This window comes from Cupressus sempervirens, chromosome 10 (genome assembly GCF_028749045.1).
Source record: "Cupressus sempervirens isolate cs-2001-9-10 chromosome 10, ASM2874904v1, whole genome shotgun sequence".
NCBI lineage: Eukaryota > Viridiplantae > Streptophyta > Pinopsida > Cupressales > Cupressaceae > Cupressus > Cupressus sempervirens.
Window position 1 is genome coordinate 613,594,773 of NC_143127.1, and position 72,089 is coordinate 613,666,861.

General features: G+C 37.1%; 1 protein-coding gene across 1 annotated transcript; it reads right to left on the reverse strand.

The window, feature by feature from the left end:
• Positions 1–8,443: 8,443 nt before the first annotated feature.
• On the reverse strand, positions 8,444–9,112 carry LOC149535341 (uncharacterized). The gene has a single exon (XM_089806128.1). The coding sequence runs from the start codon at positions 9,110–9,112 to the stop codon at positions 8,444–8,446; it is 669 nt and encodes a 222-aa protein (XP_089662254.1).
• Between the last annotated feature and the right edge of the window lie 62,977 nt (positions 9,113–72,089).

Consider the following 72,089-nt stretch of genomic DNA (forward strand, 5'->3'; position numbering starts at 1 on the left):
AGCAAAAATATATGGAATGTAGAGCTAAGATATGACAAAATGATGAGTTATATAGAAATGAAAGAGAGGAAGATAAATACCTTGTGAAATGCAAACCTAAAAATGAGCTGCCAAATGACCTTTGAAAGGGTTAATTCTTGCTACCTAAATTGAAAACCACGCTACGGACAAATCCTTGAAATTGTTTAATGATTTGTCATGGATGACATGGATAATTAGGGGAGAAATGGATTATTAGGGGTGCACTGTAACCCTAATTAATTGTGTATGACATCGTTAATTTTAATTTTGCAAATTTTACAGAATGTCAAAAAGGGTATTTAGATCTGCATCTTGTTTGCCCATCCAAGATTTGAAACTTGCAAAATTAAGAGGTTGTTTCTTTGTTGTTGGGGAGGTTTGCCTTGGTTAAACCCCAAATTATGAATTAACCTTAAATTTAAATAAATATAGAATGCTAGCAAGTAGTAGTGATAGATCTAACATAAAAGGAATGTAAATATATGAATATGCTCTTGAATGTGGAATGTAATCAACTATGAAGATGTAATAGCTTTGACTCAACTTTAAAACCCTAGAAAGGAAATCAAAGTGATTTCAAAACCTCTAGGAATGAACGTTCTTGAAATCCTCCTTAGGAATGTATGTAGATGAATGTAGATCTTGAGTGGATGGATGTAGAAGATGCAACAAAGGATCTTGAATGCATGAAGGGAGATCTTGAATGTTGGAATAATAGATCTAACATAAACTCCTTCAATAGATTGAAAGCACGAATCCTTGATCTTTAATGGAGAAATGACTTGAGTGCCTTAAGTTCTTGAAGAATGCTTGAGAAATTGTGAGCATGAATGTTTGAACTTGAACACTTGATGATGATATGTGCAAATGAGGAAATTGAAGGGTTTATATAGAGCTTAGAATTAACTAACTCCCACATGTTGACCTTCCTAAGAATTAACACCCCAAAGGTACCTATACACAAGACCCAAAGAGGAGACCAAAATAGGTCCCAATCAGGGGTGCACTACGGCCCTAATTTGCCCATTAGGGGCACAGTACTCCCTTGATTGGTTAGGGGTGCACTATGCCTTGAAAAACAAGCCCTAGATCTTTGAAATTAGGTACAAAATTTGAGATATAGTCATTACGATGTAAACAACATATTCTAAGTGGATGGATGAAGCGAAGGGATGACCTAGGAGGATACATTCTACCTCAAGTGTAACACCATAATAGTAGGATCTTTAAAGATGATCTATTAGGTTTTACCCCAATTCCACCTAGGAGAAGGGATATAAAAGGGAAGAAAGAAGGAAAGGTGCAAGGAGATTGATGGTCTCAGATTAAATAGTACTAAAATTTCATTAAATTGGAGTGCGTCCAATTTAAGATAGTATAGATATGAAAGTGATATAAAATGAATAATGATATATGATACATGACTAACATAATGTGGTACGTGCAACTAGTACAAAGGAGTGAAAATCCTTTTGAAGGGATATGCTAACAGACATGGCCATAGAGACAAGGATTCATTTCACTTTCCATGTCCATTATGAGAGGAGATAAGAGTCTAGATAACACCTACACACTTTCTCACTTATAGTAGGAGAGCTATAGTTGACGAGAGAGCAATTGGATTAATAGGGTTGTGAACTAGAAGAGCTTCATGAGTATGAATGAAGATCTCATATTCGATTAGAGAGGAGTACTTACAAGAATCACACATATGTGTCAACTACCCAAAGAGTGGCCCCATCATCACATTATAGATTAGCAAGTTTTGGATCTCATTGTCCTATAGATGAGAGTTGATTGTACTAATTTGATATGGGACACATTTTGTATCTAGTGCCTACATGTATACCAGAATAAATTTATAATGATGATGGACATTACATGTTTTACTATTTCTGCTTGTGATTAATTTTATTTGGATAATTAATTATATAAAAGGGAAAAAATGTAAAAATATAATGATATGAGAAATAAAATGTACTTAATTTTTTTTTAAATCACATTTGAAAAGATATTAAAAAAGGAAAATTGTAAGAAAATAATATGAAAAATGAATGATTAATCACAATAGCAATGTAAATGCATAATATTAATAGGTTCTTTAAAAGGCACACCATTCATATCAACAATTGTATATACACCAAATCCATATACTTATGTAGTAATATAAGGATCTAAACAGATAAGCTAAACTTCCATTTTTCACTAGGCAAGGCATTTACATTCCTAATTTGATTCTCATAAAGAATTAAGTCACCTATCAAAAATGAGTGTTTAATCACTTTACCATTACACCTTTTGTTGATAATTTTATGATAAGCCATGATGTGTTCCAAAGCGTCGATCCATTGTTCATCTAACATTTCAAGCTCCTATGAAAGTCGCTCTTGAAAAGTGTCTTTGTCAATTATACCCTCAAAAGAAACTATCAAAGAAGGAATTTATAATTCTAAAGGCATAATTGCATCAGCTCCATAAACTAAATTATAAGGAGATGTTTCAGTCAAATTTTGAATATTAGTTTTGTAAGCCCATAAAGCATAAACTAATTGAGTGTACCAATCCTTAGCATGTTGTTTAATTGTCTTGTAAAGGATATTTCTAACAATAACCTTATCATAAGCTTCAACTTGTCCATTAGATTGAGGAAAGAAAGGATAATAAAGCAATGGAGAATGCAATATTTATTAAAAAAGACTTTAACTTCCTTATTTTAAAATTGAGCTCTATTATCTAAAATAGTAGCCACATGAATACCAAATCTAGCAATGATACTTTGAAAAATTAAATCACAAAAAACCTATGTTGTAGTAGAATGAAGAGGAATGCATTCTACCCACTTAGTAAAGTAATTTGTAGCTATAAGAATGTATGTATGTCCTTGAGAATAACAAGGAGAAATCTTTACCAATAAGATCAAAACCCCACACAATAAAAGGCCATAGAAGAAATTAAGATTTCAAAGCCATAACATGAACAAGATTATTATGGTATAGGCATTGTATACAATTCTTGAAAAAAGTGGATGAGTCATGTTCCAAAGTTTGCCAATAATATCCCATGTGAAGGAGTTTATTAACTAAGGACTTCCAACCAAAGTTCCTTGCATGGTCCAACATTAGCTTCTTGTAAAGCTATAGGGATTATAGCTTTATTAAAGCATCTAAGAAGAAGACCATAATAAGAACATTTGTAAAGAACATCAACAAGAATAATATAACGAGCTGCAAGTTTTTGGATCATACTCCTAGAATTCCTAGTTGTTGACTCAAGAAATGAAGCATCTTTAAGATATAGATAAATATGTGAATATCAGTCATCTAGATGCAAATTTCAAAAAGATACATCTAATAGGGTATTGTGTGAGATTGTGGGATCTGACAAAGTATAAATTGTGAATAAAAAATTTAACACACCTTCCCCTAAAGTGATAAGGGATGATACACCAGCCATAACATCAACATTCCTATTCTATTTTGAGGTAAGCTTTGAATAAAAAAAGGAGAAATTTTTCCAATAAGTTTATAGCTAAATGATGATACTTGGTCAATTTATCATTCTTATCTTGGTATGTGCCATTAATTCATTGCAAAAATGTGAATCATTTTTTTTTGAAAAAAGAGGGGTAAAAACTTTATTGAAACTTAGAACAAAGCAGTACAAAACAAGATAGGGCCAAAGCCCCAAAAGAATCAAAAGCCTACATCATCTCTCTCTGACTCCATTGATATCCTCTGTCAAAATCCTCTCCAATTCCTGACATAATTCCCCTGGTAATTGCTCCCACTCATCAATCCTCCAACCATCGAAGTTCCCAGAAGCCCATTTAGCCAAACTATCTGCCGCACTATTCCACTCCCTTGGGATATGGGAGTATGACACTGAATCCATCATAGCACTAATCTGTAAGATCTGTTGCACTATTAAAGACAATTGCCAACTAACATTCAAACTCTTCCTCTCAAGGAGAAGATTCACCAAAACCTAAGAATCAGATTCGCAAATCACCTTACGCCACCCAAGGGCATACACCCGCTTCAAAGCATAAAGAATAGCCAAACCTTCCATACTGTTAACAGTCTGCATTCCTTTATTGACTGAGAAAATAAAAGCCACCAAACCAGAAGAATCCCTACCAATCCCACCTATTCCAGCCGGCCCCGGATTTCCCTTGGACGAACCATCAGTATTAATTTTGAGAATGCCAGCAGGAGGAGCCATCCATTTCCCCATCCTTTGCACTTTTTGCTTCGTTTTTCTACCCCTCCTAACACAGGAAGAAACTGGAGATATTCCTTTTATTCCGAGCCTATCAACCATCGCAGCATCATCACACTTAAGTGGCAACATTATCTCACTCTTAGCCAAGACTGTTTCCTGAATCATTCCCAAAATTCTATTCCAAACTTGATGAATTTCCAAAGTTTCTCCCCGAAAAATTCTACGATTACGTTCCAGCCAGACTTGCCATAGCAAAAAGATAGGCCCAGCGTACCAAACCTCTTGCAGGAAGGGGGCCATAGAAGGAGGCCTCCCCAAACTCATCCAAAAATCTGCCAGGGAGGAGGCATGAATGCACGGGTGTTTCCAAACATTCCACCAAAGATGCCATAACTGCAGGGTGAAAGAGCACCGGAAGAACAAATGAGAAGAGTCTTCCTCCTCGCTACTGCAAAGGACACATCTCGAAGGGCCTGAGAAACCCCTTTTGCGAATATTGTCCCAGGTCAGGCATCTGTTCCGGACCAGAGTCCAAATGAAACAGTTACATTTAGGCCAAGAAAACCTACTCCAAGCTTTCTTCCACCATGGAACCTCCTCCCCCACTAGCTGTTGGGAGAGCAACTCCTGATACCCGGAGGAAACAGTATAAGCACCCTTGGGATTAGGGGACCAAGCCAACACATCATCTCCCATCAGAGCACTACAACTTCTCCTAGAAAGAATGTACAGGAGCTCAACACGCTCCACTTCAAAACCAGGAATAGGCCATTCCCTGGGGTTCTTCCAACTTGCCTCCACCAGTTGGCCATGAAGGGAAAAAGACTTAAAGTCTCGCACCCTTGACCAACCAGCATCACAAAATCTCTGAGCCAAAATGTGCAAATGAGGATATTGAGTGACAATGGGAGGATAGCCATCCCAAGCATCATACCAGAACTGTGCCTCTGAGCCACCTTTGCAAATCCAAAATAAGCCACCCTTAATAAGAGCAGCTCCTCTCTTGAGAGTATTCCAAATCATCGAACCTTTCCCACCCAAACTATACCATGGGATATCTTTTTGAGGGATACCAGGAAGATACTTCTGAGTCAAAATTCTGGCCCAAACCTGGTCTTGTTCCACACACCAATGCCAATATAATTTGGCAGCCAGGGCAGTACCAGTAAGCAGTGATTGTCGTAAACCAAGACCACCAAATTGTTTTGGTCTACAGACAACCTCCCATCTAACAAGGCTCCATTTAGTCGAAGATAAATTACCAGCCCACAAAAATTGTCTTGCAAGGGAGTCCAAGTCCTTGACAAAGCTCATCGGTGCCACCTGAACCATACTCCTATAAAGCGGAAGAGCCTGAATCACAGATTGAAGAAGCTGGACCCGACCAGCAAAGGAAAGCCAGCGGTGGGTCCAATGAGTAACTTTGACACGGAACTTGTCCAAAATATCCTACCAGGATTCTCGAGACTGCCTACCACTTGAGATCAGAATGCCAAGGTAGAGCAAAGGAAGACTTCCGATTTGGAATCTAAGAATACGAGTGATTCGCCTTTGGATAGAAAGCGGAGTGTTGAAGAAAAAAATGGATGATTTTCCTTCATTAATCAACTGTCCTGAAGCGGCCAGATAAACATCCAAAACCTTACGAATATTAGAAGCTTCACAGATGGTAGCCATGCCCATCAAAGCTGTATCATCCATAAACTGTAGGTGAGATTGCACAGGAAGACTTCCTCCCCATTGCCATCCCTGAAGGATGCCCCTTTCAACATTCTTTTTTATCAAACGACCCAAACCTTCAGCCAAAAGAAGAAACAAATAGGGAGAAAGGGGGTCACCTTGCCGTAATCCCCGAGAAGCAACAAAAAGATCAGAGTGTTCTCCATTAATCAAGACTGAAAAAGAGGTTGAATTCACACAACTCATAACCCACTAGATCCATTCCTCCGCAAAACCAAAAGCTCTCAAAACTTTTTGGAGAAATGACCAACGGACTCTATCATATGCCTTAGCCATATCCAGCTTAATGAACATTGCCTTATCTTTAGATTTGGCCATGGAATGAATAGTCTCAGTTGCCACGACCACACCATCCAATATCTGGTGGCCCGTCACAAATCCACTTTGTTCCTCAGAAATTAACAAGGGAAGCCACTTTTTTAATCTGTCGGCGATCAGCTTAGATATGATTTTATAAACAACATTGCAAAGGGAGATAGGGCGGAATTGACTTAACCGGTCAGCCCTTTCCCCTTTGGGAATGAGAGCAAGGAAGGTAGAGTTCAGGGCCCGAAGCATTTGCTTGTTCGTTTGAGATTCTTGAACAACTGCCAATAAATCTAACTAGATAATATCCCAAAATTCTTGGAAGAATTCAATCGGAAAGCCATCAGGACCCGGAGCTTTCCCTTTCTTCATCTGGAAAACAGTCCTCTCTAACTCCTCCAAAGATATGGCACTCATAAGATGCTCTTTCATTTCCAAAGAGACTAGAGAAGGGATACAAGAAAGGACTTGTGCCTCCTCAACTGAGACCCCCAGCTGTTCCTCCCTAAATAAAGAAGCAAAATATTGTACAGCTTCGCTGAAAATATCTTGAGATGAAGAGAGAACCTCACCACTATCAGTCACCAAAGTAGATATGAAATTACCATGACGCCTGGCCCTCACAGAATTGAAGAAGAAAGCAGTATTCTTATCACCTGCTTGAAGCCAGTCAATCCTAGCTTTCTGTTTCCAATAGATTTCCTCTCTCAGCTCCCACTCCTCCAAGGTTTTCAGAGCACTAGCTTCTTCCCGCAATAAATACTCTGACACCCCATCCTCCCTAATCAACCTGGTAATATCACTCAACTTAGCTTGGGCCACATATTTTTCCTGAAACATATTTCCAAAGCTATACCTGTTCCATCGTTTAAGCTGATACTTGACATATTGAAGGAGTTTAGCAAAAATATACATAGCTGTACCAAAGGTAGGTCTGCCAACCCTCCACCACTCAGCCACACAACCATATAGATCTGGGTCCCTCAACCACATGAGCTGGAATTTAAAAGGAGACTTCTGAGGTGGCCGATTCGAAGAGATAGATAACTTAATGGGCCAATGATCCGACCCTCTCCAATCTAATATCTCAGATTTGGATGACCACAATCCACCCACCCAAAAATAGGACACCATGAACCGGTCTAATCGTTCAGCAATGCAACTATCTCCTGTCCTTCTATTATTCCAGGTGAACTGGCCATTACTAGGCTTAATATCCACGAGATTGAGAGCCAAGATATTATCCCGTAGAAGCACAGAAGATGGCTCAAGTCTTGCAATACCCCCCCATTTTTCAGAGAGATCCAAAATAGCATTAAAGTCACCAGCAATAATCCATGGCAGATAAGGAAAAAGGCCACGAACAAAATGAATATTATTCCATGTAAGAGTCTTACCTTGGAATTCAACTGGAGCATAAACATTGGAAAAAAGAACCGACTCACCCGACTCATGGCATAGAGAGACCAAGGATAAGGAGGACCTAAATGAAATCCACCATAGAGGCTGGATTTTGCGTGGGTTCCATAAGCATGCCACACCCCCAGAAGATCCCTGAGCTGCAATGCACTGACATTGCCCGTTCTTCCATAATTTAGGAGCTATACTCATCATACCTTCAACCGAAACCTTGGTCTCCTGCAGAAAAAGAACATCAGGAGAATGACTTCTAACCAATTCTCGAACAGCTTTTTGTCTAGGGCCATTGTTCAAGCCCCTTGCATTCCATGAAATAACAATCATTTTGGGGGGGCCGGGAAATGGGAGTCCAAAGTCTTGACAGATCCTGACTCCACCAAATTCTCCCCAATCATCTTAATCTTCTCTATGTCCTTCTTGCGCCCACCTTTGCCACTTTTCTCATAGACCCCCTTCTTGGCATCCTTCTGAAGAATACCCAAATGAGGAGAAGATTTACCACGCTTTTCCATTTCAGAGACAATGTTTCGGATTGGAAGGGCAGCCCCCACTTCTCCTTGACCCAAACCATCATTTGATCCCAAAAGCACCTGAACCTCTGCCTGCCCCTCTGTGACCATAGGCATTGCGGGTTCCACCTGTGGAGCAGGTAGGGGAATGGTAGAACCAATCTCCAAGTCAGACTCCACACCAATATGGTCCATACTGGTAAGACCTATAATGCCTTCATGCTGTCCTAATTCATCCAGGACCTCAAATCTGTTAAGGTATCCTCCTCTTGTCTCTCCATCAGAGTTCTCTTCTGTCCTCTATTACGGTTCCTAGCCTTAACCTGAACAAAACCCTCAGCATCCTTACCCCCACCAGAGGTTGGCTTCTTCCCCTTATCAACACTTGGAATGATGCGAGAAGGAGATGGAGGTTGCTGATCCATTGGTTTAGCCTTCGGACACCTATGCAGCAGGTGGCCGTACTCATGACACAGACGACATCGAAAAGGAAGGGTCTCATAATCCAACTGCTGCACCCAAGAATGTGAACCTGCATGCATCTCTATCTCATCTGGCAATGGTCTGCTCAAATCGAGCTCCACACAAATTCGAGCAAAGGTCATCACCCGCTTTCCCAGGGTTTGAGTTGAAGGCCCCACTGGTTTCCCCAACATCGATGCGAGCATATAAAGAACATCTTCCCGACAACACTCAATTGGAAATCTGGGAAGCCTAACCCACACTGGGACTCGATTTGGAAGCTCCTCAGAGGGGTTAAAACCTGCATGCCAAGGTTTGACGAATAGCCCAACCTGGTTGTAAAAATAGGGTCCGCCTTCAAAAACCCTATTCCGATCAGCCATGCAGGTGAATGTAACCATAAAAAAGTTATTTGCAAGCAGCGTGACCTCCATTTCCCCCTCTGGGTCCTAGACTCTTCGGGCCCAGTTCTCCAAAAATTGAAGGGATACTCTTAAGCCTAGGAATTTGCAATACAGTGAGTGCTTTGTATAATATTCGACATCTTCCACAATCATTTCATATGGGATCAACAATTTAGGTCTTTCTTTGCATCGTTCAAGGCACCCGTTAATCTTCGTGATGCGAGATCCTCCAGACGGATTTGATTCTGTAGCCCCTGAGCTCTGAGAATATAGAACATTATCAAACATCCTTGCCCCTTGATTTGGCAGATGCATGTCCTCCACATCATGTAAAGTGGTGTCAGGTGTAACCAAAGATGGCTCACCCCGAGCCATGTCTTCGCAGACCTGGAATGGTCGTCGCTGTGGACCGCAGAACAGGCACCCCACGATTTAGTGCCCCACAGCCCGCATGCAAATGAAAAATTCGGTCATCCTTCCAAAGACCCCCAATCCGCAACCAACCCTCCTCTACGCAGGCAAACAACCGCCCACCGCAGCTACACGCACAGAAAATAGAGGAACGAGCTAGGGCACGGCTGCCCTAGCTCGGCACCAAAATGCAGACACACGCCATCCTCATTGAATCATCAAAGATATTAAAGTGTTTGACTTATATAGACAAAGCCAACTTAAATCTAGTGATGAGGGTTTCATACTCAACAATATTATTGGTCCAATAGAAAGTGAGTTTATAAGATAAGGGAATAGGCTTCCTAGATGGGGATCTCAGTATAACACCTGATTTGGATCCAGTCTGAAATATATATCCATCAAAGTATAACTCCCATGTTTCATCCATATCAATAGGTAAAACATACTTTTCAGAAAACTCAATTGATTATGGTGTAGAAATAAGAGAAGGAGCCTCATCCAAATGGTTAGTGGAGGCTTGCCCTTTGATACAAATATGAGAAATTAATTTAAAGTCAAAGTCTATCAAGAGCATGACCCATTTAGAAAGTCATCATGATAAATCAGTATTTGAAAAGTGATGCTTCGAAGGATCAAACTTCACATAAACATCATCTTATGCATTAAGAAGACAATGTGTGAGTTTCTAACAAGCAAAAACTAAAGTGAGACATTGTTTCTCAATCGCAATGTAACATATTTTGTAATCAATCAATGTGTAACTTAGGTAATAAACATGATGTTAGGGTTTGATAGATGCAAAATAATATAAGAATAAACAATTATATGTAGAGAAAACAAAAGAAAACATAAAGAACATAGAAAACACATAGATTTAATCTGGTTTACACAAAACCTAGGCTATGTCCACATACACAACCTTCAACCTTTCTACTATCAAGAAAAAAAATTCACCAATATTACAATGCATTATGCATCTCAACCACTTATAACAGTGTTTTAGGGAAACTTCTGAAATTAACCATTTTTGGGTTTTAACAATGTTATCGATTTTCTTTTCCCGAAAAAGTACAAAAAAGTCTATCATTTTGGTGAGACAACTACTTAGTTTGGTTTGAATCTATCATTTGTTTGATTGATGAAGAGGATTTGAAAAGAAAGGATAATAAGGGAACCTAGAGAAAGGTTGAGTTATATGGTGTATAAAAGGAGCACTAAGACCAAGCAACACTTTGATGATATAGTGCATTGTTTATCTACTCAAGGCTAAGTAAAGAAATGTGTCTACCAAGCCTGACCAAGAAAAAAATGCAAGATAAGAAAAGTTAGTGTAGACAGAGCTAGAAAATTAGTTGAAGTCAAACAGTAAGTTTAGCATGTGTCGAGCAAGAGAAATCTAGTTGGTGTTGAGTGAAGAAATTTAGTAAGTGTTGAGCCCTAGTAAAGACTTAGTGGATTTTGAGCAACCCAATGTTGGCTGAGCATCAAAAGACAATGTTTGTTGAGCAAACATAGTGTTATTTCCAAGTGATAGTAAAATGTGTTAGATCAAAGATTTGATGAATCTGAGCTAACAAAGTTGATTTCTTGAATAATTTGAAGCATGTGGAAGATAACTATGATGAGATGGTGACATAGAATTCAAGATAAACCATTTAGAGGTGAATTCAAAGAGGATTAAAGATGAAGTTTTTAGAAGGGAACAAAATAGAAAGATGGGTAGATTCAATGAATCTGACTTAACCCTAGAATGGACGATTGTGGTTAAGTGACAAAAGACCTAAATTCTCTATATAAGGAGATAGCATGCTAGAAGCAACTAGTGTCATGTGAGAAAACCTAAGAAAGACAAGAAGTCTAGGGTGTTGCTTCATCTGGTAGCCAAATGAAAGAGTATGCAATTGGAAAAAAAAGCAAGAAGGATTAAGGTGATGAATGCTTGAAGGGTGAACAAGTTGTCAGAGATGAAAAGGATAAATGCCAAGTGAAATGGAGGACTGAATATGAGATCTATAATCTACAAGTGAGTTTTTATTGTTATTAGATCAAGTCCTGCTATTACTCTCTAATAATTATATCTATTTGGATAAATCCTTTGGACTAAGGTCGACCTAACAGTAATCATTAAATCCTCTAATAAGGTGACATTCTAATGGAATGTTATAAAGTCCTCTAACAAGGCTCACTCTTAATAGGGTGATTGAAATCCTTTAACCAGGTCACATTTAACAGTGTGCATTGTAACCTTTAACGGGGTTAGCTCCTCATAGGGCTCACTTCAAAAGAGTGAAAATTGGTAGCATGTTACTTGTGGTTATTCCCAAATTAGGTTTACATGTAAAATCCTTGTGTCAAAATGTGTGATTGATTCTGTGGTATTTCATGTTTATATTTTTGCAAAGTTATTTTGACCTAGGACAACAATATGCATATATTTAAGATAATGAATGATCAATGCATGTATAAATATAAGTTGAGGTACTGAAAAGTTTTATTTGTATATTTGGACCTTGGATAACTGATTCCCCCCTAGTTATTCCAAAGTATTCCAATAATTGGTATTAAAGCACCAAGTGCTTGAGAGAAAGTTTGAAGGTACTTAAAGCTAAAGATCGAGATGTACAGAAAGGAGGTGCCCAAGTTAAACAAGGAAAAATTTCTTACATGGCAATGTTTGATGAAGCTACATTTAGGAAGTCTTGGAGTTTATGTACAGTCAACTATCACCACTAAGCATGTAGATCCAACTAAAGCCCCGACTACTAAACAATTAAAACAGAAGAAGGAACAGAATTAGGCAATATTGGAGATTGCATCTACCTTAAGCTACTCAGAGTTTAATGACATCAAATGATGTGATTCTGCTAAGAAGATGTAGAATGCCCTACATAAGATTTATGGAGGAGACAAGAATGTGCTGAAAGCCAAAGCTGAAAGTCTCAGAGGGAAATTTGATGAAATGAGAATGCAAGAAGGTGAGACTATAGTCCAATATTGTGCAAGGATCAAAGATATTGTTAATGGAATTCAAAGATCTGATGGATAGATTGAAGATGAGACTATGATCAACAAAGTATTGAGAACCCTGATGCCTATCTATGCTATTAGAGTCTCTACTATACAAGAACTAAGGTTTACTCCTGATAGAAATCTGACCCTTGAAGGACTAGTTGGTAGACTCGCTACTTTTGAACTTTCAAATTTTAATAATTTCAAATCTAAGAATGTTGAATCTTCTTTCAAAGCTAAGATGACACTAAAAAAACCTAGAGATAAGAAAAAGAAAAAGGTCAAACCTATTTCTAGTGATAGTGATATAGATCATGAAGAGCTAGAAGAACTAGAAGCATTGTTGGCTAGAAAATTTCATAGAGGCAAAGGAAAATACAAAGGAAAGTTACCTATCATATACTTTAACTGTAATGAGGTTGGTCATATTGCAGCAAGATATCCTAAAAAGTCAAACAACAAGAATGAAGACAAATTCAAAGGTAGAAAAGATGGCAATAACAAAGGTTACAAGGACAAGGGAAAGAAGGCTTGTTACATTGCTAAAGAAGAATCCAATGATGAATCTAAAGATTGTGTTGATGAAGTTGTCTATGTTGGTACGAAAGATGATTCTAGTGAAGATGAGGCAACTACATTGATATATTATGTGAACAAAAATGATAGATGGATCATTGATAGTGGATGTTCACATCACATGACTAGAGGTAAAAGTTAGTTTATTACCCTTGATTACTACAATGGAAATAATGTTAGGTTTGGTAATGAGGCACCCTATCTAATAAAAAGAAAAGGATCAATAAGATTGATAGAAAAGATCACGTGTAACGATGCTTACTATGTGGAAGGATTTAACTATAATTTATTGAGTGTGTCACAATTGAATAGTTCAGGATGCAAAGTTGAATTTGATAAGAAAAAGGCTAAGATCTATGACATTGATGGAAAACTAATTGGAAGTGGAAATCAGACTAGAGGTAATCTATTTTATCTTGACATGATTGATGCTACTTGTCTTGTTGTACAATTTGATGATGTATGGCTATGGAAAAAAAGGTTATGTCATTTAAATTTTGATAATTTGGTTAGTATCAGTAAGATGAAAAGAGTCAGAGATTTCCCAAAATTGAAGAAACCTGATAATGCAATTTGCAAACAATGTCTGTTAGGCAAGATGAAAAAGCCTAGTTTTAAAAGTAAGACTCATACTTCAAAAGAAATTATGGAATTAGTTCATACTAATTTATGTAGACCAATTAATGTGTAAAGCTACAAAGATGACAAGTACGTTATCGTATTTGTTGATGATTACTCAAGAATGATGATAATAATGTTTTAAAAAAGAAAAATAGATGCTTTTCAAATGTTTAAGTGGTATCTGGAAAGAGTTGGAATGGAAATTGATAAAATCTTGAAATGTTTGAGATCTGAAAGAGGTGGAGAGTTTACATCAAATGAATTTGAAAACTTTTGCAATGACGGAGGAATAAAGAGACAAGCTTCTACACTTAGGACCCCTCCACAAAATGGGATTGGTAAAAGGAGGAACGAATCTATAATGGATTATGCTAGAATATTGATGATGGCGAAGAATGTTGCTTTAAAATACTAGAGAGAAGCTATCAATACAACTGTCTATACATTGAACTGTGTACAAGTCAAGAAAGGTACAAATTCCACACCATTTGAATTATGGTATGGATACTAACCCAATGTGAAATATTTTAAGGTATTTGGAAGCAAGTGTTACATTCTTAAGTACAACATAAATGGTAAACTTGATGTTAAAAGTGAAGAAGGTATATTCCTAGGCAATTCCATAAGAAGTAAAGCTTATAAGTGTTTAGATACTAACATTGACAAAGTTGTGGAAAGTACAAATGTAAAGTTTGATGAATATACAGAAATGGATGAAGATGAACCAAAGAAGGAACCTAAAAATTATAGAGCCTTTATGTACTACTATGAAGACATGTTTGTTGATGCTAATAATTCTACAAACCAAGTTGTTAATCAAAAAGAATTAGTGCCTATTGAGTCACATATAATAGATGTTGAGTTGCAATCAAAAGTTGAGGTACATTATGATACTAAGATCAATTTACATGAGAGGAATATCGAGTTACCTGATAGAGATTTGCATAGTGAATCTGAAATTGAACTTCATGAAAGACCCAATATAGAAAGGAGAGTTAGGCCAAGGCTGTCAAAGTATGCTAAAAGACATCACCCTATTGGAAAAATTATTGGAGATAAAGAAGATAAAAAAATGACAAGGAATAGGTTATGACACATGTTTATTAAGCATTCATGAGCCTAAGTCAATGAAGGATGCATTAGAAAATGAAGACTGAAATCAAGCCATGAAAGAAGAAATTGATCAGGTTAAGAAGAACAAAACATGGACACTTGTACCTATAATACATAACAAGAATGTGATTGGAACCAAGTGGGTGTACAAAAAAAAACTGGATGATAATGGTGAAGTCACAAGGAATAAGGAAAGATTAGTTTGCAAAGGGTATGCATAAGAAGAGGGAATTGATTATGGAGAGACATTTTCCCCAGTTGTAAGATTGGAAGGATTAAGAACTTTGATTGCTTAATTTTTTTACAAAGGTTTTAAAGTTTATCTAATGGATGTTAAATTAGTATTTCTAAATGGTATACTGGAAGAGGAGGTTTACATAGAACAACCTGAAGGATTTGTTGATCCGAAAAATAAGAAGATGGTGTGTAGATTGCACAAAAATTTATATAGTTTAAAGCAAGCTCCCAGAGCATGGTATGCAAGATTACATAACTATATTGTGAAGATTGAATTTGAGAAGACTGATGACAACAAAAATTTGTACTTGAAGATAGAATGAGGTAAAGGAATTTTACTAGCTAAAATATTTTTTGATGATATCATAATTGGAGGAAAAAATGCATTGTGTAAGACATTTACAAATGAAATGAAGAAAGAGTTCGAGATGTCTATGTTTGGAGAAATAAAGTTCTTTGTTAGACTGTAAGTATATAAGATGAAATATGATATTTACATCACTCAATCCAAGACCATGAAGGAAATCTTTAAAAAAATTGCTATGGAAGATTCAAAACTTGTTAGTACTCCTATGGTGATAGGAAAAAAACTATCCAAAATTGGTGATTTTGCCGAAGTCAATCAAACATTGTACAAGTCTACGATTGGAAAATTACAATATGTAGTTCATAGAAGACCTAAAATTGCACTACCTATTGATATTTTTTAAGGTTTTCTACAAATCCTAAGGAGTATCATTTAATGGTTGTTAAAAGGATTATGAGATACTTGAAAGGAATAGAAGACTATGGTCTATACTACAAGAAAAATGACAAGTTTAAATTGAGAGCCTATACAAATGTTGATTGGGATGGAAACATTGATGACATAAAAAGTACAAGTGGTGGAGAATTTTTCTTAGGAAAAAGATTGGTTGCGTAGATTGGCAAGAAACAAAATTGGATATCACAATCTACTGTTGAAGCTGAATATGTGGATGTTATAGTGAATTGCACAAATGTGGTATGGATCACATAGTTATTCAAAGGAATGAAGGAGAAAATTACTAAACTTGTGGTATTCTACCATGACAATACAAGTGCTACAAACATGTCAAAGGACCTTGTGATGCACATAAAGACAAAACACATTGCGATAAAGTATCATTACTTGAGAGAGTTGGTTCAAGACAAAGAAGTGAGAACAAAATATGTGAATACAAAAGAACAGATAGCTGATATATTCACAAAGGCTTTACCTAAGGATGCACATGAATATCTTAGAGGTAAAATAGGGTTGATACCCCTATCCAAAGCTACCTAAGAAGTAAGAGTAGTGCCCTCTATCAACTGAGTTGAATGACATCCTACAACTTGATATAGTGGATCTTACTTTAGGATTTTCCTGAAGTAAAGAAGGAACTAAAATAGAAGATCTATGGTCACATGCAAGGTGACAGAGGGAGAACCTGAATTGATTATATCTACATGCATATAGATGACAAGTCTTTGGCATTATTATCAAAGAGGGAGAAAGACAGAGAGCTTACCAAGAATATATTAAAGGAGATATAACAAAATCAAGGAGATATCAGAGAGAGATCAAATTAGAGGAAGATACACAAACTAACAGAGGGAGAGATTTCAATATAAGGTATTAAGTTTCTTTTTGGTATTGTTGTTGGTATTGGTTTGTCATCAATGCTAAAGAGGGAGATTGTTGAAATGAAGAAGATTATTGAACCTATCATGGAACAATCATTATTTTGTCATTGATGTCAAACCTACTACTTTTTGGTGAGACAATTGCTTACTTCAGTCTAAATTTTATCATTTATTTGATTGATGAAGAGGATTTAAAAAGGATAACAAGAGAACCTAGAGAAAGGTTGATTTATATGGTGTATAAAAGGAGCACTAATACCAAGCAAGACTTTGATGATATAGTGTATTGTTTGTCTACTCAAGGTTAAGTAAAGAAATGTGTCTGCTAAGCCTAACCGAGCAAATAGTACAAATCGAGAAAAGTTAGTGTAGGCCATGTAGAAAATTAGTTGAAGTTGAGTAGTAAGTTCAGCATGTGTTGAGCAAAAGAAATCTAGTTGGTTCTGAGTGAAGAAAGTTAGTAAGTGTCAAGCACCAATAAAGACTTAGTGGATGACAAGTGTTGCCCTACACATTTTCACAATGTGCAATATTGTTAGCCAAGAGTCCTCTTTGTAAATTGAAGTCAAACTTGAAGTTTTAACCCACTTCAAGTTCAAGTTCATCTCCACCCACTTCTCGTCACCTCAACAAGGTCTTTACCCATTAAACCAAGTCCATATGCTCGAAGTTGAAGTTAAAGTTGAAGTCAGAGTTGATTCGAAACTTCAACATCAACTTTGACTTAGTGGTTTTTTGATGTTGATTTTTTTCTCATAGGTTATATATTAAGAAATCATGAACTCATTTGCAAGGCAAGAAATGGGTCCCACCCAGTGGAGATTTTAATAACATAAAAGGCAATAAATATAACAGCTATGAAAAATCATGCTGAAGTACAGTTGCTTTTATGGGAAAATGTGGCATTTAGATTTTGTGATATCATGAGATGTAGAGCTACGTGTAGATTTGATGGGCACTAATTACAAACAACCTTGCAAGTCTTGCCAGGTACAAGTGACATGGATTTGTAAATAATTTTGCTTGTTCATATCTATCCTAATATTTTCAAGAAATCATTTCCTACAATTACCCATCTGGCTTGCATAATTGTTCATTTAATCATTTTGAGCTCTCAGCGTCAATTGGTAAGCAAGAGAAGTGGGAGGTTAGGCTCTGTCAAGAACTGTAAGTGCATTATCCTTTACTCTATCATTTTTGTGCCTAGTTTTCATTTAGCTACTTCTATTTATCTCTGTAAATCTTTCATCTTTCAAATTAAACCATGACGCTTTTTGGCCCTAAGATGTCTAAGCTAGAAAATCCATGCCTCTTAAGTTCCCTCCCCAAAATTTGGGATACTTTCCTAGTAAATAAGAATCCAGCTGATATAGTCGAGCAGGCAAAAAAAGTCTAGTCTGGGCCCATCCATTAGAAATTAGCCAATAGCAGGCTACTCGAAGCCACCACCTTCCCATCAGCAACAGAGTGTCTAGAATTGGTTGTTGAAAGTGCAAATCACTATGACCCTAGTACCAAGTGCATAAAGAAGGCTTTCGGGGAGGTATTAGTTAGGACAAATGGGGTTAGTGTTAGTTTGGCTCTGAGAATTCCTCACAAATAACTTGATGAGCCTTGGACATTTGAGGAAGTAGAACACCTATATAGTGATAGAAAGAAGGTTTATGGTTCTATTGTGGCATAGGCTAGCTTATGAAACCAGCTAAAGGAGGCTCAAGATTGCCCAAACCCTTAACTATTGAGCATTTCATTAGGGAGATTGCGAATATTGTGTTAATTTTAAATAGAGTCAAGGATAATGACCACACCTTCCATTAGGACAGCTAGATGTACCTCTTTGTTCAAAATATTTTTGAGGGTGAAAAATTCATTGACTGGGCTAATTTAATAGCTAAAAATTTACATAATGGTCTCATATCTGTGTGAAGTTTTAGCTCATTCTTTCTGTCCTCCTTCTTAATCTAAATTTTTAGCAACATCTACGGAATGGGAGGGGCTTCCACACATGCCCTGGACCAATGAAATGACCATCTATCAGTACTACAAAGATCTCCAAGCAACTAAATTTTGGAAAGAATTTAGGAGGGTTAATGATGTATTCCTAGGGAGATTAGTATTTGAGCTCCAAGGACATGAAAATCATAGGTTATCAGAAGAATCAATGCAAGCCATCAAGATTTATGGCTATTTCTATATTTAGTTTCCTAAATTTATGTATCTCAAAGTTGGAGGTTTTTCTAGTGAACCTCTTAGTTTGCTATGCTATTGTTTAGAAAATATTGTCTTATCTGAGATATGTAGGCAATTTATTTCTGTGATAGAGTCTCCTAAACTAAAAAGTCATTTTCTTCCATATTTCCCATTGATAGTGGCCAGTATAGATGCTCAAACTTCAAGCAAGCTATGTCAACAAAAAATACATTGTCTTGCTTATGCCTCAAACCCTACTCTCCTAGAGAGGATTTTGGTTATATAGGTTTTGCTAGGGATAATTTCAAGCATGCATCTTCACTACTCTATGTTCCATATTTGGAAGATTATTGGGCCAATTGTCCTAATGATTTTGAACTTAGAAAAAGATTATGGTCTAGGTTGACAGTTAGCCAGATTAACATGTTTAAGGTTAACAACCTCAGCACCCATGAGATAACAGAAGATGAAGTTGAAGAAGTGATTGAACCATTTTATGTTGATCAAATTGAATGCATGCCTATCTTTGAAATTGATTAGATTAGAAGGGAAGAGGATGATCTACTCTCCTGTACCTAAGAAGTGTTGAGAAGAATTGAAAAATGGTTGAAGTCAAAGAGTGTTGAAACAACTACCCCTAGGGCCCCAGAGAAATACTCAAGAGCCAAACATAAAAAGGTACACTCAAAGCCAAAGGCCATAACTAACCCAAGTATTGATGATCTTGTTATAAGTTCTCTTGAAGTTGAAGCTGAAGTAACTTTGCAACCACTTCAACTTCAAGCTCATAAAGAGGTGCCAAAGTTTAGAAGGGTAACTCAATCAAGTACTAAGAAAGCAATGCCAAGCAAAGGAAAGGACACAATGACAGTTAACCTAGATCCTGCCAAAAAAAAGTCAAATCCAGAGTAATCTTCTGGTTCTCCCATGATCGATAATACACCAAATCTTGAAAGGTTACCTAAAAGCATTGGTACTCAAGCAACCCTCACCTTAACTAAAAGTTCTCCCATGAAAGGCAATGACCTTGTAATGCCCAAGTAGATGGAAACCTCCATCAAGAAGAAAATAAGCTTGGTACCCTTGTCAATGCCTATCGATGACTTGGTTAGCAAGTGCCTAGGAAAGTCTTCCAAAACCAAGAAAGCTAGAACAAAATCATGGATAAAGTTAGAGAAAAGTTTAGGACATTGGTCAGTTGAGGTAGCCAAACCACTAGAAGACAGTTTGCATGAGGACCTCACTCCTCAAGATTATCAAGTATCATGGATTGATCTTGGAAAGGGGAGTCGTGCAGTGGATATGAAATTTTTGAAGCCTGAAACAAAAATATTGTAGACATGGTCTAGAAGGATGCTTAGGATAAACAAGAAATGAAAGAAGCAATGAGGAGTATGGAACAATATATCAACACTTTCCTACACCCAGAACCCAAACCTTTGAATGAGATGTCAACAATTGTAGATGTATCTTCTTTGGCCAACCAAAAGTTTGTAGACAATTTGCATAAATGTAAAGCTGTTACAAAAATGTCTTGAAGAATGGTTTCAATTTGTCTTAAGTGAAACTATGAAGCAGAAAGCCTTCTGGACAAGGCTTCAAAAGAAATTGTTATCATCATCAAGAAGGTGGAGACAAATAATGAAGGCTTTGAGAAAGAAAGAAACAATTGGGTAAAAGTGGTGCTCTGGGTAGAGGAAATTCAAGGATTTGGATTACAAATATTCTAAGTTGAATGCCCTGTGGCTAGTCTGGATGATAAAACTCTGTATGTGATTAAAGATTGTATCGAATGGAGGAATGAGACACTGGTCTAGGTAGCAAGTGAAATCAAAGTAATCTTGGATGGTCTTAAGCTTGTTGATGAAATAATCTAAGGTGATTTGAAATGGTTCAAAAAGCATTACATGAGTAATAAAAGTGAATCTGTAGCCCCTGTGGAAGAATTGATAAATGAATTCCAAAAGAAATTCCAAGAGATTCATGAGAAGAAAGTGCCATGTAGATGGGATTTTCCAAATGTCACCCATACTAAAGCTATGTTGATAATAAACCTAAAACATTTGGAGATGCATGAAGAAAAGGTAGCAAAACTGAAGAGGAAAAAGGAAGTTTGGAAGTAGAGGATTGTGTACATTAGCTTACCTCATCAATCAGTTATCTCTAGATTTGCCACTACCTAAAAAACATGGAAGGCTGGAAGAGTCGTGACTGGTGTTGACAGGTCCTCCTGACATGGGACATGTTCATTAGGTGGCTACATTTTTATTTTCTCTTGTTTTATTTCTTTTATGCAATTCAGTTAACACAGTTGTGTTAACTAAGAGACAATTTACTCCTAGTGGGGTAATTTTGGATAACTATCCAGCCCTATGCCATATAAATATGTAATAGATAATGTCTAATAGGGTTAATCTCTCTATGGACCTAAAACATAAATACTTTCATTTTGATATTCTGCACTTTGAAATTTGAATAGAATACATTTTGGATTAGTAGCAATTAAAGTAAAATTCTATAGTGTTAGTTGTTGAAGCTTTGTGAAGTAGATACTATTGTCTGCTTTATGATGATTTGCATTCTTGAGGGTGTATGATTATGTGGGAGTGAAGTTACATTTGCTGTGTATCCTAGAATTATCTGTTTTAAATCTTGAAGGTCATGGGAGGTGGAATTTGTATTACTTCATTAGTTATCCTTTGTTTTAACATTCGATCATGTGATTGATACTGATTATTAAAATCAAATGGTTTTTTAGTATTCACATTTACCTTGAATTCATGAGATAACTTAAAGATTTTCAGTATTTTTCAGTAAAATACTTATTGAGAAGATTTTCCCTCAATAGAGGATTTAATGATTATCTTTTCATAAAAGGTAGTTGTACCTTGTATAACATAAAGCCAATCTCAAGCAGAGAATTCCTTATCTATCATTAGGAATTCAATTTGTTAGTATGCAAGTATCTTTTCTTTAGAATTTGTCAAAATCTTGGGAAAAACTGTTTACTAACAATTTTGTTGACTCCACTAGGGAATAACTTAAAAGACAAAATTTTCTTTTCTTTTAGGTTTCCAATAGATTACATGGTTTTTGGAAATGGTACTTCCTAACTACAATTAGTTTCCTATTCTACAACCAAACCTAGGATTTCAAGATACACAAGAAGATATTGTCTTTGACCTGAACTCTTGTGCCTGGGTTAACCAAATCAATAAATAACAATATCTCCAAGTGCAATTGGTATTGGAAAGAGAAGAAGAAATAATAGAGAGGATTAGAGGGATTCTAGTAGTGCAAGAAAGAGCCATGGTAGAAAGGGTTGCCCATGTAAACAATTGATTAAGATCATATTAAAATTTTCACCCTAGCTAAAAAAAAGGTATACACGGACTAATAGATTTTTAGGTCTTGTGGATGAAGATTTTGAAGCTCTAGCCAAAATTGACTTCAAGCCTGACCTCTCTTTGAAAAAGGAACAAAGCCAAAACCATCAACATATCATCATCCCCTACTAAGAGCAATATTCCTTTTCTTTCTATGCAATCCCTAATCATCCCTGGAATCTTGATCCGTTTTGCTATTATCATCCTACCTATTAGTTTTAGATTACCAGGAATGACTCACAATCAACCCTAGGGTGCTATGATAAAACCTCTATAGCTTGCAGGAAACCTAGGTAGATTACCTAAAGGAGCAAGAGAAATCCTCCCTAAATTTAGTGGAGATGGGAAAAGATCACCTGAAGAATATCTAAACGCTTTTAAAAACAACATGTGGAGTTTTGGCTATAGCAACAAAATATGTTTTCATAAGGTTTTTCATTCAAACCTAAATAGATTTAGTAGCTGATTGGTTTCATCATTTTCCCAATGCATCAATCACCTCTTGGGATACTATGAAAAATGCTTTTGAGGCTAGATTCAAAGGAGTTGAAGATGAAAATTCTTTGCTCCTACAATTAAGTTAGATGAAAAAGGAAATAAATGTGCCCATGCATGAATTTGTAGCCAGATTTAATAAAGCCTTGCATAAAATACCCACAACTAGCACACCTAATGATGAGAATCAAAAAGGTTTCTTTTTGAATGCAATGCCCCCAAACATCACTTTTCCCATGAAAAGAGCTAACCCTCCCACACTTGCAACATCTCAAACTCTTGCTATAGAATTAGAAGATGATCTTATTATAACTGGCAAGTGGAAGAAAGATGTGCAAATACCAAATTCTCAACCTTCAACATCATCATCTTCCAATAATGTGCTCATCCAAAAGCTAGTTAATGACCTTTTGGTGGTAAAGAAGCAACTCCCTAAAGCTTGATTTCCTTATCAAGACATTCCAAGGAAATATCCCAATCATAATGCTCCTACCCAAGGGAAACAATTTACCCTACCTCCAAGTCAACAAAGATTGCAAATTGAGTCTCCTCCCAGCAAGACCAACATGTGTGCTTTTCACCTCACTAATAAACATGAAGGAGTCACATGTCTCACATGAGCAACTTGAAGCTAAGAAAGTAGCCATGGCAAATATAACAATAGAGGAAGAGTCTTTCGAAGGACCTGGTGACTCTGTAAGTTACTACCTTGAATATGAATCTATTTCTAATAGAGGCAGTGACATTCTTTTAACTTTGGAAGAGGCTTCATGTTCAATTCTGACCAAAGGGAAGAGAGCTGCCAAAATTGATTCTCAATCCAAGAACACTACAATTCCTGCTCAAGCAAAGGATTGCAAAGCCAGAGGGGAAAGTGAAAGTAAGTCATCAGAAATGTAGGCTCCTATTACCCAAAGTCTGAAAAGGTTTGATATTGACTCTGCGTTTGATATAGTTGAGTTTTGTAAAGCATCTAGAATTCAAATATCTCCTATAGAATAGTTGAGAATGAACCCCGATGAACTCAATAAGTTGATTGAATACGTCCACCAATCTTCACTAGATATGTCTACTAAACAGACAAATAAAGTCTTTGTTAGTGAAGAAGTATCCACTAAGTAGACGAGAAAAATCCCTGTCAATGAAGAATCCAAAACTCCAAAACTAAATCACCATAAGGACCTGATCCAACCTAATAAAGTCAGCCCTGAGTTACCTTACCATGGAAAACCTAATCCTTTTTATGTATCTTTTTTTCTCCATGGTTTTAAATTAAGAAACTGTATTATTGACTCTAGCACATTTGATAATATAATGCCAGCTGTAGTGACAAAAGCCATTGATTTGCCTCTCACTAAGACTTTTGGCAAGTACTATTGAATGGGTTTCGAGCAGGTACCCTTAATATGCCAAATCAAAGATGCCCAAGTTTCTTTAGCATCCTTCCCTAAGAGGAGAATAAAACTTACTATCCTAGTAGCTGACATCCCTACTAGCTATGGCGTGCTCCTTAGCAAAACCTTTTGTCAAGATTTGGGAGGTGAAGTTAAAATGGATTGGTCCCAAGCTATCATACCCATAGGGAAAGAGAAAGTAACCCTGCTCCCTAAAACCAAGTCTAAGTACACAATTTTCCCATCTGATGACCCGAGGTATCAAATCCATTATCAAGAAATAGATTTTGCTAATTAGTTGATTATGTTTGAAAATGAAGAAATAGGTATGTGGTCAAAAGATATAGATTCCCCTTGGATGTTGGAATTTGATGGAAGCTACTACTCAAGTGGGTTCAGGGATAGTGTTGTATTGGTATCTCCCACAGGTCAAACTTTTTCCTCTTCTTTCAAGTTAGCTTTTGAAAATATGAATAATACAACAAAGTATGAAGCTTTACTCCTGGGACTAGAAGAGGTGAAAAAGAAGAATATGTTGGAAATGATTGAAAAGATCATGAGGAAAATTGCTGGAATGATCATATGGAACTGGTAAATAATGTTCTCAATCATTGTTTTGTCATTGATGTCAAACTTGCTACTTGCAGGAATGACAATTGCTTTAGTGATCCAAATACTATCAAGTGGTTGATTGACATTGAGGAGGCAATCAATAAGCTGTACCTAGAACACCTAGAGAAAGGTTGAAGTTATGATGTTGGAATGAAGTAGAAGGATCAGCTAAGTCATTGATGAAAAAGTGTATTGATGACATACTCTAAGACATAGAGAATGGGAACACTAAAACATATCAAAGATTAAGGTTTTAGCTAAGTCATTTGTAAAGCCCAACTAAGTTCATTAGAAAGAGGGAGCCGAGCAAGCTAGTAGGTGCCGAACAGATTCCTAGTTGAAGTCGAGCAAGTTCAACTTCAAGTGCCAAGTGAACTTCAGATGTCGAGTGAACTTTAGATGCCGAGTGAACTTCAAGTGTCGAGTGAACTTCAGATGCCGAGTGAACTTCAAGTGCTGAGTGAACTTCAGATGTCAAGTGAACTTTAGATGCCGAGTAAAATCAAGTGCCGAGCAGAAACAGATGCCGAGCATCAAAAAACCAATAGTGCCAAGTAACACAAAGATGCCGAGCATTAGTAAATCAATAATGCCGAGTTGCTGCATTATTTTGAAAATTGAAGATTCACCAGATCTAAGCCGACAAGGTTGTTATCTAGAAATCTGTGAATTAAATGGAAGATAAGAATGATGAGTTGGTGGCACAGAACACCATGAAGAATGTTTTTGGAGATTACAATTGGAGTCTAGACGAAGTTTTTAGATAAGAGCAAGATATAGGGTAGATACATTGTATCCTACCTAATCCATTTGAAACACTAAAGTTGGAAAGGGAGAATCGAGCGGTAAAGGCAAACCAGATTTCTATTTAAGGAGTCATAAGGTCATGAAGCAAAGAGAGAAGAAGGTGGTTGAGCATAAAAGCATAAAGTGTTGAAGGAGGTGCTAAGGAGAAAGAAAGCATAGTTACTCTATTTTGATAAGAAGAACCCAGATATGATTGCATTGGCATGATGAGTAAGAAGACTCAAGGAGACAAAGCTTGAAAGGAAGACAAGCTGTCAGAGCTGAAGCAATTAAAACCAAGAAAAAGGATAGAACTGAAGTGAGATCTGAAATCTGCAAAGTATGTTGTAAGTTGTATCAGATCAACATTCCATTATTGTTACTCTCTAGCAATTGTAACAGTTAGTTTAAATCCTATGGACTTAGGTTGGTTTAATAGCCATGAGGTAAATCCTTTAATAGGGTGACATTCCAAGTGAATGTTCAAAAGTCCTTTGATCAGGCCCGTTCTTAATAGTTTGGTGAAATCCTCTAACAAGGTCACATTTAATAGTGTGTTGTAAGCCTTTAACAGGGTAGGCTTTTAACAGGGCATCACTTTAGAAGAGTAAGAATCAAGTAGCATGTTGCTGGTGGTTTTTCCCAAATTGGGTTTCCACGTAAATCATTGTGTCATGTGTTAATCTTGCATGTTTTATTGCTCAATGTTGATTTACTGTAACTTGCTAATATGGTTGATCTAAGTTTGGATGGATGAAAAGTGTATGGATTCATTAAAAGTAGTGAAAAAGTATTATTAGGGCATTTGGACCTTGGATAACTGATTCACCCCCCCCCCCCTCTCAGTTATTCTAAAGAATTCTAATAGAATATTAAGTTGTTAAAGGCCAAAGGTGATGTAGAATTGATAGTAAAGTAGGTTGGGAATCTGTTTTTTTGTAAAAAATGAAAGATTGAAGCACTATAGAAATCGATTATGGGATGAAATTGAAGATTTTGAAGCTTTTTCAATAGAATCAATTCCTAGAGAGCTAAATGCTAGAGCAAACTCCTTGGCAGTATTGGCTTCCTTGCCAATCCCTCAGCCTGATTTTGTAACTAATAAGTATTCTATAGAGATCATTCATAGACCAAGTGGCCCAGAAAAAAATAACCCACGACAAGTATTAAAAAATGATGCACATATTAATGTTTTCTTGCAAAGTATGGAAAAGTTTGCCACTAATTATTTTGAAGGCTTTGAATTAGAATCTAGGAAGTTTTTTCTTGACTCGGTAGAAGAAAAGATAGAAGGTATAATGCAATTGAAAGGGAATGTGATACCCAAGGGTCTAGTTGAACTTGAGAAACTTTTTGACAGACCATATGCTTTCTTATCTTAAAGTTCACTCTTTAAAGAAGTAAAAAATGGTGAGTATGAGAAGGACAACTTAGGAGATAAACATAACCCTAAGATGGTGAACATTGGGACTTGCTGTGAGGTAGATGAGAAGACAAGATTCATCAAAGTGCTAAGAGAATATATTGATGTTTTTGCCTGGTCATATGAAGATTTGAAGACTTTTAGGGGAGGACAAATCAAGCACCACATTACCCTAGAGCCAAGTACTTCTCCTTTTAGATAGAAGTTAAGGACCTATAACTCAAAAGTTTTAGATGTAATATTCAAGAAAATTGATAAGATGCTCAAAGCTTGTATAATTTTTCCCATACATCACTCCACATGGGTGGCAAATATAGTGCTAGTAAGGAAAAAGAATGGAGAGATAAGAATCTGTGTAGACTTTAAGAACCTAAATTAGGCAAGCCTAAGGGATAACTTTGCCTTGCCCATAATGGACCAAATTCTCCAAATAGTAGCTGACTTAGAGATGATGTCATTTCTTGATGGGTTCTTAGGTTATAATCAGATAGGAGTTGTTGAAGAGGATGAACATAAAACAATGTTCATGACTCCCTAGGACACCTTTGCCTATAAGAGAATGCCATTTGGTCTGATAAATGCTGGTGCAACTTTCCAACATGCAATGAGGTCAATTTTTGGACATCTTCTGGATAAATGCATCATTGTTTACTTTAATGATATAATTGTTTTCTCTAGGAGCAAAAAAAGCATCTAAAAGATTTGAAGAAAGTACTTGAAAAATGTAGAGAACATGGCATCTCATTAAATCCCAAGAAATCAATCTTTGCTATGATAGAAGGAAAATTGTTAGGACATATAGTTTCAAAGGAAGGGATCAAAATTGAGCCTAAGAGAGTGAAAACAATATAGTAGTTATGTCTCCCAGTTAATCATAATGGTATCAGGTCTTTCTTCAGCCAGATCAACTTCCTTAGAAAGTTTGTACCTAACTTTGCTGAAACCATAAAACTGATGGCAAAGCTTTCAAGTGAGAAACATAATTTCAAGTTGGATGACCCGATAGTTAAAGAATTTGAAGGAGTAAAAGAAGCTATTGTAGAGGCACCCACTCTTTTTCATCCTGATTTTAAGAAAGATTTTATAATGTATTTTTATGCATCAAATCATACTATGTCAGGTATCCTACTTTAGAAAAATGAAAAGGGAGAAGAAGTGCCTATTTCTTTTATGAGTGTTCCTTTAAAGAAGCATGAATTTCTCGCTAGCTGAGAAGCAAGCATTTGCTACTGTGAATTTTGTGAAGCAATTCCAATACTACATCCTCCACTCACATTCTGTAGTTTATGTACCATCTACAGTAGTTAAGAGCATTCTTACACAACAAGATGTAGTGGCAAACAATAAAGCTACCTGGGTATCAAAATTGCAGGAATTCAACCTAGATATCAAACCATCTAAGCTAGTTCGTGGTCAAGGTCTTTGCAAACTTATGTCCAAAAATAAAGAAGAAGAAGCTTACCCTAATTGCTTGTTAGTTGGTTTGAAGGATGAATGGTTTTCAGATATAGCATATTTTCTAACCTATGGAGAATGCCCTGGCCATCTAAAAGGAAAGGACTGAAGGAGCCTCCAACTTAGAATAGCTAAATTTGTGATTGTAGACAATGTCTTGTATAAAAGAGGACTAGATGGTATGTTCTTGAGATGTGTCGATACCGATCAGCGAGGGAGGCTACTTAAAACCTTTCACAATGAAGCTTGCGAAGGGCATTTTTCATCCACAGTGGCTGCCATTAAATTTCTAAGAAGTGGGTATTATTGGCCAAGTATGTTTAAGTCTGCTTATAAATGGGTAGGTAATAGTGAAAAATACAAATTATTTATGGGTAAACCACAACTAGCTGGGTAAACCACGACTAGCTGCCCTACTTTTGAAGCTGGTCATTATAGAAGAACCTTTTCAGCAGTGGGCATTAGACTTTATTGGCCCAATCAATCCTAACTCCAGCACTAGTCATACCCATATTCTTACTACCACAAACTACTTCACAAAATGGGTCAAAGTGATTCGTGTGAAATCTACAACATCTAAAGTGGTTTGCAAATTTTTAATAGAAAATTGACTCATTTTGGGGTGCCAAACAAGATAGTAACTAATAATGCCCAAAATTTCTTGTCTTGAGAAATTTAGAGATTTTGTTATGATCATGGTGTTCGACTATCACATGCCTTTGACTACTTCCCTCAAGGCAATGCCAAGCCGAGTCAACTAATAAAAATTTGATTAATATCATGAAAAAAGCGGTGGATGAAAAAGGGAGAGATTGACATAAATGATTGTATGAAGCAATTTGGGCAGATAGGACTTCTCCTAAAAGAGCTATTGGTATGAATCCTTTGAGTTAGTATACGAAGTTGAAGCATAATTGTCTTTACCATTAGAACTAGCTGCTCTAAACTTGTAAAAGGTAATCAAAGATGATGTGTTCTCTACTTCTATGGAAAAGTGGATATTGTACCTTTAGAAGATCAAAGAAGAGAGGAGAGAAATAATGGATCATATCACCAATCATTAGGCAAGGGTAAAGAAGATTTTTTATCAAAGAGCAAGGCCTCAAAAGCTCATGGAAGGAGATCAAGTATTATTATGGGATAAAAGGAGAGAGCCTAACGGAACACATACCAAGTTTGAAAGCCTATGGAAAGGTCCATTTGTCATTTTAGAAAAATTAGGCTCCAATGCATTCAAACTTAAATATCTCAATGGAGATGATTCACCCCTATCATATAATGGATAGGATCTTAAACTTTTCAATTTCTAGGTTTGCTTGTTGTCTTTATTGTAAATACCTATTTTTCCTTGTTTTGTTTCCCATCTAGTTGTGTTGCTTTGTCTTTCCTATTTTGTGTCTCTTTAGTTTAGGTTTGTTCAAAGTTGGTCTGTGGAACCAGAGAATCCTAAGTTCGTATATGATCCTTTTTGATCTCATTCCCCAGTCGGAGCCAATTGTTGCCCTACACATTTTCACAATGTGCAATATTGTTAACCAAGAGTTATTTTGTAACTTGAAGTCGAACTTGAATTTTTAACCCACTTCAAGTTCAAGTTCATCTCCAACCACTTCTCGTCACTTTGGCAAGGTCTTTACCCATCAACTTGAGTCCATATGCTTGAAGTTGAAGTTGAAGTCAGAGTTGATTCGAAATGTCAACTTCAACCTTGACTTTGTGGTTTACTAACATTTCTTATTTTCTTGTAGGTTATATTGTGAGAAATCATGAACTCGTTTGTGAGGTAAGAAATAGGTCCCACCCAATGGCAATCGTAATGACATAAAAGGCAATAAATATGACAACTATGAAAAATCATGCTGAAGTACAGTTACTTTTATTGGTGTTTAGATTTTGTGATATCATAAGATGTAGAGCTGCGTGCGAATTTTATGGGCATTAACTGCAAACTCTATATGCTACTTTAGTATGTTAGAAACACCAAATTAAAACAATCAAAAAGCATTTGCATACTAATTTAACATAACTTCATGAGAGACAAAGTGAAGTCCTCAAATGAGAATATGAGCCATGGATAGGCTCTCTCAATGAGGATGATCACTTGATGTAGAAGTGTGTCTAATAGCTAAGATGGCTTGATTATGTATGTATGCTCAAATGCTCAAATGGGCTTCAATGGAGGATTTTTGATAGATTTTGGTGAATGGATTTGATGTACAAATGGCTTCTCAAAATGGCATTATGGCTTTACTTTCTAGATTGTGTTAAAATAGCTTGGGAGAGGATTCCTTAAATAGGCAAAGGGCTTGAGGGATCAAGGGCTAGGATGCAAGGATGGGAAAAAGCTTATGGAAGGTTTAGATTGAATGGGAGGAGAGCACATGGATTGTGCTTCCTTACAGCCAATCAGGGAGTGACACATGTCACAGAGTCATTGGTTAGAGCAAGAGGGGTTGAGGGGTCAACAAAGGAGGCTCAAAGCTCATAAAGACCCTCATAATGGCTTGTAAGAGCAATGAATGGGCTCGTAAGAGTCATTTATGGCTTTGTGGGCTTCATAAAGTTTTATGGTTGGGATATCTGTGAGACAGTTGAGATATTTTGACTTAGGTTGGATTAAAAAAGTCTTAAGCTTGACTTAGGAATGTGCAAATGATTAAGGCTTGGATTAGGCTTGGGTTAAGATTAGATTTGGGATGTTAGAGATGGGCAAGTGGATGGCATTTAATTAGGGTGGGTGAAGGAGGAGATATTTGTTGGCTTTGTCTTGGGTTAGCAAGTCTTAACCCATGTTTAGGGAATGTGAGAAGGTTAGGGGGGGGATTAGGATTAGGGTCAAAGATAAGGATTGACATCTTCTAGAAGAGTCTAGGCTTTGGATGAGGATGAAGACTTTCTAGAAGAGTCTAGAACTTCTTAGGATGAGGATAAATAAGGTTTTTAGGAAATAAATAAAGTTTTATTTATTTCAAGGGTTTGGGTTGAGGAGATATTTATTAAAATATTTTTAATAAACATGAGGATTAATATTTAATTTTAATTATATATTTTTGAGTTGGAATTAGGGGTAGGAAATGATGGGATTAGCCTTTAATCAAAATTAAAGAAGGATTAGAAGATTTTGGAAGAGGTTAGTGGTCTTAAGGAAATTGGCCAAGTTTTGGGCAAAAAATAAATAAATAATTTATTTTGGGACTTTTGGTCAATTTATTAATTAAATAATTAATAAATAAGGAAATAATGTTTAAATAAGATTTAAAATTTTTTGGGAGGGATTCCTTAATTAAATATTTTTAATTAAGATAAAGGGATTTAATGACATAAAAATAAATAAATTAATTAAATAATTAATTAATTAATAAATGATGATGTCATTAGAAATAATTCAAAAAATAAAAATACTTTATTTTTTAAAGGATTTTAGGTGTCTAAATTTTGCCCGTCTTTGATGTGATGCCGCAAGTGGCATGGCATCAAAGATAAGAAAATAAGATGCCCAAGGCTAGAGCAGAAGAGGAGAGAATGGATTGGGAGATGCCCCCCTGAAGAAGGCGGTGGGGAGAGAAAGCGAGGCTCAACGACTTCTTGAAAAATACAAGAATCTTGGCAGGTGGGAGGACAAAGAGTGGCTTAAGAGAAGAGGTTTAGTTAGCTCAAACTCTCACTATGGGAGAATGATAAAGGAGAATCAGATGCACAAGAGGAAGCAAGCTTAAGACTTTAGGGAAGGTGGAGGATGAAGGAGTAGAGTGCTATAAAAAGGAATCCAGGATAGGGAGAAGGATGAGGGGATTATAAAGCTGATGCAACATGATTTTAAAGAGTCATAATTGTTGGAAGATGGGTTTTGGAGATCCCTAGGACTAGGATTGTGGATCTCGAAAGATGAGGCTTGGTGGATTGATTGGATTGGTGGATCCCTAAGACTAGGATTGTGGATCCCTAAAGCTAAGAGTGATGATTGATTCTGAGAGATATAATTGCACAAGCTGGGGTAGGAGAGACAGATGCTAGATATGGATGGGGGATAATGGAGATGAAGGGAATCCATTGAAGCTTTCTGAGCAGGGGGATACTTCAAAGAGAAGTACCACCATGTAGTTGAGCACTAGATTTGCTATAGGACTGTTGGTTAATTGCCAAGGGTACCAAGAACATCAAGGCCTTTTCACCAATTGTCCAGAGGACTAACGAACTGACTCGAAACAAACACACAAGGATTACCCCAGCATCACACATGAAACCCAGAGGAAACAGCGTAGAACTGACACTGGGTAACCCACAAGCAAAAAAGAAACAAACAAAAGACTTTATCAAAATCGTACACTCAGAGTGCCCCATTCGTAGCATACCATGATATGGAAGATCGTGGCAACCTTGAGGAGGGAACAAAAAGATTGCTTGGAAAAGATACATCAAGACCCAAAAGGGAAGATTCCAAATCAAAAGAAAGAGAAAATCCAAAAGAGAACCATTTGCCAATGAGATGGGTAGGACGAGGTACTAACGGACCAAGATCAAACATGAAGAAAGTTATATCCTATAAGGATCTATCAGAGAGCACCTAAGCTGGTGGATTTGGATGAGTCATGCACTTGGCAAGCTGAACTAAGAAGGATAACACTTTGATGATAGGAGATCTAGCTAAAGGATGCATTGGAATAGCTAACTAAGATTTGTGCGATGTGTGCAAGATGCTGATCAAGGATGAACTAACATGAAAGCTGGATAGATACAATGGCACTAAGCTAAAGAGGATGTACAAGCTAACAGACCAAGACATGTTACAAATGTACAAGGTTGTTCATGTTTTGGTTTTGTGAGATGGAAATGTTTGTGAAGGGTGGGATGTTTGTAATAGTTGATAGGCAGATAGGTAGATGGTTTGCGAAAAGCTTAAGTGAAAATGGGGTTCTTTGTGTGCATGTGATAGGATACAAACTAGGATACAAGCTTTGGTATATAATACAAGCTGGAATATGGTACAAGCTTTGGACAAGATTTGGATATACAAGCTATGATACAAGGGATGATACAAGATTTACAAGCTGGGGTACAAGATTTACAAGCTGAGGTACAAGATTTACAAGCTGTACAAGAGGTATTTACAAGCTTCATTAGATTTTGGATATTTGGTTGGAACACCAAGGGAACAAGCAGGTGTTTTATGGGATGGTGGGTGAATGGATGAGGGATAGGATAGTGATAGATAATGGATTAGTCTTAGTACACAAGGCACCTGAATTACCAGATTTTCACCAAGGTACCTATCCAAGGCGCTTGAATTGTCAAGTTTTCACCATTGGATGCTTATTTCTCTTTACTATTTTTATTTATTTTAAAAAGCTGGGTATACCAAGGATCTTCAAGCATAGAACTTCTTGAGATGAATGATGTTAGTAGGATCATTCAAGAGTTCTCCTTTTGGTGTAGATAGCTGATAAGCTCTGGAGCCAAAGGAGGTAGTGACAACATAAGGACCAAGCCAGGTAGGTTCAAACTTGCCTTTCTTTTCTCAATCAGCTTGGACTTTCATATTTTCTTTGAGGACCATGTCACCTGGCTAAAAGTGTCATGGAAGCACCTTCTTGTTGAAATTCCTTTTGAGACAAGTTTTATAGACTGTGAGATGATCATAGGCTTGTTGTCACTTCTCATCTAAGAGATCTAGCTGGGTGAGCCGAGCTACTCTATATTCTTCATCTGATATTTGCCCTTGCAAAGATATGCGCAAGGAGGGAAGTTCAACCTCTATGGGTAGTACTGCTTCAGTACCATAGACTAAGGAGTATGGAGTTGTGCCTATGGATGTATGGAAGGAAGTTTGATAGGCCCATAGGGCTGGATTTATTTATAGGTGCCAATCACGGCTAAAATCATTGACAACTTTCTTTAAGATTTTGAGAAGGGTTTTGTTAGTTGCCTTTGCTTGGCCGTTACCTTGTGGGAAATATGGGCGAGAAAAGAAGTGATGGATGTAGAGGGAAGTGCATAATTCTTCCATGTTGAGATTTTCAAAGTTACCTTCATGGTCGGTGAAGATGGTGGATGGGATGCCGAAGTGGCAAACAATGTGGTACAAGATGAACTTGGAGACCTAAACTCCTATAGCTGAGACTAGGGGGATTGCTTCCACCTATTTAGTGAAATAGTTTGTAGCTATTATTATCCATTTATGTCCATCAGATGAGAGAGGTGTGATAGTTCCAACTAGATCAAGCCCCCAACAAGCGAAAGGCCAAGGTAGTGCAATAGGCTATAGATCCTGTGCTGGAGCATGCACAAGATTTGTGTGTTGCTGACATGGGAGACACTTTCTAAAAAATTCATAGGAGTCTTCTTCAATGGTAGGCCAATAGTAGCTTGCTCTAAGGATTTGTCGCACGAGGACAATACCACTCGTGTGGGCACCGCAAAGTCTAGAGTGTACTTCTTTTAACGCCATCGTGGACTCATTTTCATCTAAACATCGAGAGAGAGTACCATGATAACCCCAATGATATAGGGTATTGGCTATGATAACATAGCGGGATGATTTTCGGATAAGGTTTTTGCATTGGGTACGTGTGAGGTGAGGGGAGATGATACCATCTTTAAGGTAAGCGTGAATCTCATGGTACCAAGGGGATTGAGGACCAACCAAGATACAAAAACGGTTTGAGTCATCATTCACATAGGTAGGTGTGAGGAGCTGCTTGACTAAAAATTCATACTGCGTAACTGCTTGGGGAATTTCCAAGAGCGAGCCGATAGTAGCCATAGCGTCTGCTGCTTTATTTTGCATTCGAGGCACTTGTGTAAACTGAAGCTTTGTAAAATGTTGGGTTAGCTAATCAACTAGCTCTTTGTAGGGTAATAGCTTTTCATCTTTGGTTTGATATTCATTTAGGGCTTTCTTGATGATGAGCTGAGAATCGCCAAAGATTTGTAACTCAGTGATGTTCCATTCTGCAGCTATGTTTAATCCTGCTATGAGAGCCTCATATTCAGCTATATTGTTGGTGCTAGGGAATTGAAGCTTGAAGGCTTTTGGAATGTAATCTCCTCGAGGTGTGACCAACAATATTCCTACCCCTGATCCATGAGATGTATATGAGCCATTTAAATAAAGTTTCCATGGGGGCTGTTCTTCAATTAGACAGATGTGCTCATCTAGAAATTTTGTGATCAAAGGATATGTATCTACTAGAGGTACATCAGTAGGTGATCTGCTATAGCTTGCCCTTTGATTGCCTTTCTGTCCACATACTGGATGTAAAATTTGCTAAGGAGCATAACCCATTTGGCCAAATGGCCTGTAAGTGCTATTCTGGAGAGCATATACTTGAGAGGGTCGATCTTGGAGACTAGTTGGATGGTATGACTTAGCATGTAGTGGTGAAGCTTTTGAGTTGAGAAAACAATTGCCAAACAAGCTTTCTCCATAGGAGTATAATTGAGTTCATAACCAACTAGGGTTCTACTGATGTAGTAAATGGTTCTTTCTCTGTCGTAGTCATCGAGCTGTGCTAGAAGTGCCCCTAGATCAGTAGGCGTTGCTGATATGTACAAGATCAAGGGACAACCAGGAACTGGTGGAACCAAGATAGGGGGATTAATGAGATACTTCTTGAGATGATCGAAGCTCCGTTGACATAAAGGATCCCACTTGAAGTTTTCATCCTTCTTTAGTAAATGTGCAAATGTCGTACACTTATCTGCAAGCTGGGAGATGAAGTGTCAAACAGATTGAAGCTTTCCCTGAAGAGTGCGAAGCTGTCCCAGTGTCTGGGGAGAAGGCATGTCTAAGATAGCCTTGACCTTCTTGGGGTCAATCTCTATACCTCGTTTAGAAACTATAAAGCCTAGAAGCTTGCTAGATGTGACCCGAAAGACACACTTCTTGGGATTCAGCATGAGATGATATGTGGTTAACCTATCAAAGACTTTCTCTAGGTCAACAAGATGATCCATGAAGGTATGAGATTTGACCAAGATATCATCCACGTAATCCTCCAAAATTTTATGGATAAGATCGTGGAAAATGGTTGTCATAGATCTTTGATAGGTAGCCCCAACATTCTTTAGGCCAAAAGGCATCATGTTGTAGCAAAAGGTTCCCCAAGGGGTAGTGAATGTTGTCTTATGCTAATCCTCTTCTATAATCTTGATTTGATTATACCCAGAAAATCCATCCATGAGGGACAAAATTTCATGTCTAGCTATAAGGTCTACAATCATATCTATGTTGGGTAAGGGAAAATCATCTTTTGGACAAGCTTTGTTAAGATCTCTGAAATCAGTGCAGATTCTGATGTCACTAGAAGGCTTAGTGACGGGGACCATGTTGGAGATCCACTTTGAGTAGTCGATAGGTCAGATAACCTTAGCAGCTAACATTCTTTCTAATTCATCTTTGACTAGTAATGCCACCTTGGGGTGCATTTTTTGAAGCTTTTGTCTGATGGGCTTGATCTTTGGATCGACTACAAAATGATGAACTACAAGCTTTGGATCATGTCCTGACATGTCCTGATATGACCATGCAAATTGGCCAATGTTCTCTCTTAAGACCTGAAAGAGGAGGTCAGCTTGGTCTTGTGATAGGGATGCAACAATGTGAATAAGTTTGGGGATCTCTGAAGAACTGATGTTGACTTCTCTAGTATCCTCAATTAGAATAGAAGACACCTCTGATCGATTATCTTGAGGAGGCAATGCTAAATCCTCATGTTTTGCTTGTGACTATGAATTTTCTTGCTGAGGGGTTCTCTTCACTACCTTAGCTAGGCCCAAATTCACCTTAGTTCTTGTTTTGGGTGTATCAAAACTAGGTTGGGGATTTTCTCCAAAATACCCCTTGGGATCTAGCTTATAGATATAGGCAGAATCTGGCTTTGTTTTCTTGTGAGGAGTTTAGGCTCCCATGAATCTTAGAAGTGCTTCCTCTGATGTGAACTCATAAATGTGTATGACACTTGGTTAGTCCCAATCTATGAGTTGTGGATGGGTGAGTGGTAGGTCAATGAAATGGATGGATAGTTCTTAGAGAACAGAGTCTCCGAGGAAGATTTGGTTTGGGATATCATCATATGCTCTCTTTTTAACTTCCTCAGGAATGTCTTCAATTTTGATAAGGTCATGGTGAATGTTTGAAAAAGCGTGACCATTCTCATTGGTGCCCCTAGTTGTGGGTATGCCAAAGCCAAGACCTGACTTCAATTCCCACTTGTGTGCGTCAATGGGGCACTGCATGCCTCTTTCTTCTAGTCCTAGACCACCACCTTGATAGTTCCATTTTTCAGTGATGAGCTTATGTTCTTGGGGATACTTCTAGCTAAAGTGATCAAGGTGTGCTTGATTTCTTGGAGGTGCATCCTTATGTAACCAATTGTTGATATCTGGAGTGAGCTCCTCATGAAGAGAGATTTTTGAGGATACAAAGGTTGTTGGGCCAAACTGTTTGTATCGAGGAGGTGGAATCTCCTTATCTTTGTGATATGTCAGTCGTCCATGGGCATGTGGATCAAGTGGGAGTGCCCCGACAGTAAATGCGTCTGACAAACTACACTCTCCATAGCCTTTGTTATTGATCTTCATGGTAGATGGGTTGGAGGTGAGGATGGTTTCTGGGTCATTACAAGTGTGGGATGAGCTGGAGATGGTTGTGTTGATATCAATTCCAGGGCAATGGTTTGCATATGAAGCTTCAACTGCATTGCAGTAAGCAAAGGGTTCTAGATCGACATGGATGGTTACCTCAGTGCCCTGATGCAGAAATTTGACGCACTGATGGTAAGTGGATGGAATGGCTTTCATGGCATGAATCCATGGGTGACTGAGGAGCATGTTAAATGGTAGGTTTAGATCAATAACATGGTAGAGTATTTCTTGGATGACTGGCCCAACCTTGATTGGCAGCAAAATAGTTCCTTCTGTAGTTCTTTCCAAGTTATCATAAGCTTTGATGGTGATAACATCACTGATGATATCTGCCTCAGTATACCCAGCTTGTTTTATGAATTGTAGGGTGCAAATATTCAAGGCTAATCCATTATCTATCATAACTCTTTTTATGGCAAAATTGGATACCATGATGGCTATGCAAAGCGGAAGGGTGTGATCTGGCTCGACCACGGGTATGTCGGTGGGTTTGAATGATAGGGAACATGAGGAGGATAGGTGTCCAACAAGATTATGAAAATTAGTAGCATTGATATTTGAAGGGACACAGGATTCTATGAGAGCACTGTTAAGGATGTTTTTATACACAGGACTAGTGCGAAGAAGGTCTAAAATGGAGATTTGGGTTGGCATGTTCCCGAGGTGTTCCAAGATATTGTATTAGCTTTTGGATGGAGTTGATGATACTGCTAGGGTTGATAGTACTGATGGGACTGATGGGGCTGCGATGTTCAATCACGTTCTAGTGGTGACTGCACACTCATTGTTTGGGCCTTGGATATTGATAACACTGATAGAAGGCTCTTTTTCAGATATACAACCGATGAGGCTACCATAGTCTATGTAGGATGAAGTGTGGTCATTATTCTTCCCATGCTGTTGGTTTGGCTGGTGGTTGTTGGTGTTGTTGTTGTTGGTTTGGATAGGTGCTTTTCCAGGATTTTGGTTGTTGTGAGGAGGAAAAGTATTTTGACAGATCTGTAAGCCTACATTGGGAGAGGTTTGACCACCAACGGTGATTTCTTTCCGATTAATGAGGTCCTGCACATAATCTTTTAGTTTCATGCATCTGAGGGTGGTGTGACCTTTTACCCTATGAAATTTGCAGTACTCGTTGTCTTTGTACCATGCAGCTTTGGATTGGCCTAGGTTAATTTTCTGGGTAGGAGGAAATTTGATGAGGTTTTCCTTAGTCAATTTCTCAAAAATGACATCCAATGGCTCACCGAGGGGTGTATAGTTTCTAGGTGTAGGTTGGAACTTAGGCTTTGGTCCTACAACTACATTGATGGCATTAGCTTAATTGTTAGACCCTTGAAAGTTGGGCTTTGGATTGTGGCTTTGAAAGCTTTGTTGATTCTGATGTTGGTTGTTGGTAGCTTGTTGATTGTTTGGTTGATAAGGTGGGTTGGACTGATTTTGGGAAGGACCAACAATATTCACATGTCTGGTGTCAGTGACCCCATCTGTTGCAATGTGCTTGTTTTTGTTCCAATACCTAGACTTGTCATTTGAATGTGTTTGATTTTGGTTGGCTTCTTTGTAAATCTTGACTACACTATCTTTAATGAGTCCTTGCTCAAGGATCATTCCTTTCTCTTTGATATCTTTTTAGGTCTGCAAACAGTTCATGGTCATGTGGTGAGCCAAGCTAGGATGGGCATTATCAATAAACATTTTTACCAAATGGCGCTCTAGCAAGGTGCAAGATATGCGAGTGGTAAGGGTTTGCCATCTTTGCAGATATACGGGAAGGCTTTCTCCACCTTTTTTCTTAGTGTGGACAAGATCAACTACTGATAGTTATGTTTTGACAAGATGGGCATATTGGGCTACAAATGCCTTAGACAATTCAACAAAGTTTTTAATTGTGCCATATGGGATTCTATAAAACCATTCAAGAGCTGGTTTGGCCAAGATTTTGGGAAAGAGGCACAAGAGGAAGAAAGAGGCGCAAGAGGAAGACATCACTGTATGCCACTTCTTGGCAGTGCATATAGAATTCTTTGATGTGGGTGACTGGATCTCCTTTTCCTCTGAATTTGTCAAACTTGGGTATCTCAAAGTGTTTGGGAAATGGTGTCATGGTAATGGCTCTATCAAATGGGTAAGGACACACATTCTCAAACTTGAAGGTTTTTGGATCATTTCCCTCCTAGATGTTCTTCAAAGTTGTCTTCATGGCTTCCCATTCTGAATTAATGGGTGATGGCTGGGGTGCCCCCAATGTAGAAGTGCCCTGAGGTAGGTATGTGCTAGATGGGGCAATGGAATATGGATGGCTTTAAGGTATGGGTTGGTAGGGATTGTACATGGCTTGGGCAACTGAATGGTGGATGATGGGTTGTTGAGGTGGAGGTGGCACATATTGCTGCATGTGTTGTGAGGCTTGCTGTTGATATTGGATTTGAGGTTGAGATTGAGGAACATAAGCTGGCCATGGGATAAATGGATTGCTTTGTGAAGGTAAGGTATAAGATGGTTGTGAAGCTTGGGGAAAGGATCGGGGAGCTTGTGGAACTTGACTTTAGATTTGAGGAGTTTGACCAATATACGTGGGTTGTGCCCCCATTTGGGAAGGTATCTGCATGGCAAAAGAGGCCAAGTAATTGGTGGTTGGTGGTGGTGGATTTCCTCCTAGAAGTGGCCTAGAAAAATAGTTAGTAATAGGAGGTAATGGATTAGTTGGTGGTGGGAATTGAAAGCTTGGAAATGGAACTGATGGGGTTTGATAGCTTGGTGGCTAGATTTGAAAGCTTGGTAGAGTGGTGGCAGGAGCTTGGGTCAATTGAGAGCTTGGCAGAACATTGGTAGTAGCTTGTGGGGTTTGATAGCTTTGTGGAGTGAGGGCAGTAGCTTGTGGATTTGTGGCTGATGGCACTGAGCTCCAAGGACCTAGTGGAAATGATGGAATTGTGCTTTGAGCTGAGGTAAACAAGTTGGGGGTGATGAAAGGTTGATTACTTGGCCCCAAGGGTGGCATCCCAGTTGTATATTGCTAAGGTTGGCCAAAGATGCTAGCACTGATTTGGGAGATGGGTGGATTTGGAAGGCTGGGTTGGAGAGCAGCAGCAACAATAGTGAAGGCAGTGAATGATGAGGTGTTTTGGGTGATGGGGGTTTGAGATGGAGTGGTATGGACCAATGGTGGAGTGGTGGTGGCTGGATTGGCTTGCGAAAGGGAGATTTCAACTTGAGTGGAGGCTGGTATGTTTGGGTCTATTAGATCATAAGGATTGGCTTGAGGCTCTTCTTTTGGCACATATTGAGGATAATCTGAATTATAAGAGCCTATTGGGAGTGGTAGTTGTCCAAACAATAGGTGAGATGGATCTGATAAGGGAGGAGGATTTCCAAAGTCGAAGGCTCCTATATTGTCCCTTCAAAAGTTAGCCATGATTATTTCTTTGTTCTTTTCTATAATGGCGTTTACCAATACTGCATTTCCTAGTTGGTTCATGAAAGCTTCAATGTCAGTAGGTGATGGTATAGTGTTCTCTGGGCTGAAGGATGGTTGAGTGCTCAAGGGGAGCGATGTTGTTTGATCCAAATGATAGGGTTCCATTGTTTCTTTCTTCTTCTTGGCTAAGCGAGTGACGGGTGGCATGAAAATGTTCCTAGGGATGAGATGCAACAATGCTGATGGATGCAAAGGGGGAAGGCTTTTCTATGCAAATGATTTCCTAGGTTGATGCAAACCTATATGACAAACCTAAGGAGGATTGGGTTGGGGATTCTAACTTCAAAGATACGTTGCCAAAGCATGAAAGGTCTGCTTTCCTATGTGCAAGCTTGGTGGTGATTGTGTCAACTTTAAGGATAGACTGATGATCCTTTAGGAAAAACATGAGATTGACCACTTGTGGATCCCAACCTTTGGCTCAAGGTGATGAGGGATAACAAGTGACAAAGCTAGATTACCCTAGACAAAGCTCTATCAGAGGGATAACCTTGGTGAGGCTGGTGGATTTGCAAGATGGTAGGAATGGAAAACCTTTGGCAAGGTGACAACAATTTTGAAGGCTTGGATGTGAAAATTAGGCTTTTTGGGATGCTAGCTAGGTATTACAAGGAAGCCAAAGATTACTTCTATTGTAAATCTTTAGAGATTTACAAGGAAGCCAACCAAAATCAAACACATTCAAATGACAAGTCTAGGTATTGGAACAAAAACAAGCACATTGCAACAGATGGGGTTATTGACACGAGACATGTGAATATTGTTGGTCCTTCCCAAAATTAGTCCAACCCACCTTATCAACCAAACAATCAACAAGCTATCAACAACCAACAACAGAATCAACAAAGCTTTCAAAGTCACAATCCAAAGCCCAACTTTCAAGGGTCTAACAATCAAGCTAATGCCATCAATGTAGCTACAGGACCAAAGCCCAAGTTCCAACCTGCACCTCAAAACTATACACCCCTTGGTGAGCCATTGGATGTCATTTTGAGAAATTAGTCATGGAAAACCTCATCAAATTTCCTCCTACCCAGCAAATCGACCTAGGCCAATCCAAAGTTGCATGATATAAAGACAAAGAGTATTGCAAGTTTCATAGGGTGAAAGGGCACACCACCCTCAGATGCATGAAGCTAAAAGATTATGTGCAGGACCTCATTAATCGAAAAGAAATCATAGTTGGAGCACAAACCTCTCCCAATGTAGGCTTGAAGATCTATCAAAATGCTCTTCCTCCTCACAACAGCCAAAATCCTGGAAAAGCACCTATCTAAACCAACAACAACAACACCAACAACCGCCAACCAAACCAACAGCATGGGAAGAACAATGACCACACTTCATCCTACATAGACTATGGTAGCCTCATCGGTTGTATATTTGAAAAGGAGCCTTTTGTCAATGTTATCAATATCCAAGGCCCAAACAATGGCTACTATCGGCTCGCTCTTGGAAATTCCCCAAGCGGTTACATAGTATAAGTTTTTAGTCGAGCCGCTACTCACACCTACTTATGTGAATGATGACTCAAACCGTGTTTGTATCTTGGTTGGTCCCCAATCCCCTTGGTACCATGAGATTCATGCTTACCTTAAAGATGGTATCATCTCCCCTCACCTCACACGTACCTAATGCCAAAACCTCATTCGAAAATCATCCTACGATGTTATCATAGCCAATACCCTATATCGTCGAGGTTATCATGATACTCTCTCTCGATGTTTAGATGAAAATGATGCTGCAATGGCATTAAAAGTACACTCCAGACTTTGTGGTTCCCACACGAGTGGTATTATCCTCGCACAAAAAATCTTTAAAGTAGGCTACTATTGGCCTACCATTGAAGAAGACTCTTGTGACTTTGTCAGAAAGTGTCTCCCATGTTAGCAGCACGCAAATCTTGTGCAAGCTCCAACACAAGATCTACAGCCTATTGCACCACCTTGGCCTTTCGCTTGTTGGGGCCTTGATCTAGTTGGAACTATCACACCTCTCTCATCTGATGGACATAAATAGATAATAATAGCTACAGACTATTTCACTAAATTGGTGGAAGCAGTCCCCCTAGTCTCAGCTACAGGAGTTCAGGTCTCCAAGTTCATCTTGTACCACATTGTTTGCCACTTCGACATCCCATCCACCATCTTCATCGACCACAGAGGTAACTTTGAAAATATCAACACAAAAGAATTATGCACTTCTCTTTGCATCCATCACCACTTTTCTAGCCCATATTTCCCACAAGGTAACGGCCAGGCAGAGGAAACTAACAAAACCCTCCTCAAAATCCTAAAGAAAGTTGTCAATGATTCTGGTCGCAATTAGCACCTACAAATAAATCCAGCCCTATGGGCCTATTGAACCTCCTTATGTACATCCATAGGCAAAACTCCATACTCCTTAGTCTATGGTGCCAAAGCAGTACTACCCGTAGAGGTTGAACTTCCCTCCTTGTGCATATCTTTGCAAGGGAAAATATCAGATGAAGAATACAGAGTATCTTGGATCACCCAGCTAGATCTCTTAGACAAGAAGCGACAACAAGCCCATGATCGTCTCACAGTCTATCAAACTTGTCTCAAAAGGAATTTCAACAAGAAGGTGCTTCCATGACACTTTCAACTGGGTGACATGGTCCTCAAAGATAATCTGAAATTCCAAGATGATCGAGAAAAGAAAGGCAAGTTTGAACCTACTTGGCTTGGTCCTTATGTTGTCACTACCTCCTTTAGCTCTGGAGTTTATCAACTATCTACACCGAAAGGAGAACTCTTGAATGATCCTACTAACATCATTCATCTCAAGAAGTTCTATGCTTGAAGATCCTTGGTATACCCAGCTTTTGAAAAATACAAAAAAATAGTAAAGAGAAATAAGCGTCCAATGGTGAAAACTTGGCAATTCAAGCGCCTTGAATAGGTACCTTGGTGAAAACCTGATAATTCAGGCACCTTGTGTACTAAGACTAATCCATTATCTATCACTATCCTATCCATCATCCATTCACCCACCATCCCATAAAACAACTCCTTGTTCCCTTGGTGTTCCAACCAAATATCCAAAATCTAATGAAGCTTGTAAATACCTCTTGTACAGCTTGTAAGTCTTATACCTCAGCTTTTAAATCTTGTACCCCAGCTTGTAAATCTTGTATCATCCCTTATATCATAGCTTGTATATCCAAATCTTATCCAAAGCTTATACCATATTCTAGCTTGTATTATATACCAAAGCTTGTATCCTATCGCATGCACACAAAGAACCACATTTTCACTTAAGCTTTTCGCAAACCATCTACCTATTTGCCTTTCAACTATTACAAACATCCCACCCTTCACAAAAATTTCCATATCACAAAAACCAAAACATGAACAACCTTGTACATTTGTAACATATCTGGGTCTGTCAGCTTGTACATTCTCTTTAGCTTAGTACCATTGTATCTATCCAGCTTTTGTGTCCTTGATCAACATCTTGCACACATCACACAAATCTTGGTTAACTATTCCAATGCATCCTTTATCTAGATCTCTTGTTACCAAAGTGTTATCCTTCTTAGTTTAGCTTGCCAAGTGCATCACTCATCCAAATGCACCAGCTTAGGTGCTCTCCGATAGATCTTTGTAGGATATAGCTTTCCTCATGTCTGATCTTGGTCTGCTAGTACCTCGTCCTACCCATCTCATTAGAAAATGGTTCTCTTTTGGATTTTTGCTTTCTTTTGATTTGGAATCTTCCCTTTTGGGTCTTGATGTATCTTTTCCAAGCAATCTTTTTGTTCCCTCCTCAAGGTTGGCATGATCTTCCATATCATGGTATGCTGCGAATGGGGCACTCTGAGCGTACAGTTTTGATCAAGTCTTTTGTTTGTTTCTTTTTTTGCTTGTAGGTTACCCAGTGTCGGTTCCACGCTATTTCCTCTGGGTTTCATGTGTGATGCTAGGGCAATCCTTGTGTTTTTGTTTTGAGTCAATCCATTAGTCCTCTGGACGATTGGTGACATGGCCTTGATGTTCTTGGTAACCTTGGCAATAAACCAAAAGTCCTATAGCAAATCTAGTGCTCCACTACATGGTGGTACTTCTCTTTGATGTATCCCCCTTCTCAAAAAGCTTCAATGGATTCCCATCATCTCCATTATCCCCCATCCATATCTAGCATCTATCTCTCCTACCCCAGCTTATGCATCAGTATCTCTTTGAATCAATCTTCACTTTTAGCTTTAGGGATCCAAAATCCTAGTCTTAGGGATCCATCAATCAAATCAATCCACCAAGCCTCATCTTTTGAGATCCACAATCCTAGTCCTAGGGATCTCCGAAACCCATCTCTCACCAATCTAGCTCTTTGAAATCCTGTTGCATCAGCTTTATCATCCCATCATCCATCTCCCTATCTTGGATTCCTTTTTATAGCACTCTTCTCCTTCATCCTCCCCCCAATCTTGAAAGTCTTAAGCTTATTTACTCTTGTGCTGCTGATTTTCCCCTTTATCATTCTCCCATAGTGAGAGTTTGAGCTAACTAAACATCATCTTTTAAGCCACTCTTCGTCCTCCCACCCGCCAAGATTCTTGTACTTTTCAAGAAGCCATCGAGCCTCGCTTTCTCTCCCCGCCGTCTTCTTGAGGGGGGATCTTGCAGTCCATTCTCTCCTCTTCTGCTCTAGCCTTGGGCATCTTATTTTCTTATCTTTGATGCCATGCCACTTGCGGCATCACATCAAAGAGGGGCAAAATGTACACCTAAAAATTCTTTAGAAAATAAAGTATTTTTATTTTTTGAAAAAGTCCCTGATGACATCATCATTAATTAATTAATTATTAATTTTTATGCCATTAAATCCCTTTATCTTAATTAAAAATATTTAATTAAGGAATCCCTCCCAAAAATGTTTAAATCTTATTCAAACATTATTTCCTTATTTATTAATTATTTAATTAATAAATTGACCAAAAATTCTAAAATAAATAATTAATTTATTTTTTGCCCAAAACTTGTCCAATTTCCTTAAGATCACTAACCTCTTCCAAAATCATCTAATCCTTCTTTAATTTTGATTAAAGGCAAATCCCATCATTTCCTATCCCTAATCCCAACTCAAAAATATTTAATTAAGATTAAATATTAATCCTCATGTTTATTAAAAATATTTTAATAAATATCTCCTCAACCCAAACTCTTGAAATAAATAAAACTTTATTTATTTCCTAAATACCTTATTTATCCTCATCCTAGGAAGTTCTAGACTCTTCTAGAAAGTCTTCATCCTCATCCAAAGCCTAGACTCTTCTAGAAGATGTCAATCCTTATCTTTGACCCTAATCCTAATCCCCCCTCTAACCTTGTCACATTCTCTAAACATGGGTTAAGACTTGCTAACACAAGCCAAAGCCAACAAATATCTCCTCCTTCACCAACCCTCATTAAATGCCATCCACTTTCCCATCTCTAACATCCCTAATCTAATCTTAACCCAAGCCTAATCCAAGCCTTAATCATTTACACATTCTTAAGTCAAGTTTAAGACTTTCTTAATCCAACCCAAGTCAAAATATCTCAACTCTCTCACAAATATCCCAACCATAAAACTTTATGAAGCCCACAAAGCCATAAATGACTCTTACAAGCCCATTCATTGCTCTTACAAGCCATTATGAGGGTCTTTATGAGCTTTGAGCCTCCTTTGTTGACTCCTCAACCCTTCTTGCTCTAACCAATGACTCTGTGACTTGTGTCACTCCCTGATTGGCTGTAAAGAAGCACAATCCATGTGCTCTCCTCTCATTCAATCTAAACCTTCCATAAGCTTTTTCCCATCCTTGCATCCTAGCCCTTGAACCCTCAAACCCTTTGCCTATTTAAGGAATCCTCTCCCAAGCCATTTTAACACAATCTAGAAAGTAAAGCCATAATGCCATTTTGAGAAGCTATTTTTACATCAAATCCATTCACCAAAATCTATCAAAAATCCTCCATTGAAGCCCATTTGAGCATTTGAGCATACATACATAATCAAGCCATCTTAGCTATTAGACACACCTCTACATCAAGTGATCATCCTCATTGAGAGAGCCTATCCATGGCTCATATTCTCATTTGAGGACTTCACTTTGTCTCTCATGAAGTTATGTTAAATTAGTATGCAAATACTTTTTGATTGTTTTAATTTAGTGTTTGTAACATACTAAAGTAGCATATACATTGTGGTTGGCTTCATTGTATCCAATAGAAGTTAGTGTAGTCACTGCCTGTTTCAGAAGTTGAACAAGTTGAAGCAAAACAACCACGATCTCTCAAGGCCAAACAGATTCAGGAATTTATGTCAAAACAACCCAAACCGAAACATAAGTTTCACAAAGCCAAATTCAAGCCCTCTCAGGCATACCAAGAAATTTTAGCCAAGAGAAAGGAAGTAACACCAAGCCATCAAATTGCCAAACTCCACAAAGCAGAAGATAAAGTGGTCGACGAAACCTATCAGGACACCTGGTTAGATTGCACTATAGGATTTAGCAAGCATCCAAGAGTTAATCATGCTTATGTCTTACCAACTAGGCATGATTTCTATGATTAGGCCCCCTTGTTTTTCCACATCTTCTTGCATAAGTTTCACTTTATAGTCATCTTTTTAGGAAAGCCAGCCATTCTAGGTTATCCCTTTAAATCATTTTAGCTCATCCATCTCATCTAGGTCTTTGCCTTAGAATCAAACCAATCCCCTCAAACCTAGCTAGCATCCCAAAAAGCCAAATTTTCACATCCAACCCTTCAAAATTGTTGTCACCTTGCCAAAGGTTTTCCATTCCTACCATTTTGCAAATTCGCCAGCCTCACTGAGGTTATCCCTTTGACAGAGCTTTGTCTAGGGTAATCTAGCTTTGTCACTTGTTATCCCTCATCACCTTGAGCAAAAGGTTGGGATCCACAAGTGGTCAATCTTGTGTTTTTCCTAAAGGATCATCAGTCTATCCTTAAAGTTGACACAGTCACCACCAAGCTTGCACATAGGAAAGTAGATCTTTCATGCTTTGGCAACATATCTTTGAAGTTAGAATCCCCAACCCAATCCTCCTTAGGTTTGTCATATAGGTTTGCCTCAACCTAGGAAATCATTTGCATAGAAAAGCCTTCCCCCTTTGCATCCATCAACATTGTTGCATCTCATCCCTAGGAACATTTTCATGCCACCTATCACTCGCTTAGCCAAGAAGAAGAAAGAAACAATGGAACCCTATCATTTGGATCAAACAACATCGCTCCCCTTGAGAACTCAACCATCCTTCAGCCCAAAGAACACTATACCATCACCTACTAACATTGAAGCTTTCATGAACCAACCAAGAAATGCAGTATTGGTGAACGCCATTATAGACAAGAACACAGAAACAATCATGGCTAACTTTTGAAGGGACCATATAGGAGCCTTCAACTTTGGAAGACCTCCTCCATTATCAGATCCATCTCACCCGTTGTTTGGATAACTACCACTCCCAATAGGCTCTTATGATTCAAATTATCCTCAATATGTGCCAAAAGAAGAGCCTCAAGCCAATCCTTATGATCCAACAGACCCAAACATACCAGCCTCCACTCAAGTTGAAATCTCCCTTCCGCAAGCCAATCCAGCCACCACCACTCCAAGATTGGTCCATACCACTCCATCCCAAACCCCCTTCACCCAAAACACCTTGTCATTCACTCCCTTCACTATTGCTGCTGCTTCTCTTTAACCCAGCCTTCCAAATCGACCCATCTCCCAAATTAGTGCTAGCATCTTTGGCCAACCTCAGCAATATACAATCGGGATGCCACCCATGGGGCCAAGCAATCAACCTTTCATCACCCCCAGCTTGTTTACCTCAGCTCAGAGCACAATTCCATCATTTCCACTAGGTCCTTGGAGCTCAGTGCCATCAACCACAAATCCACAAGCTACTACCCTCACTCCACAAAGCTATCAAACCCCACAAGCTACTACCAATGTTCTACCTAGCTAGAACTCTTAGACGAGAAGTGACAACAAGCCTATGATCATCTCACAGTCTATCAAACTCATCTCAAAAGGAATTTCAACAAGAAGGTGCTTCCACGACACTTTTAGCCAAGCAACATGGTCCTCAAAGAAAATATGAAAGCCCAAGCTGATCGAGAAAAGAAAGGCAAGTTTGAACCTACCTGGCTTGGTCCTTATGTTGTCACTACCTCCTTTGGCTCTGGAGCCTATCAGCTATCTACACTGGAAGGATAACTCTTGAACGATCCTACTAACATCATTCATCTCAAGAAGTTCTATGCTTGAAGATCCTTGGTATACCCAGCTTTTGAAAAATACAAAAAAATAGTAAAGAGAAATAAGCATCCAATGGTGAAAACTTGGCAATTCAAGCGCCTTGGATAGGTATCTTGGTGAAAACCTGATAATTTAGGCGCCTTGTGTACTAAGACTAATCCATTATCTATCACTATCCTATCTCTCATCCATTCACCCACCATCCCATAAAACACCTGCTTGTTCCCTTGGTGTTCCAACCAAATATCCAAAATCTAATGAAGCTTGTAAATACTTCTTGTACGTAAATCTTGTACCTCAGCTTGTAAATCTTGTACCTTAGCTTGTAAATCTTGTACCCCAGCTTGTAAATCATGTATCATCCCTTGTATCATAGCTTTTATATCCAAATCTTGTCCAAAACTTGTACCATATTCCAGCTTGTATTATATACCAAAGCTTGTATCCTAGTTTGTATCCTATCATATGCACACAAAGAACCCCATTTTCACTTAAGCTTTTTGCAAACCATCTACCTATCCGCTAATCAACTATTATAGACATCCCACCCTTCACAAAAATTTCCATCTCACAAAACCAAAACATGAACAACCTTGTACATTTGTAACATGTCTTGGTCTGTCAGCTTGTACATCCTCTTTAGTTAGTACCATTGTATCTATCCAGCTTTCGTGTCAGTTCATCCTTGATCAGCATCTTGCACACATCGCACAAATCTTGGTTAGCTATTCCAATGTATCCTTTAGCTAGATCTCCTATCATCAAAGTGTTATCCTTCTTAGTTCAGCTTGCCAAGTGCATCACTCATCCGAATCCACCAGCTTAGGTGCTCTCTGATAGATCATTGTAGGATATAGCTTTCCTCATGTCTGATCTTGGTCTGTTAGTACCTCGTCCTACCCATCTCATTAACAAACGGTTCTCTTTTGGATTTTTGCTTTCTTTTGATTTGGAATCTTCCCTTTTGGGTCTTGATGTATCTTTTCCAAGCAATCTTTTTGTTCCCTCCTCAAGGTTGCCACGATCTTCCATATCATGGTATGCTGCAAATGGGGCACTCTGAGTGTACGATTTTGATCAAGTCTTTTGTTTGTTTCTTTTTTGCTTGTGGGTTACCCAGTGTTAGTTCCACGCTCTTTCCTCTAGGTTTCATGTGTGATGCTGGGCCAATCCTTGTGTGTTTTGAATCAGTCCGTCAGTCCTCTAGACAGTTGGTGAAAAGGCCTTGATGTTTGTGGTACCCTTGGCAATTAACCAATAGTCCTATAGAAAATCTAGTGCTCAACTACATGGTGGTACTTCTCTTTGAATTATCCCCCTGCTCAAAAATCTTCAATGGATTCCCTTCATCTCCATTATCCCCCATCCATATCCAACATCTGTCTCCTCTACCCCATCTTGTGCAACTGTATCTCTCAGAATCAATCATCACTCTTAGCTTTAGGGATCCACAATCCTAGTCTTAGAGATCCACCAATCCAATCAATCCACCAAGCCTCATCTTTTGAGATCCACAATCCTAGTCTTAGGGATCTCCGAAACCCATCTCTCGCCAATCTAGCTCTTTGAAATCCTATTGCATCAGCTTTATCATCCCACCATCCATCTCCCTATCCTGGATTCATTTTTATAGCGCTCTGCTCCTTCATCCTCCCCCCAATCCTGAAAGTCTTAAGCTTATTTACTCTTGTGCTACTGATTTTCCCCTTTATCATTCTCCCATAGTGAGAGTTTGAGCTAACTAAACCTCTTCTCTTAAGCCACTCTTCATCCTCCTACCCGCCAAGATTCTTGTACTTTTCGAGAAGTCGTCGAGCCTCACTTTCTCTCCCCGTCGCCTTCTTGAGGGGGCATCTCACAATCCATTCTCTTCTCTTATGCTCTTGCCTTGGGCATCTTATTTTCTTATCTTTGATGCCATGCCACTTGCGACATCACATCAAAGACGGGCAAAATGTAGACACTTAAAAATCCTTTAAAAAATAAAGTATTTTTATTTTCTAAAAAAGTCCCTGATGACATCATCATTAATTAATTAATTAATTAATTTATTTATTTTTATGCCATTAAATCCCTTTATCTTAATTAAAAATATTTAATTAAGGAATCCCTCTAAAAAATGTTTAAATCTTATTTAAACACAATTTCCTTATTTATTAATTATTTAATTAATAAATTGACCAAAAATCCCAAAATAAATTATTTATTTATTTTTTGCCCAAAACTTGGCCAATTTCCTTAAGACCACTAACCTCTTCCAAAATCTTCTAATCCTTCTTTAATTTTGATTAAAGACTAATCCCATCATTTCCTACCCCTAATCCCAACTCAAAAATATTTAATTAAGATTAAATATTAATCCTCATGTTTATTAAAAATATTTTAATAAATATCTCCTCAACCCAAACCCTTGAAATAAATAAAACTTTATTTATTTCCTAAAAACCTTATTTATCCTCGTCCTAGGAAGTTCTAGACTCTTCTAGAAAGTCTTCATCCTCATCCAAAGCCTAGACTCTTCTAGAAGATGTTAATCCTTATCTTTGACCCTAATCCTAATCCCCCCCAACCTTGTCACATTCCCTAAACATGGGTTAAGACTTGCTAACCCAAGCCAAAGCCAACAAATATCTCCTCCTTCACCCACCCTCATTAAATGCCATCCACTTACCCATCTCTAACATCCCTAATCTAATCTTAACCCAAGCCTAATCCAAGCCTTAATCATTTGCACATTCCTAAGTCAAGTTTAAGACTTTCTTAATCCAATCCAAGTCAAAATATCTCAACTCTCTCACAAATATCCCAACCATAAAACTTTATGAAGCCCACAAAGCCATAAATGACTCTTACAAGCCCATTCATTTCTCTTACAAGCCATTATGAGGGTCTTTATGAGCTTTGAGCCTCCTTTGTTGACCCCTCAACCCCTCTTGCTCTAACCAATGACTCTGTGACATGTGCCACTCTCTGATTGGCTGTAAAGAAGCATAATCCATTTGCTCTCCTCTCATTCAATCTAAACCTTCCATAAGCTTTTCCCCATCCTTGCATCCTAGCCCTTGATCCCTCAAACCCTTTGCCTATTTAAGGAATCCTCTCCCAAGCCATTTTAACACAATCTAGAAAGTAAAGCCATAATGCCATTTTGAAAAGCCATTTTTACATCAAATCCATTCACCAAATTCTATCAAAAATCTTCCATTGAAGCCCATTTGAGCATTTGAGCATACATACATAATCAAGCCATCTTAGCTATTAGACACACCTCTACATCAAGTGATCATCCTCATTGAGAGAGCCTATCCATGGCTCATATTCTCATTTGAGGACTTCACTTTGTCTCTCATGAAGTTATGTTAAATTAGTATGCAAATACTTTTTGATTGTTTTAATTTAGTGTTTGTAACATACTAAAGTAGCATATACATTTTTTTGAGGGGATTGGTTTGATTCTAAGGCAAAGACCTAGATGAGATGGATGAGCTAAAATGATTTAAAGGGATAACTTAGAATGGCTGGCTTTCCTACAAAGATGACTATAAAGTGAAACTTATGCAAGAAGATGTGGAAAAACAGGGGGGCCTAATCATAGAAATCATGCCTAGTTGGTAAGAAATAAGTAGGGTTAGCTCTGGATGCTTGCTAAATCTGATAGTGCGATCTAACCAGGCATCCTGACAGGTTTCGTCAGTTGCTTTGTCTTTTGCTTTGTGGAGTTTGGCAATTCGAGGGCTTGGTGTTACTTCCTTTCTCTTGGCTAAAATTTTTTGGTATGCCTGAGAGGGCTTGAATTTGGCTTTGTGAAACTTCTGTTTGGGTTTGGGTTGTTCTAACATAAATTCCTGAATCTGCTTGGCTTTGAGAGATCTTGGTTGTTTTTCTTCAACGTGTTCAACTTTTGAAATAGTCAGTGATGATGCTAAGTGTGCCGTAAGCTAGGATTGACCAAGTTTGGCAAACATTCATTCAACAAGTAAAAGATCAAGCAATATATAGAAATAACTAGATAGAATTTTGTGATTCTCAGAAGATAGTAACTGCGCCGTGGAGTGTGTATGTTTTTCGAATGTTTTGAGCAGTCACTTAAAACACATTAACATCCTAGATGGTTGTCTACAAGGTTGACAGTTGGTTTAGCTAGAGATTCCTCGATATACCCAAGGTACGTGAGGCCCAAATCCATAGATGAAACCAAAACAATGTCACACATCCAAGAGGAGTGGTAACCCACTTCTCCTCTTTCACTTCTCAAGGGTATAAAGTTCTTTGAGGCTTAGCCCGAGTGACAAAATCTTGATCCCAAGAGAGGTGTCTTTGGATTCACCTCCCGATCTTTATACTCCGCCGGAATGCTGGAGTTGAGGTCGTCCCAAGGGGTGATGAAATCCCCAAGCAGGCCTCCTAAAAGCTAAGAGAAGATTTTGGATCCTAATCTTATGCACCCAAGATGGCCTCGAAAGACGACAAGGGGAGAGAAGACTTGGATGATCTTGGGCTAAAAGATAGAGTTCTTTTCCAACTAATGCTTTAAGTTTTTTGATCTAGACCTTTTGAAAACACACGTGATTTAAGATGCAAAGGTTCAATTCCAATTTGAAATGCACAAACAAAAGAGAAGTGATCGAAGAATGAATACACCAAGAAGATTTAGGGTCAACAAAAAGTAAACTTGCGCACCCGAAGGCCCTCCAGTATCGATTGATTTTATTTAAGGCATTAAAGATTGAGTGTGAGTTTGTTTTAAGCTGAAAACAAAGATGTGTGTAAAGGTCGATTTCAAGCGCGCGCCTAGAGGTCCTCCACATCAAGATTTGTTCAATTTTTATGCCCAAATGAAGTGTTAGCGAGACTAATCTGCATTCAAAATTTTTTCTATCTTAGAAAAATCAATAAAAACTCAAGTGAGTGGAATTTGATTTTTGTGGAGCACTTAACACCTTCTTAGGTAGACCCATCCCCATATATGGCGCTGATATTGCAACTAATGGTTAGAATGATGGGTGATTAAAGAGGGTGAGTCCAACAACAAATTCACTCAAAGTGTCTTTATTTGTTTTTATAACTTGGAAGATTTTGTAAAATGTGGATTCTTTTTATGCCCCAAAAGATGATTATTTGATCTATGGCATTCAAGATTGGATTTGTTGTTTTAAATCATGCATTCATAAAAAAACAAACAAACTTGATTTTAATTCATGGCACTCAAGAGTGATTTTAGGAACATGCATTCAAAGACAAGTGATTAAACATTCAAGTTTTTTCCTTTGAGCATTCAAGATTGAGATTTTGCGTGTTGTTTTAAGAACTTTGAAGTGCTTTGTTTTAACCTTAGATCATTCAAGATTGTTTTGGACTCAAAAGTGAAAATGACTCTTTGGACTTTGGTTTTCATTCAAGATTTTGTGTTCTAGTTTGCATGTTTTAAGCCCAAAAAAATGATATTCCTAGATTGTTTTGATGCATGAAAAACCTAGGAAACATTCAAGATTTTGCAACAAGACATTTGTTTGGAACAAATAACAAAGCTTTTAGGACAATTTTGGCAACCATTTAGGACTCTTAGTTTTCATGAGATTTTTAAAAGAACTTTAAAATATTTGCAAATGAGGTTCATTTTATCCTTGATTGATGCTTTGAGTTTGATTTAGATTTTAGTGTGCACTTAGTGTTGATTTTGAACCTTTTGAAATAGAAACTTGAAGTTCTTTTTAAATTCTCAAAAATGAAGAGTTCTTAACTTTGCATGAATGCATCTAAAACCTTGATGTTGTAAGGATGCAAATGATTGGATTGGTTTAGTTTCACTTGTTCAAAGATTTTTTTTTTTTTGCAAATTTTTAGTTTTTAATGGATTTAAGTATGATTTGGGGGTTCATTTTAAGCACTTAAAAAAAAAGTGTGTATGATTTTGCTTCCTTAAAAAAAAAGGCCAAGATCCCTCAAGAAGAAGAAGAAGAAGAAGAAGAAGTAGACGAAATAGAAGAAGAATATAGACAAGAAGAGGAAGAAGAATTCCAAGTGCTCCATCCACCTATAAGCTTAAAAAATCTGCAAACACTATGAGATAGACTATGAGTTCCTTTATCTTCTTCATGCTCATGTGGACCTGCAAAACCAACTTATACAATCCTACCAATCACAAAAACAAGCAAAATTAGCAAAAATTAGCAAATGACATAAAAAACTTGACTAAAAAAAGCTAATGAAGATGACCCATGTGGGGTCCCATCGGGCGTGCTAAAATGTATATGCTACTTTAGTATGTTAGAAACACCAAATTAAAACAATCAAAAAGCATTTGCATACTAATTTAACATAACTTCATGAGAGACAAAGTGAAGTCCTCAAATGAGAATATGAGCCATGGATAGGCTCTCTTAATGAGGATGATCACTTGATGTAGAGGTGTGTCTAATAGCTAAGATGGCTTGATTATGTATGTATGCTCAAATGCTCAAATGGGCTTCAATGGAGGATTTTTGATAGATTTTGGTGAATGGATTTGATGTAAAAATGGCTTTTCAAAATGGCATTATGGTTTTACTTTCTAGATTGTGTTAAAATGGCTTGGGAGAGGATTCCTTAAATAGGCAAAGGGCTTGAGGGATCGAGGGCTAGGATGCAAGGATGGGAAAAAGCTTATGGAAGGTTTAGATTGAATGAGAGGAGAGCACATAGATTGTGCTTCCTTACAGCCAATCAAAGAATGACACATGTCACAGAGTCATTGGTTAGAGCAAGAGGGTTGAGGGGTCAACAAAGGAGGCTCAAAGCTCATAAAAACCCTCATAATGGCTTGTAAGAGCAATGAATGGGCTTGTAAGAGTCATTTATGGCTTTGTAGGCTTCATAAAGTTTTATGGTTGGGATATTTGTAAGAGAGTTGAGATATTTTGACATGGGTTGGATTAAGAAAGTCTTAAGCTTAACTTAGGAATGTGCAAATGATTAAGGCTTGGATTAGGCTTGGGTTAAGATTAGATTAGGGATGTTAGAGAAGGGCAAGTGGATGGCATTTAATGAGGGTGGGTGAAGGAGGAGATATTTGTTGGCTTTGGCTTGGGTTAGCAAGTCTTAACCCATGTTTAGGGAACGTGAGAAGGTTAGGGGGGGGATTAGGATTAGGGTCAAAGATAAGGATTGACATCTTCTAGAAGAGTCTAGGCTTTGGATGAGGATGAAGACTTTCTAGAAGAGTCTAGAACTTCCTAGGATGAGGATAAATAAGGTTTTTAGGAAATAAATAAAGTTTTATTTATTTCAAGGGTTTGAATTGCGGAGATATTTATTAAAATATTTTTAATAAACATGGGGATTAGTATTTAATCTTAATTAAATATTTTTGAGTTGGGATTAGGGGTAGGAAATGATGGGATTAGCCTTTAATCAAAATTAAAGAAGGATTAGAAGATTTTGGAAGAGGTTCGTGGTCTTAAGGAAAAAATAAATAAATAATTTATTTTTGGATTTTTGGTCAATTTATTAATTAAATGATTAATAAATAAGGAAATAATGTTTAAATAAGATTTAAACATTTTTGGGAGAGATTCCTTAATTAAATATTTTTAATTAAGATAAAGGGATTTAATGGCATAAAACTAATTAATTAATTAATTAAATAAATAATTAATAAATGATGATGTCATCAGGGATTTTTCAGAAAATAAAAATACTTTATTTTCTAAAGGATTTTAGGTGTCTACACAAACAACCTTGCAAGTCTTGTCAGGTATAGGTGACATGCTTGTTATAAATAATTTTGCTCATTCATATCTCTCTTAAGATTTTCAAGAAATCATTTCTTACAATTACCCATCTAGCTTGCATAATTTTTCATTTAATCATTTTGAGGTCTCGGCGTCGACTAGTGAGCAAGATAAGTGGGAGGTTGGGCTCTATCAAGAATTGTAAGTGCATTATCCTCTACCATTTTGTGCCAAGTTTTCATTTAGCTACTTCTGTTTATCTCTGTAAATATTTCATCTTTCAAATTAAACCATGATGCTTTTTGGCCCTAAGATGCCTAAGCTAGAAAAGCCATGCCTCTTGAGCTCCCTCCCTAAAATTCAAGATACTTTCCTGGTAAATAAGAATCCAATTGATATAGTTGAGCAAGAAAAAAATGTCTAGTTTGGTCCCATTCATCAGAAATTAGCTAGTAGTAGGTTACTCAAAGCCGCCACCTTCCCATTAGCCATAGAGTGTATAGAATTGGTTGTTAAATGTGCAAATCAATATGACCCTAGCACCAAGTGCATAAAGAAGGCTTCTGGGGAGGTATTGGTTAGGGTAAATAGGGTTAATGTTAGTTTGTCTCTAAGAATTCCTCACAAAGAACCTTACGAGACCTAGACATTTGAGAAGGTAGAATGCTTGTATAGGGATAGAAAGAAGGATTATGATTCTATTCTGGCACATACTTGGCTTTTGAAACTGACTGAAGTAGGCTCTAGATTGACCCAACCCTTAACTATTGAGAATTTCATTAGGGAGTGTTGGTATAAATATGTATTTACTATTTACACTTACTTAAGTTTACTTAGGTTAATGCATTATTTTATTATTTATTTTGTGAGACAGTTAGGAATTTGCATACCTTTATGAGTTGTCATGTTGACAACATAGAAGTACGCAACTCTAATTCAGCACATGGTGTCTACAACATTAATTTGCATGCTACACCATTGTAGGCTTATCCTCTCATCATCACACTTACTTTCGTGCTTAGTGGAGGATAATCCATATCTGGTGGACATGTGTCTAGTTATATGGCTTATCATGATGTTGATTCTTAGGCATTCTAGATGCATCTCAGAGGCCTTTATATATAGGCATTGCTAGTGTACTTTAATTCGCATTGAATTGAATACATATTGATATTCTAATCATACTCTTTCTGGTCTACGGTTGCGCTTGTGTTTGAGTTCTTTGTTCTTGGGTGAATTTTTCCGTAAGGAAAATTCTTACAGGGAGATTGTAGATATTGTGTTACTTTTAAATAGAGTCAATGGTAATGACCATGCCTTCCACTGGGAGAGCTGGATGTACCTCATTATTCAAAAGATTGTTGAGGGTGAAAAATTTATTGATTGGGCTGATTTAATAGCTGAAAATTTACATAAGGGTCTCATATCTGTGGATAGTTTCAGCTCATTCTTTTTGTCCTCCTTCTTAATCTACATTTTAGTGGTATCTAAGGAATGGGAGGGGCTTCCACACATGCCCTAGACCGATTAAATGACCATCTATCAGAACTACAAATATGTCCAAGCAATTGAATTTTGTAAAGAATTTAGGAGGGTTAATGATATATTCGATGGGAGATTAGTATTTGAGCTCCAAGGACATGAAAATTATAGGTTATCAAAAGAATCAATGCAATCCATCAATATTTATGGCTATTTCTATATTTAGTTTCCTAAATTTATGTATCTCAGAGTTGGAGGTTTTTTTGGTGAACCTCTAAGATTGCCACACTATTGTTTAGACAACATTGTCTTATCTGAGATATGTAAGCAATTTGTCTATATGATAAAGTCTCTTGAAAGCTCTAAAAAGTCACCTTCTTCCATATTTCCCATTAAAATTGGCCATTACAGATGCTCAAACTTCAAGCAGGCTGTCTTAACAAAAAATGCATTGTCTCGCTTATGCCTCAAACCCTACTCTCCTAAAGATAATTTTGATTATACAGGTTTTTCTAGGGATAATTTCAAGCATGCATCTTCACTAGTCCATTTTCCACATTTGGAAGATTATTGGGCCAATTGTCTTGATGAATTTGAAGGCAAAAAAAAATCATGGTCTAGGTTGACATTAGCCAGATCAACATGTTTAAGGTTAACAATCTTGGCACCCATGAGATAATAAAAGATGAATACGAAGAAGTGATTGACTCATTTTATGTTGATCAAATTGAATTCATGCCTATCTCTGAAATTGATTGGACTAGAAGGGAAGAGGATGATCTATTTTCCTATACCTCAAAAGTGTTGAGAAGAACTAAAAAATGGTTGAAGTGAAAGAGTGTTGAAACAGCTACCCCCAGGGCCCTAGAGAAATACTCAAGAGACAAACATAAAAAAGTACACTCAAAGCCAAAGGCCATAACTAACCCAAGTATTGATGATCTTGTTGCAGGTTCTCCTAAGGTTGAAGCTGAAGTGACTTCACAGTCACTTCAACTTCAAGCTCATAAAAAGGTGCCAACATTTAGAAGGGTAACTCGCTCGAGTACTAAGAAAGCAATGTCGAGCAAAGGAAAGGACACAATGACAATTGACCTAGATCCTGTCAAAAAAAAGTCAAATCTAGAGCAATCTCCTAGTACTCCCATGGTCGATAATACACCAGATCCTCAAAGGTTACTTGAAAGTGTTGGTACTCAAGCAGGTACCCTCACCTTAACTAAAAGTTCTCCATGACAAGCAAAGACCCTGCCATGCTTAAGTGGTTGGAAACCTCCATAGAGAAGAAAAGAAGCTTGGTACCCTTGTCAATGCCTATAGATGACTTGGTTAGCAAGTGCTTAGGAAAGTATTCCAAAACCAAGAAAGATAGAACAAAATCTAGGATAAAGTTTGATAAAAGTTGAGGACATTGGCTAGCCGAGATAGCCAAACCACCAGAAGGTAGTTCGCATGAGGACCTCACTCCTCAAGATTATCAAGTATCAAGGATTGATCTTAGAAAGGGGAGTCATGCAGTGGATATGAAATTTTTGAAGCCTCAAGCAAAAATATTGTAGATAGGGTCTGGAAGGATGCTTCGGATAAACAAGATATGAAAGATGCAATGAGGAGTATGGCGCAATATGTCAACGCTATCTTGCACCCAGAACCCAAACCTTTGAATGAGATGTCAGCAGTTGTAGATGTATCTTCTTCGGCCAACCAATGATTTCTAGACAATTTGTATAAATGTAAAGCTATTGCAAAAATTTTTGAAGAATGGTTGCAATTTGTCCTAAGTGAAATTGTGAAGCAGATAAGCCTTCTAGACTAGGCTTCAAAAGAAACTTTTGTCATCATCAAGAAGGTGGAGACCAATAATGAAGGATTTGAGAAAGAAAGAAATAATTGGGTAAAAGTGGTGCTTTGGATAGAGGAAATTCAAGGATTTGGATTACAAAGATTCCAAGCTAAGTGCCCTGTGGCCAGTTTGGATGATAAAACTTTGTTTGTGATTAAAGATTGTATCAAATGGAGGAATGAGGTGCTGGTCCAAGTAGTAAGTGAAATCAAAGAAATCTTGGATGGTCTCAAGTTTATGGATGAAATAATCCAAGGTAATATGAAATGGTTTAGAAAGCATTGTGCAAGTTAGGAAAGTGACTCCGTAGCCCCTGTGGAAGAATTGATAAATGAAGTCCAAAAGAAATTCCAAGAGATTCAGGAGAAGAATGTTCCATGTAGATAGGATTTTTCAAATGTCACCCATACTGAAGCTATGTCGATAATAAACCTAAAACATTTGGAGATGCATGAAGAAAAGGTAACAAAACTGAAGAGGGAAAAAGAAGTCTAGAAGCTGAGGATTGCATACATTAGCTTACCTCATCAGTCAGTTATCTCTGCATTTAGCACTAGCTACAAAACATAGAAGGCCACAAGAGTCACGACTGGTGTTGATGGGTCCTCCTGACATGGCACATGTTCAGTAGGCAGCTAAATTTTTAGTTTCTCCTATTTTATTTCTTTTATGCAATTCAGTTAACAAGGTTGTGTTAACTAAGAGACAATTTACTCCTGGCAAGGTTTGGATAACTATCCAGCCCTATGCCATATAAATATGTAATAGATAATGTCTAATAGGGTTAATCTCTATGTGGACCTAAAACATAAATACTTTTGTTTTGATATTCTGCACTTTGAAATTTGAATAGAATACTTTCTGGATTAGCAACAATTAAAGTGAAATTCTATAGTTTTACTTGCTGAAGCTTCTTGAAGTAGATATTATTTTCTACTTTATGATGATTTGCATTCTTGAGGGTGTATGATTATGTGGGAGTGAAGTTACATTTGTTGTCTATCTTGGAATACCTATTTTAAATCTTGAAGGTTGTGGGAGGTGGAATCTGTATTACTTTATTAGTTATCCTTTGTTTTAACATTTGATCATGTGGTTGATAGTGATTGTTAATATCAAATGGTTTTTTAGTATTCACATTTACCTTGTATTCATGAGATAACTCAAAGCTTTTCAATATTTTTTAGTAAAATACTCATTGGGAAGATTTTCCCTTAATAGAGGATTTAACAATTATCTTTTCATAAAAGGTAGCTGCACCTTGTATAACATAAAGCCAATCTCAAGCAGATAATTCCTTATCTATTAATTGAGAATTTAATTTGTGAGTATGCATGTATATTTCCTTTATAATTTGTCAAAATCTTGGGAAAAACTATTTTCTAACACCAAGAAACCTAGTGTTGGGCGAGCATCAAAAGATAGTGTTTGCTGAGAAAACATAGTGTTATTATCGAGTGACAGTAAAATGTGTTAGATCAAAGATTCATTGAATCTAAGCTAAAAAATTTGATTTCTTGAATTATGCTAAGCATGTGGAAGATAACAATGATGAGCTAGTGGCACAAAATTCAAGATACACAATTTTGAGGTAAATTCAAAGAGGATTGAAGAGGAAGTTTCTAGAAGGGAACAAAATGGAAAGATGGGTAGATTGAATGAATCTAACATAACCCTAGAATGGAAAATTGTGGTTAAGTGGAAAAATACCTAAATTATCTATATAACGAGATAGCAAGCTAGAAGAAACTAGTGTCATGTGAGAGAACTTGAGAAAGACAAGAAGTCTAGGGTGTTGCTTCATATGGTGACCGAATGAAAGAGTCTATAATTGGCATACAAAGTAAGAAGGCTTAAGGTGATTAATTCTTAAAGGGTGAACAAGCTATTAGAGATAAAGAGGATGAATGCCAAGAAGAATGGAGGATTGAATTTAAGATCTATAATCTACAAGTGATTATTTTATTGTTATCAGATCAAGTCTTGTTGTTACTCTCTAACAATTGTATCAGTCTGGATAAATCCTTTGGACTAAGGTTGAACTAATAGTCATTAGTAAATCCTTTAATAGGGTGACATTCTAATGGAATGTTTTAAAGTCGTCTAACAAGGCTGACTCCTAACAAGGTGATTGAAATCCTTTAACCAGGTCACATTTAACAGTGTGCATTGTAACCTTTAATAAGGTTGGCTCCTCACAGGGCTCACTTTGGAAGAATAAAAATTAGTAGCATGTTACTAGTGGTTTTTACCTAATTGGGTTTCCATGTAAAATCCTTGTGTCAAACTGTGTGATTGGTTTTGTGGTATTGCATGTTTACATTTATACAAAGTTATTTTGACCTAGGACAACAATATGCATATATTTAAGATATTGAATGATCAATGCATGCATAAGTTGTGGTACTAAAAATTTTTATTTGTAAATTTGTACCTTAGATAATTGATTCATCCCCCCTCTCAATTATTCTAAAGTATTCCAACAATTTTTGTTGTAGCTTTTGTTATGGGGGCTTGTTATTCTTACTGATCTTTTTCTTGTGCACTCAATTGAGTAACACCTTTGCCCTTATTATCTCCATGTTGTATTGTGCATGATATTTCTATATTAGCAACCTATGGTAGCTCTATTTGTTTAGGCGTCTTAGCCAATTCCACTATTCCTAGAGTGGTTTGCACAATGATAATCTTTGATGATCTCTTACTTTCTGAAATAACTCCATTATGAGCAATAACATACCCTACTCTCCTAGGTGATGTAAGTAGGTTTAAATCAACATGTATCTTTGGAATTTATTTAACATATCCCTCTTCTTCAGTTCCTATACTAGATCTAATGGTATTAATCTTTTTCTTCTTCTCAAGTATCTGAATGCCCTTTCCTTTTGGATCAACCAAAGTTTGAGATTTTGCTTGTTCACTTTTCTTTTGAGAACATATCAACTCCATTTATTCTACTATAAACTTCCATATTTTGACTACAAACTCCTCTTGTACTTATAAATGCAACAGTTTCTTGAGTTCCAAACTTTTCAAAGTATGCATCCACATACATTTTCCTTTCTTATGCAACATATTCTAGTCTAACCTTAATCAATGCATCATCCAAGATTGCTTTGAGTTTAGTGATTCCTTCTACTATTTTCTCCAAATGATAGTTATCAACGCCTTTGGTAACTCACTTTTCACCATTTTAGGTGACCTATTGTAAATTCTCATACTAATTAATACATCTCTTATGACATTGTTCTAATCCTTCTCATTCATGAGCAAGTATCTATACTTTATTGTATTATAATTTCCACTGTGAACAATATCATTTATAATATCCACAATTGAAAGTGGAGGGGTTGGATTACTACCTCTTTTTATAGGTTTTGTCATCCTTGACGTTGACTCACTAGTGGATGGAAATGGCCTCCTTTCAATATATAGTTGTTTTTTATTTGCTTCACCTTCACTTCTACTCTTCTTCATTGTGTCCTCTTTACTCAACTTTGTTTCCAGTGAGGATGTCTCTCTTCCTGAGTCTATGGCTAATGACCTTGTAACAAATCGAGCTTCTACCATTAATTTTTTTTAATACAAATCCCTTTTGAATAATTTCCTTTACTCTCCTTTGTTTAAAATTTATATATCTCATAGTTTGAAAAGATGTGTCTTTTCATTTATGATAATGTTAATTAATATTATTTTATTATATAAGAATATTTAATATTATTAAATTAAAATTATACATCTCATTTAATATTTTAATATTTTTCAATTTATAATAAATATAATCTAATTTATATATGATTAGAATACAATTAATATAATAATAATAAATTATATTATATGTTATTGTTATTTAATATTTGTAAGTTATTTAATGTTTATAGATTAATATTAATATCACCATTATAATAATCATATTTATTAATTAATAATTTTAATAAGGTATTTAATAGTGTATAAATATTTAAATATATTTAATTGTAATCACTAATTTGGGCTCATGACAAGTCCACCCCTCTCAAATTTGCTTGTCCTCAAGCAATTATTGTGAGAGCCTTTGGTTACGATCTTGTTCATTATCTTCCCTACCCATGTGTTGAATGCTTGTAAGACTAGGTGGTGTTAATATATGATAGCTTATGTAAGAAGATATGAATGAAAACACAAAGTAGACACATTAATGCATGAAGACATAATGCAAACACAAAGCAGATACATGAATGACTAAAGGAACAAAGAAGACATAGAAAACACATTAATGCATGAAGACACAGTGTAAACATTCTATATACATGTTATAATCTTGTTAGATTTATTTTTATAATTTGAAATAAGAAAGGGTTAAGGAAATGTTTTACCAACTTTGACTATAGATATCACTTATGGTGACCCTTTCTCATAACTATCAAATATTATATTAGTTTATTAATTGTTTACTTCTTTCCTTCCTTGCTCTAGTAATTTTGGAAACTTCATCTAGTGTGACCTTTCCCATGTTCACCTTTTCTCTAGTGTCATTAAACCCTGTTACCCTCCATATAACTTTCTTGGTGATTTTGTAAGGCCTATCTAGCACATGCATTCTCTATGTACTCTTCTTAGTACGAGTCTAACCCAATCTTTTTGAAATTAGTCAAGAATGTCTATTGAATGATGCACTATGGTATTCAGTAGGTGTTCTCATTCCTTTCTCAATCTTCCATTCTCCAAGAATGTATTGAATACCTCATTAATTTTCTCTACTCCTAGCTCTACAATTTTACATTTCACATATGCACTCACATCTTCAATGAGTAGAATGTTAGTAGGTAGTGAGGATAGTACTGCTAGTTGGTTCCCTATGTTACACCTTAGTGAGGTAACCACATACTCTGGCTCATTAAACTCTTTGTTTCTAATTAGCTCAACTTGTTAATGTTTTTTTCCATGACACCTTTGGTATTTTTTTAGATAGATTTTTCTTTTCTTACTTCTAATTGTGCACCTTTAGGCTGGGGATTTCTTCACAAATAGAATGGCACACAATTTCTTAGTGAGGTTTCCCATCTCAAGAATTCAAGTTTACAAAGTTATTAACCTCTCCTTGTTAACCTATTTATGCCTTTCAACAAACAATTGTTAGGTTAATATTGATTCCCAACGGTAAACAAAATTCTTACCTACTGATCACTTCACAATTAATGCTAATGACCCTTGTAATCTTTACACACTTTTTTCTTGTCTTCTTCATTCTTTATTTGTGCATCTTTCTACCAATTTTGAATAGGGGACGAGTATATCATATTTTCTTTAGCACACAACCCCTTCTAAGCTTGGGTCAACTTAGTTTTCCTTAGAAGTATTAGTCTCAACCAGTGAGCTTCCAACTTCTTCAGGTTTAGCCACTTTTCTATTTTTCATCCTTCTTTTCCCATACTTTTTAAAAGTCTCTTCTTACTTCTTATTTGTCCATAATCTTTCTCTTTCCTCTATTATCTAAGTTTTGTACTTGGGCTCCTTTTCTTGATCTATAATCTTTATCAAGATGACCTATCTTTCCATAATAGTCATAGGTCATGACTATTCCTCTTCATGATCCTGAGTAGTTTCTTTGACTAGCTCTCATTTTGTGGTAATTTTCTATATGCCTATGTTCTTATAGGTTGAATGTATAGGTGTGCTGGACTTGTTCTTCTAGCTAGAACTGGAGGTTCTCTGAGACCATTGGATTGACCATTCTTTTGATATGTAGACCTAGCCTTGTGTTTGTACTTGTTACTAAAGTAACAATATGCATGAAATATTTTTTCAGATGAATGAGTGACACAGTGCAAGGAAGGAGAATCCCCAAAAGAGATGTCCTAGCCCTCGGCTATAAAACCACACAATGTAAACACAACAACAAGGAGCAATAATGCAAGATCTGATACCAAACTATAATAATTTATTCATAAAAGATAACTGATTACATGTAATATGCTCGGCTATAAGGCCTTCTAGGTTAGGGCCAGATACAAATAGAAAATTACAAAATCAATTCTGCAAGATCCAACAAGATCTAACTTACAACCAATCTCAGCTAGTCCAGATACACAACTGGATAAGAACACCAAGAAGAATCCACACTTGTACCCACAGGTCCACCAAGTGATCCTCTAGTTCTCAAGCCACAGTTGTAGCTCTTCACAATTCGCATATACTACTTTCCCAAAAACTTCTTTACCAAAAGACTCAACAAGACCATTATTTATACTTGACAAAATGGCTTATAGAAAATTCTAGAACATACAAAATAGGAAGGCCAACCCAAAAAAATTTGGGACACATCCCAAGAAAAGATCTTAAAAGTCTTAAAAGGCCTTACTACTAGATCTAGAAATTTCAAAGTCTTTAGCAACTTCCTCATAACCATCTTCAGTACCCACATGCCTAGGTACACCACCTAAAGCACTCACAATTTCAGCAATCATGTCACTCTTCATCAATGCTATTTGAGATCTAAACTCTACTCTAACCTCCTCTATTTCAGATCTGAAATCTTCTTTAACATTCTTTAAGATCCTTTCTTCCACAACATCATCAATCTCCTTAGGATCTGATCTTTTTGGAGGCATCTTCCAAATTTAGCAAACCCTTTGACAATCTGTCTACACACTCAAGAACAACCTTCGCTCTGATACCACTTGACGTAGTGCAAGGTAGGAAAATCCCCAAAGGAGATGTCCTAGCCCCTAACTATAAAACCACACAGCGAAAACACAACAACAAGGAGCAATAAGGCAAGATCTGATACCAAACTACAATAATTTATTCATAAAAGATAACTGATTACATGCAATATGCCCGACTGTAAGGCCTTCTGGGTTAGGGCCAGATACAAATAACAAATTACAAAATTAGTTCTACAAGATCTAACAAGATCCAACTTGCAACCAATCTCAGCTAGTCTAGATACACAACTGGATAAGAACACCAAGAAGAATCCACACTTGTACCTGCAGGTCCACCAAGCGATCCTCTAGTTCTCAAGCCATAGCCGTAGGTCTTCAAAATTTGCATATACTACTTTCCCAAAAACTTCCTTACCAAAACCTTTATTTATACTTGCCAAAATGGCTTATAGAACATTCTAGAACATACAAAATAGGAAGGCCACCCCAACAATGGTCAAGACACATCCTAAGAAAAGATCTTAAAATAAATATCACGATCGAAATAAATCTCGCAAGTTGGCTTGCATAAATCACGTCCAAATGTTGATACTCGGCATAAACTAGAAAACTCGGTAGCAACTAGAACTCAGTAATAATTGGAACTTGATAGCAATTGGAACTTGGTAACAACTAGAACTCGGTAGCAACTAGAACTCGGTAATAATTGGAACTTAGTAATAAGTGGAACTTGGTAACAACTAGAACTCGGTAACAATTGGAACTCAGTAACAACTGGAAACTGGAACTTGGTAATAACTGGAAACTGGAACTTAGTAATAACTAGAAACTGGAACTCGGTAATAACTAGAAATTGGAACTCAGTAATAATTGGAACTCGGCAATGACTGGAAGAATGAACAAAAGGTGCAGGTTTACCAGGAAACCTAGGATGCTCCTGCATCAATGAGATCCATACTCTTGAAAAGAGTGACCATACTGGTGGCACGTGTTACAATACCTGTAGAAGGTATTCTCTATTATGGGTGCAACCTTTCTATGCCAACATATATTTGAGGTGTGACGTACTTTATCACAACAATGATATGTTGGTTTCTTAGGCTTCTTATCTTATATGATATTTTCCCTTGTCTTTTCTAGGTCTAGTTCTTGCTTCTAGATGTCTCACCTCTTTTAGTCTTGATGCCACCCTCATAACCAAGACAAGTTTGTTGAAAACAAATTGACACAAGTATGATAAATGTGTTTCAATCATTGTTTTGTCATTGATGTCAAACCTGCTACTTGTTGGTAAGACAATTACTTATATGATTTAAGTACTGTCATTTATTTGATTGATGAAGAGGATTTGATCAAAGGAGGTAATAATAACACCTAGAGGAAAGGTTGAGTTATGATATGGAAAAAGAGTACAAGAATCAATTAATATAGTGATATTATAGTGCATTGATAATCTAATTAAGGTTGCAAAGGTTGGTTACATTGATTAAGTTTAGAAGAACAATTTAAATGAAGTTTTTTTTGCCAAGCTTAACAATTTTCATAGTAGGTGCTAAGAAAAGTTAGTGCAAGCTGAGAAAAAAATCAGTTGCAGCTGAGCAAAGTCAATATTAGTGTAAGCCGAGTGAAACAATGTAAGTTGAGTAAAGTTTAGTTGATGCTGAGCACCAGTAAACTTTAGTTTGTGCTAAGTGATTTGATAGAGGATATTGAGAAATGTAGTATGTGTCAAGCATTAGAAGCCAATTAATGTCGAGTGTCAATATTGTGAGAAAGATTGAGAATTTGATGAATTTGAGATGACAAGGTTGATTTCTTGAATTGTGTAACTGTATGGAAGATAAGGTTGATGAGTTGGTGGCACATAATTTATGATGAACCATTTTGAGAAAAAATCAAAGAGGATTGAAGGAGAAGTTTCTAGAAGGAAATAAATGAAATAAGGGATAGATTCATTGAATCCTACCTAATTTGAACTAACCCTAAAATGGACAATGGAGGATGAACGAAAAAAAATCTTTTTTCTCTATTTATAGAGATGGTTGGTTAGAAGTAAGGGTTGTCATGTGTGAGAACCTAAGGAAGACAAGGAGTCTAGGGTATTGCTTCATTTAGTGACCTAAGAGAAGAGATTGCATTGGTAAGCAAAGCAAGAAGGCTTAAGGGTATGGATGCTTGAAGGGTGAACAAGCTATTAGAGTTGAAGTGTTTGAAAACCAAACAGAATGGAGGACTAAAATAGAGATATGTAATCTGCAAGTGTGTTGTAAGTTGTTATTAGATCAAGCCTTACTATTACTTTCTAATCATTGTATTAGTATAGGGTAAATCCTTTGGATTAAGATTAAACTAATAGTCATTTGCAAATCCTTTAACTGGGTGACATTCCAAGTGAATGATCTAAAGTCCTCTAACAAGGCTCACTACTAACAAGGTGATTGAAATCCTTTAACCGGGTCACATTTAATAGTGTGCATTGTAACCTTTAACAGGGTTGGCCTTTCATAGGACATCACTTCAAAAGAGTGAGAATGAGTAGCATGTTACTGGTGTTTTGTCCCAAATTGCATTTCCACATTAAATCATTGTGTCAAGTGTGTTATTGAATATGTTATGTTTCATGTTTACATTTTTGTAAAGTTAATTTGATAGTAACCTACAAGTTTAAGTGATTACATAATCTAATGGATGCATGCATGATAAAATGTTTTATGGATATGAGTTCACTAAGATGTGAAAAGTTTTATTTGTACATCTAGACCTTGGATAACTGATTCACTCACCTCAGTTTTTCTAAAGAATTCCAACAATTAGTATCAAAGCTATCTGCTTAAGAGGACTAGTTTGAAGGTACTAGAAGCAATAAGATCAAGATGTCAAAAATAGAGATACCCAAGCTTAATAGAGATAATATTCCTACATGGAAAAGTTTTATGAAGTTGCACCTAAGAGGTCTTAGAGATCATGCACAATCTACTATTGCCATTGAGCACATTGATCCTGCTAGAGCCCTATTTGCTGAAGATCTAAAAAAGAAGAAAGAACACAACCAGGAAATGTTGGAAATTACCTTTTCCCTAAGCTATGTTGAGTTTGATGATATCAAAGGGTGTGATAGTGCAAAGAAAATGTGGGATGCTCTATATTATATCTATGGAGGTGACAAGAATTTTTAAAGAGCCAAAGTTGAAAGTCTCAAAGGTAAGTTCAATGATATGAGAATGCAAGAAGGTGAAAATATTGCTCAATACTACTCTAGGATAAAAGATGTTGTTAATACAATAAGAGGAGTAATGGTAAAATAGATGATGATACTATACTAAGTAAAGTTTTGAGAACACTACTACCTATTTATGCTATTAGAGTTTCTGCAATAAAAGAACTGAGATGTATGCAGGAAAATAATCTAATCCTTTAAGGTCTAGTAGGTAGGTTCACTACTTTTGACCTATCTAATTTTGACAATTATAAGCTTGAAAATGTTGTATCTTCTTTCAATGCTAAGTTCTCATTGAAGGAACCTGATGAGAAGAAGAAAAAGAAAAAGAAAAAATATGTGTATAATGATAGTGATACAGATGAGGAAGATGTAGATCATCTTGAAGCACTACTAGCAAGAAGATTTCACATAGGTAAATGCAAGTTCAAAGGTAAGTTACTCATCATTCTTAAATTGCAGTGAAGTTGGTTATATTACAGCTAGATGTCCAGAGAAGAAGAACTATAGAGGTGGTGACAAGTACAAAAGTAGAAGGGATGAAGACAACAAAGTTTATAAAGATAAAGGCAAGAAGTCTTGCTACATTGCTAAAGAGGAAACAAAAGATGGATCTGATGATCATGATGATGAAGTGGTGTATGTTGCAATAAAGGACGAGTCCAATGAGGATGAGGCAACTACACTAGTATCTTGTGTGAACAAGAATGACATATGGATAAATGACAATGGGTATTTACATCACATGACTGGAGATAAAACTAAGTTCTTGCCTTGAATTATTATGATGTAAATAGTGTAAGGTTTGGTGATGATACATTGTGTCTAATAAAAGTAAAAGGTTCTATCAAGCTCATAGAAAAAATTTCATGTGACAATACTTACTATTTTGAAGGACTTAACTATAATTTGTTGAGTGTGTCACAACTAAATAATTCAAGATGTAAGGTTAAGTTTGAAAACAAGATTGCTAAGATATATGATACTAATGGAAAATTTATTAGAAAAGGTGATCAAACTAGAGGTAAGCTATTCTACCTTGATATAGTGGATGCTACTTGTTTAATTGTAGAGTTTGATGATGCATGGCTATGGCACAAGAGGTTATGTCATGTTAATTTTGATAACTTGGTTAGTATCAATAACATGAAAAGAGTCAGATGTTTCCCTAAGTTAAAGAAACCTGACAATAAAATTTGCAAACAATGTCAGTTACAAAAAATGACAAAGTCAAGTTTTAAGAGCAAGAATCATACCTCTAAAGGAATATTAGAGATTATTCATACTAACTTGTGTAGACCAATTGAAGTGCAAAGCTACAAAGGAGATAAGTACA

Excerpts from the sequence above, each read along its gene's own strand:
- LOC149535341 (XM_089806128.1), bottom strand. The coding sequence starts at position 9,112 with ATGGAGGTCACGCTGCTTGCAAATAACTTTTTTATGGTTACATTCACC.